The sequence below is a fragment of the Nannobrachium achirus genome (assembly GCF_963921795.1).
Source record: "Nannobrachium achirus genome assembly, chromosome: 12".
Classification (NCBI taxonomy): domain Eukaryota; kingdom Metazoa; phylum Chordata; class Actinopteri; order Myctophiformes; family Myctophidae; genus Nannobrachium; species Nannobrachium achirus.
This window is the reverse complement of record NC_137832.1, coordinates 16,794,456-16,866,544: the sequence shown is the minus strand read 5'-3', so window position 1 is coordinate 16,866,544 and position 72,089 is coordinate 16,794,456. Positions and strand designations below refer to the sequence as shown.

General features: G+C 42.0%; 2 protein-coding genes across 3 annotated transcripts; both read left to right on the top strand.

Annotated features, from left to right (window-relative positions):
- Positions 1–16,994: 16,994 nt before the first annotated feature.
- On the top strand, positions 16,995–21,988 carry fgf17 (fibroblast growth factor 17; the record flags this gene model as incomplete). Its single annotated transcript, XM_080738322.1, has 5 exons — positions 16,995–17,026; positions 17,147–17,183; positions 17,734–17,911; positions 20,278–20,384; positions 21,698–21,988. 5 exons carry the CDS (start codon positions 16,995–16,997, stop codon positions 21,986–21,988), a joined length of 645 nt encoding a protein of 214 aa, XP_080594448.1.
- A 2,686-nt stretch (positions 21,989–24,674) lies between these two features.
- Positions 24,675–66,309, top strand: fkbp15b (FKBP prolyl isomerase family member 15b). 2 transcript variants are annotated; one of them, XM_080739321.1, is made up of 31 exons: positions 24,675–24,857; positions 29,095–29,198; positions 29,610–29,688; positions 30,143–30,212; positions 30,305–30,379; positions 30,691–30,789; positions 31,588–31,737; positions 32,322–32,390; positions 32,787–32,930; positions 33,989–34,134; positions 37,016–37,064; positions 37,192–37,308; positions 39,447–39,531; positions 40,557–40,660; positions 41,391–41,472; positions 42,075–42,184; positions 42,303–42,401; positions 42,863–42,957; positions 43,681–43,783; positions 48,142–48,313; positions 49,403–49,539; positions 50,811–50,966; positions 52,048–52,200; positions 52,934–53,026; positions 55,775–55,885; positions 56,836–56,943; positions 57,434–57,577; positions 58,388–58,660; positions 58,968–59,248; positions 61,791–61,926; positions 64,653–66,309. In XM_080739321.1, the coding sequence occupies exons 1-31, from the start codon at positions 24,802–24,804 to the stop codon at positions 64,731–64,733; spliced, it is 3,681 nt and encodes a 1,226-aa protein (XP_080595447.1). In that variant the 5' UTR covers positions 24,675–24,801; the 3' UTR covers positions 64,734–66,309. The 2 variants fall into 2 exon arrangements, with proteins under 2 accessions (XP_080595447.1, XP_080595448.1); XM_080739322.1 differs by lacking the exon at positions 61,791–61,926.
- The last annotated feature ends 5,780 nt before the right edge of the window (positions 66,310–72,089 follow it).

Sequence of the window (72,089 nt, the reverse complement as noted above, 5' to 3'; positions counted from 1 at the left end):
GGCTCTGCTATCCCTCTGCCGCGCCTGGAGAGACAACGGACTGACCTCATGCTTCCTTCTATGCATGAGGAGCCCAAGTTGCTTCTTTTCACCTGACAGGGGATTTCCCCGGTTTGGACGTAGCGCATAGAAGGAACACGTTATTCCAACCAGTTTCCTTCCCTTCCATCAGGCGCCCCGGCTGGCCAGGCATTATTGAGACCAGGATTACTGCATGTTTTTGTGAGGGTATCAACCCTAGGAGACACGGGGAGAACATGCAAACTCCACACAGAAAGGCCCTATCGCCAACCCCACCTAGGGTGTGGGCGCTGATGACGCGGAGAGAGGAACACGCCCCCAGCGTCCCCCGGCAGGAATCGAACCCAGGACCTTCTAGCTGTGAGGCGAAGCGCTAACTACTGCGCCACCGTGCCCTCAAGAATGAGTGTTTGAGTGACAACAATGACAATCAGATTAAGTCATTGCAATGCAGTGTGTTGTGCCTTCTCTGGTAGACTATACCCTCTCGCATGACCAGTGTGCCAGGCCCGACAGATGATTGGCTGTGGTGGGTAACCAGGCAGCAATTAACCTCGCGTCACCAGGCTATCCACCGCGGAGGAAAGCCTTCATTCTAAAACTGAGATGTGTGATCCGGTTAAAAAATTGTGTTCCGGTTGTTTCTAGGGCTGTCATGATTATGACGTTTTACATGACAATGAATTGTCACTCATAATTGCGATTAACGATTTACTGGTAATTGTGTTTTTGTCGTTGACAATTACATTCCTTTTTGGCTTTTAGGCTTTGAAGTTGCACATGGAAGATATGACACATAACCTAAATATACAAAGAAATGACTTACATATTTGACAACTTTATACTTGAAAAAGAACATTGATAGTCGCGATGCGTCGCGTTGTGAGCTTGTAGATCGGCTATTTCCACAATTTTTTTTAAATGAACATTTTTAAACATGGAAACGATTATGACGATTATGACAAAATAATTGCGATTATATCAAATTATTGCGATTAGACAATTATGTAATAATTGTGACAGCCCTAGTTGTTCCCCTCATCAATTTGCTCACTAGTCACGCTGAGTTACAGATGGACATACCAAACCATTATTATACCCCCCAAAAAAAGAAACGATTATACCAAACTAAACACATTTGAAACTAGAGGAGTCATTTTGGAGGTGCACAGCGCCAGAGGGTCCCGGCGTGTGTCTCGGTCGCCTGATGACGTAAAAGTTATTTCCACTCCAGACCAGATCAGAAACCTGAAAATGTTATTGATCCCAGGCTAGTCTCGTGTTGCCAGACAACTATTCCACAATGGAACTACAGCTCCCGAACGGCGAGCTAGCATTTCCGTTCACAAAAATATATTTTAAAATGTCATTTCTGCTAAGCAGCAAGCTAAATATCGTCGTTGTCGGGTGGAAACCTTGTATCTCCAAGTTTCAAATTTCTGTTCTTTCGCAAAGTAAATAAAGCTTCATTGTACAAGGCCGTCGCACAAAAGTATTGAAAACAGCAGATCTACAAGCACACAACGCCTCGCAGTGCGAGGCGTTGTGTGCTTGTAGATCGGCTGTTTTCACTAGTTTAAATCATTTTTAAAATGAAAAATGCGAAATGAACGGTTTGGGACATACAAGGTTTTCACCCGACAACGACGATATGCTTAGATGATTTTTATTTATATTAGGATAGATCATGTGCGCAATGTTAAAAACGGAAGTGGGGAGGAGGCTTCACTTCCGCTTTATATCCCATACTCAATACTCAACAGATCCCAAACTAACCAGCAATAATCCCATCTATCAGAACGATTGGCTCATGGATTTCAATTACTGGGGACCAGTTATCTAGAAAGCCTCAATCCCATCTACCAGTGGCCCCTGATTGGTGTATGGATTTCAAGGCCACTGAAAGACCAATCATGTTGCATCTGATCCTCTATATAGTCACCCTACTATTGGTCAGTGTTGCCATGTCTGCTTTTTATAAGCAACTTTTATTATTATTATTATTTGATAACCGGGTCATCAGTCAGTTGGAGACTCCGCCGGTCATCAAATGATTGGCTCAGGAATGCAGGAAAAATGAAGAAATTAATTCAATATTTCATGGGGTGTGAAATTCATAGAAATTACGAAATTATTTTTTGTGTGAACTACTCCTTTAAAGTTGCATCCAGGGATCCATGATGGCACATGTTAGAAACAGCGCATGACCCCCATGCCAGGTGGCACCCGGCTGTAGGTATCAGCAAGTTTACAAACAGGGATGTGAATATAATAAGCCTAGTATACGTTATGGTTTGCAAGTAGGGGTGGGGGATATGGAAACATACAATATCACAATATTTTCCAAAGCTGTATCACGATACACAATTTTATCACGATTCCTTTTCACATAGTTTTTTATGGTTATTTTTCAACTTACTTGACAAAAACTAGGCTCTTTGGGTTCCTTTTGGGAGGTCTAAATTGAACTTAAAGGGGAAGACCACCCATTTTCAATATTTTACCGTGTCATTAATATACCTTAGAGGAGTTGTGTGGAAATAGAAAAAAAAGTTCTCCCACTTCTGTGTTGCCTAGAACTGGAGGATTGATTTTGGGGTTTGTATTGTAAAGTACAACTTGATGACATCACACATTGTACTTTACAATACAAACCCCAAAATCAATCCTCCAGTTCTAGGCAACACAGAAGGGGGGGAACTTTTTTTCTATTTCCACACAGCTCCTCTATGGTATATTAATGACATATTTCAAAATTGAAAATGGGTGGTCTTCCCCTTTAACAAGTATGTAACTCATACATTTGTATACTGTCAGAGTTAAGTGGAGACCTTGACATTTTTAAAGTATGAGAACTACTGATTTAGACCAAAATGCAGGTTTAAATTGAATTCTGCAATGAATCTCTGTATTACCTGTGATATCTCTGTATTCTCTGTGATACCTCTGAAAAGGCATATCGTGGAGACACTGTATCGTCTCAGCGATAATTATCACCATATCGCCCACCCCTATTTGCAAGCTATGGTAACTGTTAGATGCATAGGTTGTGGCAGATGAATTCTCACTCTCACTATGATTTAGTTGCGCTGACTTATCTGCTTTGTTCCTCGAGAAAAAGATAATTAATTTTCTTCAGGCCACAAAAGTCAATTCTATTTTGCAAAGGATACCCGCTGAGGAATTCCTCCAGGGTCCATGCATGTTTTGACTGCAAGGCCCAGTGACATCAGTAACATATGTCTGTAGACTTGCCGTCAACTGATGACAGAATAAATCTTGGAAATGGACATCAACGAGTCCTTGAAATCGCAAACCAGTCAAATATAATGGCCTAATGTGTCCTCAGGGAGCACAAGGTCACATGTTTTTGGATCCACAACTAATTTCTAATAAATGGCTATTTTTCCTGATGCTGGTGTCCAGAGGTCACATTGTTTGCATGCTTTTTTCCCCCCTTTTGTTTTGCTCCAGGCTCTCCCAAGTCGATGTTTAAAGATGTCCCCCCTGAGGCTTTCTGTGAAGATGTTGAATGGGATTGTGTTCTCTGTACCGCTGGTCTTTCAGTGTTGTGTACAGGGGTGTCGCACCAAATTCTGGGCCCTGGGTACAAGGATTCACTGTGGGCCCCCCATGAATGCTCTACATAGGGGGAGGGGATTTAACCCATTTAGACTGGGAACGCATTATTTTGTTAACTATTGAAAAATAGCAGATATACAAGCTCACAGCGCGAGCTTGTTGATCTGCTATTTTTTTTTAATTGTGAAGATTTGTGCAAGTCTTTGAATATTTCAAATCCTTTCTGTGTTTTTTTGAAAAACCTATGTTTCCCATCTCAAAATATTTAGTTCCAGGGACCCCCCAGAAGCAAAATTTGAGTTACAAATGTTCGCTTAGTAATACATATATTCAAAGATTTGCACACATTTTCACGACTTTTCAAAAATAAAAAAATCTACAAGCTTGTATCTGCTATTTTTCAATAGTTAAAGCATAAAATAATTAAGGCCCCTCCACCTTGGGCCATAGTAACTCAGTCCCACTTTTTCCCCCCCTTGTGACGCCCCTGCTTGTGTAGTAAACATTCACCAGGCACACGCCAGGTGTTGAAGTGGATGAAGTAATTTTGTCACGTTTCAAAAATGTTCAAAGACCAGTCTTTCATCTGAATTGGCATCTTTAGAAACAAACACACAGCCGATTAGCAGTCCAGTCATTCATAAAACATATGTGAGCAGCACAAATAAGACCTACAACGGGGTGGTGCCTGCTGACAAGAACCGACGCCGTCGTGTGATGGAGTATAATTTAAGCTTAACCCATTTAGGCCTAGAATTATTGAATGCTTTAACCAGTGAAAAATAGCATATATACAAGCTCACAGCCGCGCTGCGAGCTTGTAGATCTGCTATTTTTGAAAAAGTCGTGAAAATGTATGCAAATCTTTGAATATATGTATTTTTAAAGCAAACGTTTGTAACTCAAATTTTGCTTCTGGGGGGTCCCTGGAACTAAATATTTTGAGATGCGGGTCCGTGGCCAAATACATATCATTTTGGGAGTCCTTCACATGAAAAGGTTTGAGCACCACTGACATAGTTTCTCAAGAACAGACTAACTGAGCCCCAGTTAAGTGAAAAGGACCTTTTCTTTGACGATGGCTGGCCATGATTGCTGACACAGAAACATAGGTTTTTCAAAACATTTTAGAAGGATTCAAAAAGACACTCATAGAATCGAGTCAAAATTCTAATTTTCAGCTTGTGTCTGCTATTTTTCAATAGTTAAAGCATAAAATAATGCATGCGCATGGCTTGGCTCTCAACTCTGGACCTTGAGAGCATGTTACATCTGTGTCAAACACATTTACCAACGGTGGCTTCCCCCAGAAAGTGATACGGCTCCCAGCGTGACCTTGTCTCTAACCCTGTTACATATGTTCCTTGAGCATGTTCATTGCTCGGTGACATTTTGCTCCTTAAAAATAACACAGATGCTGGGCTGCCATGGGCAGACACTGTCTGGCCCTTCTCTGGCTGGTATCGAGAACTGGTCAGCGACCGGCTATTTCCACGACTTTTGTCTGTTTGTTTGTTTGTTTGTTCATTTTTCCAGTGGTGTAAAGTAACAAAGTAGATTTACTTAAGTACTGTACTTAAGTAAAATTTAAGTACTTTATTTGAGTATTTTCAGTTTTCAGTACTTTTACTCCACTACTTCTCAGATCCAAATATTGTACTTTTACTCCACTGCAATTATTTGAAAACTTTAGTTACTAGTTACTTTGCAGATATAAAGGATTATATTATAAAACATACATTAATCCACTATTATAAAACATACATTAATCCACTTTAGCCATATTTTATACCTAGGCTATTTGAAAATAGCCGATCTACAAGCCCACAACGCGTTGCGACCCCTGTATATCCCCTCCCCTCCCCTCCCCTCGCCTCTTCATGAGTGGCTGTTGTGTGACTCACTTTATTAGTTTTGAAGTCTGACATGTTACCAGCTTCTCGGCCTCGTCCAATGAAGCGGTCAGAGCCTGTCTGCAACTGCCGGGTGTTAATCGTGGATCAACAACTCGGGTTTCACCTGTCCAACATCACCCCAGAGTCCCCGTCGGGACGCTGGGATTTACACAGTCTAGTCTCTCTCTGACAATGTCTGTCTGTCTGTCATCTTCCAGCCCCCCTTGACACCTCTCAATTTATTCATGTTGACCTGCTGAGGCCCACACTACAGACGCCCTCTAAAAATCAGTAGTTCTTCCACTTTTTCTAGTCACATGTTCAAATACTGGATTCTGATTGGTTTAAAACAGTGGTAAATAGGCCAACAACCTTGAGTTGGCTCATGGACCCTGCCCACTGAAACAATTAATGATTGTAACTAAAGATCCTTGCAAGTTACAACTGTGTTTTCTTTCATTTATATGGAAAAAGTGGTAGAAAAGCAATTTACCATTCGAAGGTTGTTTGCCACTCGAGGGTTGTTTGCCACTCGCCTGCGGCTCGTGGCACAACCCTGAAACAGTGGTAAATCAGCCAACCCACTCCCTCTCATGGTAAATGGCTTACTTCTTCTTACACTTTCAAGATTTTGGGGAAAAGGTTCAAAAATAGCAAATGTACAAGCTGGCAGCGTGGCATGAAGTGACGTGAGCTTGTTAACGCTGCTAATATCTAAGTGACACAGACGCTTTTCCAGTTTTAATGGGTTACTTGTGAGATTACATGTTCAGTTGTTTTGTTTTGTTTTTTTACACACGTTTTGCACATTTGACAGATTTGGCTTATTGTTATCGTTGATCATGTTAACATGGTTTACTCCTTTCTAATCATAATCATAATTATCATTAACGCATCATTTGATTATTTTCTCTTTTATTCTATCTCCCCCCATACACACACTCACACACCCTTGCATGTCTTATTTGAATGTGTGTATAGTGAATGTGTATGTGTATTTGTATGTTTTTGTTGTATGTGCGTATGGTGTGTGTGTATACATACTGTTCGTGTGTGTGTGTGTGTGTGTGTGTGTGTGTGTGTGTGTGTGTGTGTGTGTGTGTGTGTGTGTGTGTGTGTGTGTGTGTGTGTGTGTGTGTGTGTGTGTGTGTGTGTGTGTGTGTGTATGTGTGGTTGTGTGCGTGCGTACTTGTGTGTGTGCGTGCTTGTGTGTGTGCGTGCGTGAGTGCGTGCACGTGTGTTTGAAGGGTTGTAGGTCAGAACTCATCAAGGATAAAGGGGGGGAACTAGTTCAAATTTATTGCCTCTGTTGCCTGTGTCAGCTGTGTCAAATTTGGCCAGCTCAAATGGTCAGCTTGCAAATGGTTAGGGTACACCTAAGGGTCACTAGCCTTTGTAATAAGTATAGAATTGTACATTTTTAGAACTGATTATGTGACGAGCTCAGTTCCAAAACAGAATATCTACAAAAGACAACATATACCCTCAAATACACCATTCAGAGTCAATTTTTTTCTACCATCTACAATCTATTTTGGCACCAAGCTATTCATATAGTCGTTGTCGAGTGGAAACCTTGTATGTCCAAAACCGTTTGTTTTGTATTTATCATTTTTAAAATGATTTAAACTATTGAAAACGATCTACAAGCACACAACGCCTCGCACCGCGAGGCGTTGTGTGCTTGTAGATCTGCTGTTTTCACTACTTTTGTGCGACGGCCTTCTATGATGAAGCAGGGCTTTGCTTTGCGAAAAAATGTACAAATTTGAAACCTGGAGATACGAGGTTTCTGCACGACAGTGACGATATACAACAACTGAGTGTCATCTTCATACAGGGACGCTCTTTTGCCAAACAGTTGTAAGCAGCACTCTGGTATACCATGAGCATTGTTTTTGAGCTTACGGCCTACACGGCAAAATCCGTGGTGTCAATTTACCTCTGAGGGACACCCTTACGGGTCCATTTGGTTCCATTTGCACTCCCTCCGTGCTAAATGAACACAGAGTGAATTGTGGGAAGGTTGACACGAGAGGGATGCCCCCCTACTACCGGGCATGGAGGCATGCACGCACAGTCGCACACTGATGATGATGATGAGTAGTGGTGGAAAAGGTACTCAAATTCTTTACTTGAGTAAAAGTATCAATACTGCAATGTAGAAATACTCCGTTACAAGTAAAAGTCCGGAATTCAAAATGCACTCGAGTAATTGTACAAAAGTGTTGGCATCAAAATGAAAGTACCAAAAGTAAAAGTACAACATGTTTGAAAATAGCAGATCTACAAGCTCACAACGCGTCGCATCGCGACGCGTTGTGAGCTTGTAGATCGGCTATTTTCAAATGGTCAAGTGGTTTATAGGGCTAAAGTGATTACTTGTACCCAGGGCCCAAATAGGGCTGAAGTGGTTTATGCACAGAATGTTTTGTAATATTATCTGCAAAGTAACTGGTAACTAAAATGTTTCAAATAAATGTAGTGGATTAAAAGTACAATATTTGGATCCAAGATGTAGTGGAGTAGAAGTAAAAGTATTGGAAATTGGAAACACTCAAGTAAAGTACAAATTATTCAAAATTGAACTTAAGTACAGTACTTAACTAGTAAATGTACTTGGTTACTTTCCACCACTGATGATGAGGAATGGACCAATTGTCTGAGCTCTTCCTCTCGAACTATCACAGCTTTCTTCTTTTTTCCCCTCTTTTCTTTTTCATCGTTCATATAGTGGGGGACCACCCACTTTCTGAATCCTTACCTCTATTTTTGCAGGGTCAGAAAAGAGTGACCAGTTGCTCTTTAGGGTGGAGATGTTTACGATGTGGTGGGAGCTGTTTGGAGACCACCAGCCCTGCTTTCACTTGTTGCTGATACAGTGTAGCCTTGGGGGTTCTCATTGTAAGCTTGAAAAGATGTTTGAGGCATTTGAAATGTCCTGGACATCTACAAATAGAAAAACAAATCTACATCGGACCCAGGGGTCAATCTTTGCATAATTTGCGCTGTAGAAGAACTGTTAGGCCGCAATCAGACATACGCGTGAGACATCTTCTCTGTATCGTTTGAGAATGAGGGGAGGAGGGGAGAGTCCAATGCATTTTCTATCTAAGTCACATGGTTTCATGTCGTTGCCGTGTCTCTTGCTCATCCGAAGGCTGTCTTTTGGCCCAGAGACACGGCAACGACAAAATACCACGTGACCTTCGTTGACAATGAATTGGACTCCCCCTCTTTCCCTCATTCTCAGACGATACGGACACGATAGCTGTCGCAACTGTCTGTAGCGCGCCTCAGACACATGTTTTGTTTATTTGTAGACCCACTCTCATTTTCGTATATTATCAAACCTGTTTCTGGCCATCAATAGAGACATATATGGCTTATTGTCCAGTGAATGTCATCAAGATTGAAATAAACTTGAGCTGTCTCGTTAAACAAGGGAGGTTTGATAACTTGATGTTTGCATATTTGTCTTTCTTTAGAACTTATGGCCCACACAGTAAAATACTAATACAAATCATAAGTGTCAATCACTGATTCTAACGCTCAAACACAGATGCAGATGAATGTGTGTGTGTGTGTGTGTGTGTGTGTGTGTGTGTGTGTGTGTGTGTGTGTGTGTGTGTGTGTGTGTGTGTGTGTGTGTGTGTGTGTGTGTGTGCGTGCGTGTGTATTTGCACATGAATGTGTGCATGCGTGTGTGTTGTCATACTTGGTCCCCTCCTTTTTTCCCTTCCATACCAAATCTCTTTGGCAAAAATAGCAGATCTACAAGCTCACAACTTGCAGATCGACCGTCTTTTTTTTTGGGGGGGGGGGTGTCTAAATGGACCCTTGTACAGTAGGTCTGTATCTCTGTAGCCTCGCGTAGCCAGGCTTACTCATCTGCGAAGAGAAAAGCCTGGTAACGACCATAGGCTGAAACGGCATGAAACAGTGCTACTTCCGCCGGGAGAATTTCACCGGATGTTATTGTTTTTTTTTCATATTTCCCCGCCGGTGAAAAAAACTGTTCTACTTCTCCCGACGGATCGGTTGCGCTCGTAATAAACAATATCCAAACAAAAACATGGATTCTGAGAAAGGACACCTATTAAGAGCGAGTTAAGAGCTACAATCTTTATGTAAACGGACTGCAACGCATGACGTAACTTCAGTTAACCGCAGCACTTCTGCCACTTCCGGTGTCTGTAGGTTCATGCCGTTTTCATCGGCTATTGTGGCCAGGGTGGTATCTCTGTAACTCTGAGAATGTACAAAAGGAACCATTTGTCCATTCTCAGAGTTATGGAGATCTTTGAGAACCACTGTACACCATTGACTTGCTTCTCCACTCTGGTCTCATGACCTCCTATAAAGGAAGACTTACTCTTGGCCATGGTCCACGATTTCTTTTGTTACTTTACCATCATAATTACTCCTTCCCTAATGCCTTTGAGCAGGGGTCTTCAACGTTTTCAGGCCCCTTAGCTGAGAGAGATAAAGCAGGGACCCCCACTACATATTGTATAAAATTGTGTTGGAGATTACACATTTTCATAGACTTCTTAGACAGAGTAGACTTGTTTGACAGCACTATCATCAGTGTAGGTTGTTGGTCTAATGTGTATTTTTACTTTTTAGACATTTAACCATGCACTTGAACCATCAATACTTAGCCTGACTGCTATTTTTTCCCTCTACAACAAACCTCTTTGCCAAGATTAGCAGATCTACAAGCTCACAGCGCCTCGCAGCGTGAGGCGTTGTGAGCTTGGAGATCGGCTATTCTTATTGTTTGGTTATTCTTGGCTAATGTTCCACACATAATGATAAAAGGGTTCAAGTGGTATAGTGTAGAAAGAAAAAAAAGGTTCTTATCACACAAAGATTTGGAGGACCCCCTGTAGTAACTCTGAGGACCACCTAGGGGTCCCGGACCCCCTGTTGAAGACCCCTGCCTTTGACAGAACACGTTTGTTTTTAGTTTTTTTACACTTGGCCAGGGTCCCGATTTCTGCTGTCACTTCACCATCAGAATACCTCCTTCCCAATTGCGTTCAACAGAATGCGTTTTTTTTTTTTCCCCGGCATCAAATCTTCACCTTTTTCCGTACTGGTCAGAGGTGTTTGTTTTATCTGTGAACGTCTGGTTATTTCTATCACAGCGTTAGAACCAGTAAAGCCCGCCGAGACATGAATAAATAGGATCAGGTTGCACGGCCTCAGATCTCACCGTCACTTTGTAAACTGCAGTGTGTGTGTGTGTGTGTGTGTGTGTGTGTGTGTGTGTGTGTGTGTGTGTGTGTGTGTGTGTGTGTGTGTGTGTGCGTGTGTGTGCGTGTGCGTGCGCGAGTGTGTGTGTGTGTGTGTGTGTGTGTGTGTGTGTGTGTGTGTGTGTGTGTGTGTGCGCGCGCGTGTGTGTGTGAGAGAGAGAGAGAGAGAGAGAGAGAGAGAGAGAGAGAGAGAGAGAGAGAGCATGCATGCACATGACACCAGTTTGTAGAAATAGTCTGTTAGTACAAGTTCGGTTTAAAAAAGTACAAGTTCGGTATAAAAAAATATTTGAGTAAAAGTAATGGCATTAGTTTTCAAATGTACAAAGATCACTTGAAAATAGCAGATCTACAAGCTCTCAATGTTTGGCAAAGCCACACTTGTGTATTGTGTATATATAGGGTTAAAGTGGTATGTTTTGTAATATTAATCAAGATTTACAAAGTTACTAAGTGAAGTTTGAAATACTAATTATAATAATTGTAGTGGAGTAAATGAGCAATATTTGCTTCTGAGGTGTAGTGGGGTACCGTAGAAGTTAAAAAAAAGAAATCGAAATACTCCAGTAAAGTAAAAAGTTACCTCAAAATTGTATTTAAATACAGTACTTGAGTAAATGTACTTTGTTACTATGCACCACTTTGTGACACTGTAATGCTGCCAGGAAGGGACAGAGTTGTAGGTGAAATTAGGGCTGTCACGATTATGACATTTTACACGACGAATAATTGTCACTCAAATAATTGCGATTAACGATTTGATTGTGTTTTTGTCGTTGACAATTATATTTCTGTTTGGCGTTTAGACTTTGAAGTTGCACATGGGAGATATGACACATAACCTAAATATACAAATACATTACTGACATATTTGACAACTTAATACTTAAAAAGAACATTGATAGTGGAAATAGCTGATCGACACGTTGTGAGCTTGTAGATCTGCTATTTCCACTATTTTTGACTTTAAGAAATATATATGAAAATCTTTCAACATGGAAACGATTATGACGATTTTGAAAAATATTCGCGATTATGTCAAATAATTGCGATTAGACAATTATGTAATAATTGTGACAGCCCTAGGTGAGATGCCGTGAAGGATGGACAGACTCCAGATCTCCTGCTAGTTTGTTTTTTCTTCGTAGCCCCCCCATTTCCAAATACATATTGCTGACATGGAAACGCGGCGTGCCGGAGATCTGTGTGAATTCCACAGCGATGAGAGCAGCTACTGCAAAAGTCCACTGTCCCTTCAGACCCCCCCCCCCCTGGACCCCCACCCGAGAACATTTCTTCTAGTTAGCTCCTATAATTGGAGTCTAGTCATAAGAGCTAAACATCATCCATTGCCATGTTTCTACGTTTAGCAGTATGTAACTTATGACTGGCGGGGGCCCCTGTGAAACACGGCTCATCAAAGACGAGAGATCGAGGGGCTTCATTCCAAAGTATCATATCTTTTAGAGGGAAACGAAAAGAAATGTGTCGCTTGAAAAGGTCAGTCATAAATACATACACACATACATGTACACACATACATACATACATTGGAGAGGGAACAGTGGAAATCTCTGTCTGTTGGAACTGTTAAGGCCTGTCCAAGTGTCCAGTCTGTCCACACTTTGTCCGAAACCGAACTTTTCGGCGGAAAGGTCCGGTTCGACTACAAAATTATGTCACCCGCGACTTCGGAAAAGCATTGCACCGAGTTAGGGTTCGGGAATTTGCACGTCGGAAAGTCGCAACTCACCGAACATTTCGGAGGTTTCGAAGATACTATGGACAGGCCTTTATCCCCGCGACCCGATTCCGGACAAGCGGTTGAAGATGGATGGATGGATGGATATGATTATGAATACTTACTGTATACATGCATATAGCCTACATATACCGGTACATACATATAAAATAAGACTTATCGTACAAATAATTCTGCGGCTGTCAATCTTTCTCAGAGGATGTTAACAATCTCATTTTCTCATTGTACCATCATGTGCAGCAGCAAATACAAACATTTATTTATTTATTCAGCCAGTGGATCATAATACTGGCCCTGATGTTAAAGCACGCCATGCATTCTCACCCTGCGGAGATGAACCTGTGTGTGTACCGACGGGGGAATTCCTTCCAGATTTTATTTTTAATTGTACAAGCAGACTACATTGGATCGTATATCAACCGGCTTGTCGCACATTCTTCGGTTCAGCAAATAGGTTTTCCAGGTGATGGGGTGGAGTGTCCGTCGCTGTGGCACATATACTGAGAAGGGGTTATTTTCGTTCCGCTATGTGGACATCTCACAGGCTTATGCAAATAAACACACACGCGCGCACGCACGCACGCACGCACGCACGCACGCACGCACGCACGCACGCACCACACACACACACACACTTGGCCATGCATACTGTGCAATCATGAGTTAGTTCTCTCAATACACCAGGGGTCTTCAGCATTTTCAGGCCAAGGACCCCTTAGTTGAGAGAGAGATGAAGCAGGGACCCCCACAACTTATCATAGATTCCGTATAGTTTCATTGTTTTGGATTCATGTAAATTTTTGTTTTCAGATATTTAACCACTTGAACCGTCAATACTTTTAAAACTTGACCTTTCACTCTGTACTTGGTCTGCTCTTTTTCCCCTCTACACCAAAGCTTGTTGCCAAAAATAGCTGATCTACAAGCTCACATGTGAGCTTGTAGATCTGCTATTTTTGGCTAAAGTTCTTCCGAATATGGACGCTAGGGTTCAAGTGGTTAATATAAAAAAGGAGAAGACCCATGCAATACACGTATATGTGTGTGTGTGTGTGTGTGTGTGTGCGTGCGTGCGTGCGTGCGTGCGTGCGTGCGTGCGTGCGTGCGTGCGTGTGTGTGTGTTTTTAATTACCAACGTAACATTTTTATGTCAGAATCTCAGAGAGACGTGTGTGGCTATAAAGTGGCAACTTGATTGATGGATATAAGCGCTGTGATTGACAGCGTTTAAGAAGTGACATTAACAAGTGGAATCAATTGCTACTATGTCTGTGTCAGTTGCTACAAGCCCTCTTGTCACCCCCAGGCAGAAGCGGGTCAACATGTCAGAGATGCTTAACTGCTGTATTTTACAACGTTTACTGCCTTGACGTGGGGGGTGGAGGTGGTGGAGGTGGGGGACATTGGGGTACGGGGGTGGTGGTGGTGGTGGGGCAAGTGAATGTGAGTGCATGAGGCTCGTGTTACATTGTTTTGCATTGGCCTCCAAACCACGATGTCTCCTATTATGAACAGTGCAGCTTATAAGTTTGAGTTTGATCAGCGATGCAAGACAGTTTGCTCATATGTTCTTCTTAAAGTGATCCCTGACTAATACGACAAATATGTCTTAATACATTATAATTGTCCTCTATAACTACAAGGTAAAATTAAAAACACCTTAAATATTTTATTTCTCCTAGAAATAGCTAATCTTTCACTCAGTAGGGGAAATGCCTGTCGCAAGTTGATGATGTCATAAATGTCATGTGTCATTTTTATGGCATGCATGTGCAAAAAAACAAAACCCAAACACATTTGAAATATTGATTTGATGCTCATATTAACCATAGGAAGTATTAAGTTTGTTTTTATTTTCACATGCATGCCATAAATTCCATAGGGATAGATCACACTTTACATTTATGACATCATCAACTTGCGACGGGCATTTCCCCTATTGAGTGAAAGATTCGCTATTTCTAGAAGAAATACAATAATTGAGGTGTTTTTAATTTTACTTTGTAGTTATAGAGGACAATTATAATGTATTAAGGCATATTTGTCGTATTAGTCAGGGATCACTTTAAAGAAGTAGTTCACCCCCAAAATGACTTGTTTTCTATTGATTACTCATGCCACGGAGACTTGAGTTCAACAATATTTACCTGTTTTTTGTTGCATTCCTAATCCTAAGACAAAAAAAATATTTTAAATGTACCCTGATGGTTTCCCCATCCAGTGCCATGCATTTTGGTCTCCATCCAGGACCATGCATTTTGGTCCCCATCCGGAATCACCTATAATCACATATTTGTCTTGGGAATGCGACAAATAAATATTATTGAAGTCAAGTCTCCAAGGTGTGAATAATCAATAGAAAAAAAGTAATTTTAATTATACAAAAACTAGCCTATCCTTGTGCAGAATGTCCCATTTCACAAGTTAAAAATGTATGGAAAAAAATCTACAAGCTTACAATGCGCCTATATGCATTGTGAGCTTGTAGATCAGCATTTTTTATGTTATATGAACATAATCTAACTCTGCAAAGTAACTGGTAACAAAAGCTGTCAAATAATAGTAGTGGAGAAAAAGTACAATGTTTGCCTCTGAGGTGTAGTGGAGTAGAAGTAAATAAATTGAGAATTGGAAAAACTGAAGAAAGTCAGTCAAGTACAGTACAGCACTTGAGTAAATGTAGCCTACTTAATTACTTTACACCACTGAGAGTGTCACTGTCCTCCTTCCATTTCGTATATTATTATATTATACTCTATTTGGTAAACATACAGCCTTCAATCCCAAACCTGACATGTAATGGCATGTAATGAGTGGCTTGAAAGTTTCAGAGGAAATAAGAGTATCACTTCTGATGTTGATTGCAAGGACATTTGTTCACCTGATTTGTTTTGGAATCCATTACATGAAGTGGAAGTGTGAGACTAGTTAACCTACACTTGAAAGGAGTCAATGGCATCGTAAGTACACTCGTTTTAAATAGACAATGGTACAATAACGACCTATTAGCCACACAGAAAGGGGGGGGGGGTTAAGAGATACATGAAACAGAGAGGGGGCGGGGGTTAAGGGGGCAAAAAGGGAGAAAACAAGATGAAGGTGTGTTCATACTAAAAACAATGCCATATTATTATATATATTTGTTATTATATCAGGGAAGAGTTTCGATTTAGAAATAGCCAATAGGCTAATGAGCCACTTCAATGCACACATCAATTAGGAACGTGTTAACTTATTCAATAGCCCTCTATCTAGGCTACTTCCTGCAGGTCTTCAAGGGCAGAGGCGTCAATTGGGTATGGCAAGCTATGGCAGCTGCCATACCCTGGGTCCAGGGGGGAAAATAAAAGTGACTTTTAAATATAAATCCATGAATGTCTCTTTGTCTATCTGTGCTGGTTATTATGTTGTTGAATTACAGTAAAATAACTACAAATGCAAAATGTAACAAAATGGTCACTTTAACAAGGTAGGCCCTATTATAATTATTATATTTTCCACACTTGTATTCTCCCCATCTTGAATTAGTTTTTATATTCCCAGGTTCCGCAGGTCAGCTGCACAGGTGCAATGCATTATTGTTAATTGTGGCACGTTTACTAACATGCCAAGTTTAGCTGCACTTGAACAACCTTCCAGGCTGCCATATCCAGCCCAAGAAACCGTATAAACGGAAGAAAAATTTAAATGTAGGCCTACTACTTAAAATAGATGTGTCATGCCTGTTGCTAAGGTATGGCAACATGACTGCAAGACACCAGTCATGTTGCCATACCTTAGCTTTTTCTGAACTGACGCCACTGTCTTCAAGGGCCGGTAGATAGAACATCTCCGGGGTCCTGTCTGTGTGCCCTGCCCCTGCCCCTGCCCACCCACAATACAAAAATGTCAGACTCCGCACATGGGAGGGACTATGTGCCTTTCAACATTTAACCACTGACCAGCATGAGTCTGCTGTGCTGCTGAGAGAGAGAGAGAGAGAGACAGAGAGACAGACAGACAGAGACGGGGGGAACCTTTTCAAACCTGGAATTATCACGGCAAGCCCCTCATATGAGTTCACCGGTCTACCTGGAATTCTTCAGCTCTCCTCCTGCACGATGCCAACAGAAGAATTAATTGTTTATAATGGATCTTGGTGGATCTCCTTGTGATAATAAGCCACACGGATATTTTCAAGAGGGCTTCTTCTTCAACAATCCTTTGCTCTTGCTTTAAAACAATAATTGGATTCGGTTATTATCCTGCCTTGAGATACCTGCATCAAAAGGCCTAATCTGAAATGCTTTGAAGTTGTTGTCTCGTGAGATTTTAGGCAGTGTTTTTAAATGTGGATGGACTTCGCTGTCCAGGATTGTAGATGGACAGGTCAAGTGTGTGTTTTACCAAACGGACCTCTGTTGTTGGATTACGGCATCCTTGGATATCAGTGGGCTGAAGCATCATTTCTTCATCGGATTAAACAAGAAGAGGATGTATGGAATTAACCAGCGCTGTATATACATGTAAGTAGGCTAAGACAACCCACACTCACATATAGGCATATGTAGCCTATAATATAGGCCTATGTTTTCTAAACTGATGAGACAGAAATGCAATTTAATATATTTTTTGTTTCTTTACAGATCGTTTAATTTTTTCGTGCTGTGGTGTCATGCTCAGGTAAGCCCAATACTCTTGAGTAAAAGCACAAAATGTGAGCTTGTAAATCGGCTATTTTCAAATAGCCTTAATAGGGCTAAAGTGGATTCATGTATGTTTTATAATATAATCATTTATAGGCCTATCTGGCAAGTACTAAAGTTAGGCTAGTTACCTAAATTAAAGTAATTGTAGTGTAGTACAAGTAGGCTACAATATTAGGATCCGAGATGTAGTGAAAAAAACTATTGGAAATTGGAAATACTGAAGTAGGCCTAGGCCTAAAGTACAAATAACTTAAAATTGTAGGCCTATAAGTACATTACTTAAGTTAATGTAGCCTACTTATTTACTTTACACCACTGAAATTAGCCTACAGGAAGCTAAATTACCATATTTTTTTAAAGACTAGGCCTATTAAAGAAAACCGGACGCTTGAAATAAAGCAATTTGTAACGCCTATAGCAGTGTGCGTTAATTAAATTAAATCCTGGTGTCACAGCAGGTTAAATAGCAAGAAAATTAGAAGAAAACATGTGATTTTATATTATTTTTCCCTTTGTATGAAAAGGGGGAGAATCACCCGTCTCCTAATTTTAACCAGTATGTGAGGACGCAAGGAGCAGTGACGGACCAGCTCAGCCGGCGGCAGGTTCGAGTCTACCAGCTCTACAGCCGCACCAGTGGCAAGCATGTCCAGATCCACGGCAAGAGGGTCAGCGCGACAGCTGAGGACGGCAACACTTATGGTCAGTATGCTGGGAAAACTACTCACATGTCTTACTTGAGTCAATGTATCAATACTGCAATGCAGAATGTATCATCAATACTGCAATGCAGAAATACTCTGTTGCAAGTAAAAGTAACGGAAAAAGAAAATGTACTTGATTAAAAGTACAAAAGTATTGGCATCATGATGTACAAAAAGTAAAAGTACTCATTATATAAGCAAACATATGAAAATAGCCGATCTACAAGCTTGCAGATCGGCTATTTTCTAATTTTCCAAAATGTGTAGACCTATGTGGTTAATATAGGCATAGGGCATAGGCATATGTTTTGTAATAGCCTAAGGCTTAATCAATAGCTCAGGATATACAAAGTAACTAGTAACTAAGTTCTCAAATAAATGTAGTGGAGTAAAAGTATATGCCTACAATATTTGCCTCTGAGATGCAGTGAAGTAGAAGTAAAAGTTTTGGACATTTTAAATACCCAAGTAAATGTACTAATGTTACTACATCACTGATTATGGGCCTGATGCACTGTGTGTGTGTGTGTGTGTGTGTGTGTGTGTGTGTGTGTGCGTACGCGCGTGCGTGCGTGCCAGCGTTGCCAGAGTTTGCGAGAGAAATAAGCAGCCAGGTCTATGAAAACAAGCCCAAAAGAAGAATTATATTACACACTTCTATATTTGAAAATAGCTGATCTACAAGCTCACAACACGTTGCAATGTGTTGGGAGCTTGCCTTGTAGATCTGCTATTTAAAAAAAGAAAGAAAAAAAATTAAAGTGATTTATTTTCAGAACTGGGCATACATGGACAATTACATGTTAATTTGGGGGTCCATGACATGAAAATGTTTGAGAACCACTGGTTTAAACAACATTTATGAAACAAGCACCAAAAAAAAAACGCAACCCTCAACTATCAATATTATTTTATTAAGCAACTTTACAGAAAGACCCAAAGTAAGCAGACATGGCAACAATGGTGCGTGCACGTGATGGATTGGAGTAACCAACAGGGGTGTCACCAAATTCTGGGCCCTGTGTACAAGGATTCACTGCGGTGAATACGTCAGTGGTGCTCAAACCTTTTCATGTGAAGGACCCCCAAAACTATATGTATTTGGCCACAGAGTCAGACCCCCATCTCAAAATATCTTGTTCCCCCCAGAAGCAAAATTTGAGTTTCAAATGTTTTGCACACAAGATTTCCACACATTTTCACGACTTTTCAAAAATAGCAGATCTAGAAGCTCGCAGCACGGCACTCGGTGCTGCGCTGTGAGCTTGTACATCTGCTACTTTTCTATAGCTAAAATATAAAATAATGAAGGCCCCTCCACATTGGGCCCTGGTAACTCAGTCCCACTCCCCCCCCCCCCTCCTTGTGACGCCCCTGGAGGCCAACCTGCCAGACCCCCCCTCTGGGAGGTGTTGTCAGGCCTGTAGGCTATATGTTAATGTAGGCAAAGCCATCGTCTGGCAAATTAGAGGTTGATTAGAACCTCTTTTGTCTGTATTAGTGCCCAATACACATTGTTTTTGTAATGCCTAATGACTCCAATTAGACAAGAATGCACATTCAGGAAAAGGTTTAGTTGAGAATGTGTATTCCATCATCACGTACTTGAAAGGTGCTAGGCTACTGAATAACATTAGTGGAGTCAATAGCATTACCTCTGCGTCTAAAGAGCCACTTGAAGAGCATTTCCCTTTTTAAAAAAGCTCTAAACCGCAGACAGTCAATGATATTCAATGATATTGAGGCCTATAGAACTCATTTGTTGACAAAAACCGGGACACAAAATAAATTATCCACAGTAATGTTGAATTCAATGAGAAACTATTTTGTCCTTTCTTTTATTTCTAATAAATTATTCACATTATAATTAATTAGCCTATAGCCTACCAAATGTCAACAAGATACCTTATTTTATCTGTGAGCTTTATTGCTGTCAGTTAATATTGGGAATTAGCGATGTTTAAATGATCATTTCAAAAAAAGAACATTGACTGATGTGATGTTTGACTGGCAGGCCTATTCATACAGTCAAGTTAATTATTACAATATTATTTGGTTAAAAAGCAAAAGCTGTAAACTCCTGATATGTGCATTTCAGAAATGTTTGCGTCTGTCAATACAATATTATGCGTCTACTCTACACAGTATACAATGTGTATTTTCCACACTGCCATTTGGCCATTCATCAGTCAAAGTTGATCCACAATTTGTACTTCTAGATATACAGTAAATCAAAAAGGATTATAACACAAATATTCTGTAGTGGCTGTCTCTGTGTCTCGCAGCATAACTGCTGTGTGTGGCGAGGGAGTTGTTTCTGCAGCGTCCTAACTTTCTCCCCCCCCCCCCTCCTGTCTTTTGCAGCTCGACTATTTGTAGAAACAGACACCTTTGGCAGTCGAGTGCGGATAAGAGGTGCAGAAAGCGGCCGGTACCTCTGTATGAACCGAAGGGGGAAACTCGTTGGGAAGGTAAGATATAAAGTCCTGCTTTATTGTTTTCTTTTAAAGGAAGTAAAGTGTATGCCTTGCAATCTGGAATCGATTTGGACAGTTGTGACGCTTTAGTAGAACAACAGATACTGGTTATGTAATAGTTCAATTTACTTGAACCACGTTAATCCTGTCATCCCTACAGTATTTTGGGCTTGTCCTTTTAGGTGAAAATGTTCGCAATTATTAGATCTACAAGCTCACTATGCAGCGAAGGCTAGTAGATCTGCAGTCTTTCTTTTTCAAAATGATGTTTTTAGATTTTAGAAAATGAATGCCATGCATTGAGGGCAGGTGGAAATAGCTTTAGTTCTTCATAGAATGCAGGATTGATAGTCTAGTTATAGCATGACGACAATCTCAACAACAGTGAGTAATGTCTTGTGCACGCTATGTGTTTCAGGACAAAATCAGTGTGTAATATTTTATTCAAGATATGCATCTGCCCCTTCGTAAAATGGCAAACATATTTACTTACAAAATCTGGCTCCAATAGCAACTGCTTGCCACTGGTGTGGCTTTTTAATAGACATGCAAATTCCACCCTGGGTTAGTGACATTTTGTGTCTATTTGTCCATGGGCATGATCTATTGGAAAATAGTTCTCACTTGTTTCGTGATGGATACAGACTCCTGCTTTTAAGACTGACAAGCAGCTGAAACCAATGGGAGCAAACTACTCCCATTGTGTTTTGGTTACAAGCACTTCCTTCGTGGAAATGGAAAAGATGTATCCATCTGTCTGGCTGCCATGAGAAAGCCATGGATCAATCTCTCAACAGATTTTACATGTGTTGAAAGCTGATACCCTGGTAACATCTGTTGATAGGAAATCATGGATAAATTCTGTAAAAATGCTCTCTAGAAATCAGGCCTTAAAATGTGATGTGCCTCTAAAAAAAATAAAGTTTGTATAGGTTTTAAGAGTGCAGTAAGGTAACAGAAGACATGCAGTTAGTTGCCAGCTATTTTATGTGTCCTATATTTTGATTACTATGATTTAAATGTTGGAAATACGGCTCACCAAACTGTGATAAATAGAAAACAACATTAGCCCCTCTGTTGTAGTATTTCTTTGTATCAAACCTTTTCTATTAATTTCCCTCCAAAATGATGATGACTAAATATCCAAATTAACAACTGACACCCAAGACTAAATGAGTTTGCTCTGTATGAACTCAAAATAAGTTCTCTGCGTATAGTGCGTATTGTAATCTGTATTGCATGTCAGTGTTGACGACTTCTCTCTAAACTCAAGGTACATTTTTGTCCTACTCTTGTCCTCTCACCAGCCCAATGGAAGGAGCAGGGATTGTATCTTCACAGAGATTGTTCTGGAGAACAATTACACGGCCTTCCAGAATGCCAAGTATGAGGGCTGGTATGTAGCTTTCACCAGGAAAGGGAGGCCCATCAAAGCCTCTAGGACAAGGGAGAACCAAAGAGAGGTCCATTTCATCAAGAGGCTTCACACGGGCCCGCCTCCTTTCCCCAACATGGACCAAACCAAACACTTTGAGTTCATGCGTTTTCCTCCCACCCGTCGAGCAAAACGGAACAGGAAATCACAGACTTCTTCCTAAACGTGCACAGCCAAAAAGGACTGACCCTCTTGTGTAATAATAACACGAAACAGATGCAACTTTATTTTTGTATATTTTTGATAGGTAAAAAAGACAGTTATGCCAAGAAATTTTAAGTAATATTGCTGTAAAATGATCATGTGTAAATAATGAAAGAGAGTAAAGCAGATGGATTATATTCAATTGTCCTGTGTGGATGTGTTCACTGGTGTTTCATCATGGAGGGGGTTGTAGTGTTAGAGAGGAAATGAACACTGAACTTCATCATGGCAAATGCACTGTTTTACTTTTAAATCATGACTGCTGTTTGTGGGTTTGAGTAAGGACTTCTGTTGAGTGAACACATGCACCACAGTACAAGTGTACAATTGTAAATGACATGGCAATATAGCCGGTGACAATTGTCAAATATTGTCAATAGCCAACCTACAAGGTCTAAACTCTCAACGCACCACGATGCGTTGCATTGTGAGTCTGTAGATCGGCTATTTGTGCTATTTGTTGGAAAGATATAGGGCATGACCACTAGAACCCTATAGCATCATAATAGGCAAACATTCAGTAAAAGTAGCAGATCTACAAGCTCACAATGACCCTGGGTATCCCGGTCAAGGTTTTGTAGTTATGGAATCCTCTTTAAATAGAATGGAGGTCTGCACTGACAATACAGAAAAACAATGTTAAACTGGAATACAGCAATACAGCACTGTAGAGATATCTACAAATGTGACTTTAATAGCCTATAAAATGACTGCTAGAACACAGAAAGAAAGGATGGTACTTGTAAAGGATTAGATCATGGGTTAGGGTTAGAGACAATTATTGTTGTTTAACAATTGACGTTTTTTTGTGTGTGTTGGACATGACCTCTTGAGTCAAACCTTTAAAATCAATTTCCTGAAATGTAATTTAATTTCTGACACCTTTCGTGAGCAACTACATACAAATATATTTGTACTTGTTCTTGCTCGCATATAAAATTATTTCTCTTTTAGACAGAATGATGAAATCCTTAGAAAATGTTTTGACAGATTAGACAGACATTTGCTCTCTAATTAGTTGATCAAGGCATCAACCAATACATTTATTTTCTTTTAATGAATATACTTGGCATAGTTGGCAAAGGAGTAAGACATGAATATTGAATGAATTGCTGGATGGGATGTATCCGTTCGCAATGATGGCACATGTCTTTTAGGAAAGAAACGTGCAATAATTTGCTATAATTCCAGGGGCGCTATGAGCTAACCACACAGAAGGTCCTTGTTCACACAACCTCAACATAAAGGCTAATTTCTTTTTCAATCAACTACCTGACATTCATTGACATGAGCGTCCATGTTTCTAACTCTAAAGGCACGCGTACGTTTCTACAAATAGAACCAAAAAGTGGTAAATGGTGCATTTATATAGCGCCTCTATCCAAGGCGCTTTACATTGTGCATTACATTCACCCATACATTCATACACCGAGGGCAGAGGAAACCATGCAAGGCACCAACCAGCTCACCAGGAGCAACTAGGGGTTCAGTGTCTTGCCCAAGCCAAGGACACTTTGATATGTTGACAGAAGGAGCTGGGATTTGAACCACCGACCCACGGAGTATTGGCCAACCTGGCTCTACCTCCTGAGCTACAGCCGCCTGACCAAATGCACCCTTAATCCATTCGGTTCTACTTGTACACTCTTGGAGTTATTATGGGGGTCCATGAAATTAAAAAGTTTGAGAACCACTGTTCTAATATAAAAGAATAAATAATACAAATGAGAATCTAACCATATAATTCAGAAAAAGGTTATGAACCTATCATGAATCAAGCTATGAATAAATCCAGTATGTATGGTAAAACACATTGGTTCTCAAAGTCTTTGGGTCCACATTCCAGGGACCCCAGGGGTCCTTGAGGAGTTCCAGGGGCTCCCCAGCCAAATGATAGTTAGGAACCAAATGAACCCTTATGGATCTGTAACTCAGAGAGTGTACAAACGGGTCCATTTGGTTCCTTTTCTACACTCTCAGAGTTAAATTAACATTGCTTTTACAATCTAAATTGGGGTCTCAGAGATGAAAATGCCATTAAATGTGGGTCCGTAGCCAAATACATGTCAAACTGGAGGTCCTTGAAATTGTGAATCACTGCTAGAGCAGCAAAAATCTTCTCCTATGGGGATCCCTGGCATATCTTTTCGAATGGGGGTCCGTGGGCTAATAAGGGTCAATTTGGGGGTCCTTGAAAAAAATTTACTATTGTGTAAAAAGCATTGAGATGCCCTAGCACCCCAAATCATAACGGACTGCAGAAACTTCCCACTGGACTTCAAGCAACTCTGACTTCAAAAGACCATTTCTCTATTATAAATCCTTGTTTTGAGTGGTCTCGTGTAATATTAATATTTTGAAATATGGACTTGCTGTATGCCATAACAAAAACGAATAATTCACTGCATGTGCAATGTATTTAGAACATAATGAAAGTTTCAAACAAAGATATGAAAGTTTCAAGAAAATGTACTTTTACACATAACATTTTCTTTTTAGATTTATCTGTAATGAATCCCACTCAAACAGAGTTGCGGCGGTTCCCCCTGGTGGCAGCCTGTGCACATTGCACCGTGCATCAGAAGACCGGTCAGGTGATTGGCCGGTCAGCTGTCAGCTGACTGACTCCTCCAGTACCAGGAAGAGAAACATGCACAGCTCAGTGTCTGTCAGAGAAAACCATCCTAGCTGAACAAACCCAGGCGTATTGGAACAGCTTTACACATGACTGTAAATTAAAAGCAAAGGAAAACTACCTCGAAAAGCACAAATATGTTTGGCGGCGGTGGTGACGACGACGACGCGGATTTCTTGTCCCCGACTGGAGGGTGAGTTTTGTTTTCCAGCTAACGTTATTAGCCTGTATAAGCTAACGTTTGGTGGTTGGTTGCCTCTAGTCTACTTTGTCTTGGACTGTCAATATTGCAAAAATCCTTGACTGGTTCAACAAACTACAGACCGATACAGCCTCTTTTGTGGTAAAAAATAATACTACAATAAAACAAGGTTAGTATCAAACCAAATGCACGCCAAAGGTTTGCTCAAAGGTGTAACTTACTAGCTTTGTTCAATGCTTTTAGTGTTTGTTCTTGCCCCAGCTTACTAGTCTGATGAGTTGTCACATGCTTACACCCCTCCATTGATGTTCTGCCACGGCGCATTAGATCAGTGCAGTGACCTCTTGGTCCAGTATGCATGCATGAATGAAGTATCTCTCTCACTAACTACTGGCTACTGATCCAATTGAGAAAACATACGTTTACATTCATTGCCAAAGCTAGCCCCATATAGAACCTCACCCGTCGCTGCATACTGTTGTGCTCGAGGAGCACAACAGTATGCAGCGACGGGTGAGGTTCTATATGGGGCTATGCCAAAGCAAGTTTCAAAACAAGAAAAACTGTTGAAAATGGGGAACATATATAAGTTGGAGGGGGTACAGCATTGTGTAAATCCACTGACTGACACTTGCCATTTGACTCTTGAACATTCTAGCATTCTCTAGGGGTCTTCAACAGGGGCTCCAGGACCCCTAGGGGTCCGTGGTCCAGGGGGGCCACCATATCTTTGTGACAGGATATATCTTTTTGAACATTAACCACTTGAACCCTAGCATCCCTATTGTATTCTGAGGAGAACTTATGCCAAAAATGGCACATCTACAAGCTCACAACGCCTCGCTGAGCTTGTAGACTGGCTATTTTTGGCAAAAAGGTTTGATGGTTTAGAGGGGAAAAAGAGCAGACCAAGTACAGAGTGAAAGGTCAAGTTTATTGACTGTACAGGTGGTTAAAATATCTGAAAATACTTTTTTGTTACCACCGTGCTCTGACTTGACTGACAGTGATGTGGTGTCCTTTTAGACAAGTATTCATAGGAGAGATACACTGAAGAAGGCTGGATAGCCGAAACGTTTGTTTCTCATCCTGATATGTAATACAAAAAAGAAAGTAACTCTTGCCACTGTGTGCGATCCATTCTCCTATGAATAAAATGTCTGAAAAGACAGATGAATCCAACATACACTGTCAAACAAGTCTATGAAGCCATCTATAACATCTATGGAAAGGTTGCTCTATGTATTTACAGTGAGTGAGCTGCAGGTACAGGAGGGGGTTCTGCATTCTAGGAATGGACACTTCATCAGCATACATGACAGAGAGAGAACATTGTTGATGTGTCATCCATGTGAGAGAATGGACCCTGTTCTCAGGCCTGTCATAACAGGGAACAGACTATACTAGTATTATCAATGCTTGCTACACCTAAATTAAACATGACCACTATTTACCGCATTAGCTGCTGTTATGGCATGTCTGTGAAAGGGGTCTGACGTCCGGGGGTCCATTCATTGGTTGCATAATCACTAGAGCAGTCTACCACCTGATTTTGAGGCATTTAGGAAGTTTCCCAAACATTCCATGATTGCTATGTGATAAATAATGTCCCTACAATGTGAGCTGGTTTAATAAAAATTCCCAGTTAAGGGGTTGAATAAGGCAGGAGGTGATGGGTAGTGAAAGGAAGGAGGAGTGAACGCCATGGCTGCTAATTCCTTTCACATGTTGCTCGTTAGTCTGGTTGGAGCCAGGCAAGGGCTGCCTGCCTGCCGCCACAGTTCTCGGCTCAGCGGAGACTGACTGAGCAGTGAGCACGCTTTAAGCTCCGCCGGAGCGCCTCGCCTTCTGCAATGCTGTTGAATCTGCCACAGAGGTGTGACCACGTCGCAGCCCGGAGGAGGACAAAAGATTGGGGACAGCTTTTGGGGCCAGCAGCGCTGAGGGAAAGGAAGAAGAGGGAAGAGAAGCGAGGGTGTTTTAGGTGGTGTTTTGTCTCGCACATGCAAGCAGGCTGCCAAAGCTCTCCTCAGTTCCTTGCCGTGGGAGATGAAGGCCTCATAGCGATGACTATGAGCATCCTGGGAGACACTAACGACTACCTGTGGAGGGATTTTCACGGGTCTGTTCAAGCCCAGCATTTGAAATTCTTTGATTTCTCCTGGATACAGGAAGAGTGGGCAACTTCTATGTTCAATTGGCTATTTTTTCTCCCCAAAATGTAAAAAAGAATATAGAAAAAAATGTAAAGTATACATGATTTGAACATCATCATCAGACTTGCCTTTACCCCTGTGTGCCCCAAATGACATGGCTTATACAGGTTTGGTAGCAATTGTAGAAATATTAGGCCTTAATTATTAATTGTCGAATGTTAAAAAGCATGTTCTAATAACCTATACTTTACATTACTTATATAATATTTTATTTTTTAAGTACATTTTGGAAGAAATTGCCAATTTGTCCACTGTTCCTGTTACCATTTATTGCCTAGACTCTAGGCCCTAGAGTCTTGGGGGTTTCCCCACATTTATACAACATTAATCTTCTCTTGGCTGGCCAGCAGCAATGTTATTTACCTTTTGTCCTGTTACACACTGGGGCAGCATGAAATGTAGGTCTAGACTTGCTGTTGCCGAAAGTTGATTGGTCTAATATGGGTATATCATGTCATTGGCGAGTTTCTAGCCTGTTGACTGCTGCTTATGACTTGCATTCTTATAATGCAATATGGGAACTACAAACTAGCCCATTGTCTGGCTGACTTTTATATGAGTGGCTTATTGTGGTGCTAGGAAATTCTTAATTATGAACAACAGCAGTAGCGCTCTCAATCCTCCAAGTCAAGTTGGAAATCTTGTAAAATTAGCTTCGGTCAAACTGTCATTAATGTGGGAAATATGTTTGATGTGTACAGTACATAGTCAGTGGCCTTTTCAAGAACAACTCTTTTGCCCTCTTCTTACTTGAGAATCTTTCAGAGATCGCTTTAATGGCATGTCCAATCTAGCGTTTCTAACACGGAAGGAGTTCAACGTTGTCTGTAGGGATGGGTATCGTCTGCGATACTTTTAATGGTATCGATTGCGTGACGTCGATACTATCGGGTATCGGTTCACGTAAAAAACGAACGGTACATCGTTTCGATACTCTGGAAGGCACCCCTGGCCGGTCGCATCTGTAACAGTTGGGCTACTGAGAGTTTAATGACTGCTTTAGTAGGCTACACTCGTTACTGTGGAAAATAGCCGACAATAGCCTATAATGTTTATAATTATGATGATTATCCAACGTCTATACTCTCCGCTCCGCCACACTGTGTGATCATCATCATCACCTCTGCGGTAGAGCAGTTAAACTTAAATAAAAAAGTAGCGAAAATGGTATCGAAAAGGGTATCGTATCGATTTCCCAGGTATCGAAAAAGGTATCGTATCGATTTCAAAGATACCCATCCCTAGTTGTCTGTGTGACAAGTGACAAGCCGTAAAAAAAAAGAGGACAGCGGCATTGGCAAGGCAGACAACTTTACCAGCTACAGTTAAAATGGACCTATACTCTTTGTACTTGGTGCTAATTTCCCTTCTTGGTTTCTTAACTCATTGAATGCCATTTCAAGATGGCCCCCAAGTACCAGACTGCCACTATCCTAGATTTCTAGTGCACGGATCAATTTTTAGTGCACGGATCGTGCACGCCCATGCACCATATATGCATCATATGTGTAGTACTTTTTAACAGCTTTCAAACAAAAAAATCCGCTTGGAAATCCTTTCAGGCATTCATGAGATAGAAGCCTTCAAAGTCAGACAAAACAAACACTGCCACCTTCCAAATTTCTAGTGCACGGATCAATTTTTAGTGCACGGATCGTGCACGCCCATGCCTAGATCATGCACCATATGTGTAGTACTTTTTAACAGCTTTCAAACAAAAGAATCCGCTTGGAAATCCGTTCAGGCATTCATGAGATACAAGCCTTCAAAGTCAGACAAAACAGCCATTTTTGACATTTTGAAAGATGTGTTTGTTATGGGGCTAAACATGCAATTTCGCAATTGCGATCATGCCTAATACATTTGAGGCATTTTTAGAAATTTTTTTATAAAAAAAATTTTTGAAAAAAAAAAAAGCCTGGAAGTACTGTAATAACTCGTGAAACTCGTGCCTTGGCAGTCAATGAGTTAAATAAAGGGATCATCTTTTATTTACTCTGTCCTGTTTCCAGGGCCAAGTTGGCCTCGTTGTTTGGACTGGACCAAGCAGCCAGTCATGGGAATGAATCATTCCAGTACACAGCGCCTAAACAGCCCAGAAAGAGCTCAAACCCAGGTGAGATTACCAGTCATTTCTGGGTTTGCGTCATTATTTTGAATCTGACCCATTAACACACTTTAATTGAATTTTTCCATGTCCACGATCCAACAAATTTGTATTTGTGTATACCATCTTCCACCGTGATTAATATTGTAATTTGGTATGTCATGATATAATTTGTGTTAATTGTTTATGTGTTTATTGCAGTGGTTCTCAAAGTGCATTTCAGGGACACTCTAGGTTCCTTTATCGGGGTCTAAATTGACCCTCACAAGTCTAACTTTGACAGTGTACATTTGTACACTGTCAAAGTTAAGGGGGAGACCATCACATTTCAAAGTTTGAGAACCACTGGTTTATTGTATGTGGGCACATAAACAAAACGTAATGCAATGAATATCATGTTTGTTTGTTGTCCATTGGCAGTACCGCCTACCCAGAAACCTGCTGCACCCCCTGGTGCTCCTGCAGTGTTACTGGCTACCGCAGTCCAAGCCTTCAGGTTGTGAGTACAATATTTCCATGAAGCATAGTAGCCTTAACCAGTGTATCGTTGCTGTCGGGCAGACACAATTCATTGTGAGCTATTTTCAGCGTTCCTGACTCCAAACATGAAGTAATGTTTACTGATGATGCCTTGCAAACTGGCTAACTTTGACACAAAACTGCTGATTTGTATTATTGTAACTTTTTAGCGTTAAACTTTTTAACATGCATTATATCTGCAGCACAAAAGCTGCAGATGTATATTGATTTATGTTATATAGCTAAAATAATTGTAGTGCTTTTAATATTACTGTGATTAAAATATCAATGATTTTATTTGTGAGAAATCTATTCTCCAGCTTCTGTAAATGGTCTTGTGACCCTCCACCACCCACCCGCCTCAGGCTAAAAGTCAATTAATTGAAATGCTGCCAAGCTGCTTAGACTTTCTCAAATTCATTTCTGTTGCACAGCATCAATGGGCAGTACGTCAAGCAAGGCAAACTGGGAGCAGCAGTACTTGGCACCCACTCGACAAAAGAGGTTAGAGCTAATTGGTTGTCGGTCATTTCGGATTATCGGGTTAACGTTTTAATTTGGAAAAATGACGCCCCTCTTCCTTTTCTGGTTTTCAGTACAAACTGTTGCTTTATGTGAGCCAGCAGAAACAAGTGACCTCCGCCAGGATTCATACAGGCTTCGTTTTCACGGTGAGCAGAGAAGTAAAAGGAAGCTAAACGCGTGTTGAGAGATTGATATTCTATGATACTGAGGGAATCTCATCGATCAATAATATTTCTCCATACTTTATTCTACATATTTAATACAGTCACAATCATTGTCACTTCACATTGTCTAGCTTTGTGTATATGTATGTTTGTGAAGTTAGTCAATATTATTGCCCTGCCTTAATCACCATACATGGATTTAGGGAAATGATCTGTTTTCCATACAATGGGAGAGATTCCTTTTTCAACATTGTCACGTTTCTGATCACTTTGTGACACTTCCTCTCCCACAGGTTCAGCCCAACAACTATTGCACTTTTTATGATGACCAGCGACAGAACTGGTCCCTCATGTTTGAAACGGAGAAAGTCACAATAGACTTCTGCAAAGAGGTGAGGGGCAGGGATATTGATCACTGAGCTTATATTTGACAGTGATTGGATAAGTGTTCAGCTATTAGAGGAACAAAGTCAAGAGTTCGGTGTTCCGTTTCCTGTGTCGGTCAACGGGTGTAATGGACTGCATTATGTACTTGTATATAGGCCTAGCACCTTTCTAGTCTTCCAAACACCCAAAGCACTTTGTAATGTTATGTCTCACATTCTCACACTGACGGCTGAGGCGACCATGCAAGGCACTAACCTGCTCATTGGAAGCAGTTACAATTTACAGTTTAGCAGTATGATTCATTGTCTTGCTCAAGGACACTTGCAATGCCAGGGAGCCGGGGAACGATCTGGGAACCTTGGGGTTCTCAAACAGCCACTCTTATCTCCTGAGCCACTGCTGCTCCATAAAATGTCTGTCGGTCTAGATGGATGGATGTATTAGATAGACTTACTATGGTTATGAGTTTGATTCCCTCAGGGATGCATTGTGACCTTGTAGATTTGCTATTATGCTAGTATGCGATACCGGTGAGCAACTACGTATAAAGCAGGCTTAAAGGAGTTGTTCACCCAAAAAATGATTTATCCTCTTTCAATTACACACCCCATGAAGCCTTGAAAACATGGAGATTTTATTGTTTTTGTCGCATTCGTAAAGCCAATAATGTGATGACCGGCAGACACTATGAAGACTCGTTCATCAAATTATTGACTCCATGAATTGGGCGAGATACAACTTTTAAGACGCTTTGGATGGAAGCTGCAATCAACTCTCCTATTCAATGCTTTGTTGTGCATCAGGTGTGTTTGGCGAAAGTGAATAGCGCCCCCTCCCTGGATGCGGTGGTGGTGCAAGACCTGAGTCTGGGAGATGGCCAGGCAGTAGAGAATGGAGACACACTTCAAGTGGCATACACAGGCTGGCTCCTGCAGAACCACGCCATTGGACAGGTTAAGTGTTGTTGCTTTGAATAATTATTCTCTTGAATGAAGTCTTTATGTCTGCATTTGCTGGATGTGACAGACAGCAGCAGCACAGCTTGTTCAGCCCTAAAGCATATGCACGGCATACTGGTGTCACACACAGAAAATAACAGATAGGCCAGGGGTCTTCAACGTTTTCAGGCCAAGGTCCCCTTAGTGGAGAGAGAGATGAAGCAGGGATTTTGGATTCATGTACATTTGTATTTTCAGATATTTAACCACCTGAACCGTCAATAAGTAATACACTTGACCTTTCAGTGTACTTGGTCTGCTTTTTTCCCCCTCTACACCAAAGCTCTTTGCCAAAAATAGCCGATCTACAAGCTCACAACAGCTATTTTTGGCTAAAGTTCTGTTCAGTTTTGGCTAGGGTTCAAGTGGTTAATATAAAAAAAGGAAAAAAGGTTTTCTATCACACAACAATTTGGAGGACCCCCTGTAGTAACTCTGAGGACCCCCTTGGCATCCCGGACCCCCTGTTGAAGACCCCTGGGACAGGCTATTTTGAAAAACGAGTTTAAATCACACTTTAACTTTTGATTTTGTTCTAGGTGTTTGACTCGAACTTGAACAAGGACAAACTACTTCGAGTGAAACTCGGAGCTGGAAAAGTAATTAAAGTGAGTCATCTGTTGTTCCGTTTGCCTTGTGATGAATTAGTCTAGTTAATTATCTTAATTAGAACTGTAGCTTCTGTAGAGGTGCTCTCCTTCCTCTTCCTCCCTCTCTCCTTTGCTCTTTGTTTTTTCTCTCTGATTGGGGAGGGATTCATGTAGCACCACACAACCTTGAGGGATAGTTTGCCATGGGGAAACACAGATTAACTGCAAATGGCCAAAAAGGGGGTACAAAAGTATGTCACTATTGCTTTTTTGGTTGTTCTTGTTTTCCCAGATGCTAACTGTGCTTGTCTGGTCCTTTCAAAGATACATTTTTTTTAAAAGAACTTATTTAACCCTTTCTTTCTTTTCTCCCCATCTTCATCCCTCTCTATCTCGCTGTCTGTGTGTATTCAGGGCTGGGAGGAAGGGATGCTGGGGATGAAGAAGGCAGGCCGTCGTGTCATGGTGATCCCACCCAGTCTGGCCTACGGCTCTAAGGGCGTGGCCAACCACATCCCAGCCGACAGCACACTCGTCTTCGATGCAGAGCTTCGACGGGTAAGTAAGGCCATCTACAGTATGTTTGACCTGGGTAAGGGTTGGTAAGCCATCTTCCCATTGGGTTACATGGCAGAATAACCAATCAACCCAGCTAAAATGGCAAGGTGGGCAGAATTGCCACTGTGAGCAACCCCTGCTTAACCTAGTACTGCTTTGGCAGCCTTGGAGCTCAGCAAGATTAGATTATGGAACTCGAGTCAAAAATAGATTAAACCCGGCCGTAAAACACAGTTCAACAGACAACATGTCTTCATTGTTTTGAGCCAACTCCCAGACAGGCAGGGAATTCCAGTGTTTTCATTCACCTTTACTCGTTGACAGTAAGGTTAATCTCATCAGCCTGGAGTTGCGATTACAGGCTCCACCAAACAAAGAAATATATTTTAACCCATTTAGAACGGGTACACATTATTGTGTATCATAATTTTATGCCTTAACTATTGAAAAATAGCAGATATACAAGCTCGCAGTGCGGCACCGAGTGCCGCGCTGCGAGCTTGTAGATCTGCTATTTTTGAGAAATCGTGAAAATTATAATTTTGACCCGATTCTATAAGTGTCTTTTGAATCCTTCTAAGATTTTTTGAAAAACCTATGTTTCCATGTCAGCAATCTGGCCAGCCATCGTCAAAGAAAAGGTCCTTTTCACTTAACTGGAGTTCAGTTAGTCTGTTCTTGAGAGACTACCATGTCAGTGATGCTCAAACCTTTTCATGTGAAGGACCCCCAAAATTATATGGATTTTTCCATGGACCCCCATCTCAAAGTATTTAGTTCCAGGGACCCCCCAGAAGCGAAATTTGAGTTACAAACGTTCACTTTGAAAATACATTTATTCAAAGATTTGCACACATTTTCACGACTTTTTCAAAAAATAGCAGATCTACAAGCTCGCAGCGTGGCACTCGGTGCCGCGCTGTGAGCTTGTATATCTGCTATTTTTCACTGGTTAAAGCGTTCAATAATTCTAGGCCTAAACGGGTTAAATTTGAATAAAGTATAAAATGCAAAAAAATATTATGTTCTGTCCTGTTTTTTCCCCCCTGTTTCCTCAGGTTAAGTTTTCTAAAGACAGCGGGTCTGATCGGGCCAGTGCCAGCTCGCGGGACTCAAACGGCCCTTCTGCAGCTCCTTCCCCTGCTCCCAGTGTGGAGAACATGGCACCAGAAGCTCCTGGTCAACCCACCGCCACAGGACCAAAGTAAGAACTCTCGTTCCACTCCTCTGGGAACCTTTCCTCCGACTTGATTTATACTTTGTTGCACAGTTTACAGTTTACAGCTTAGGCATTTAGCAGACGCTTTTAATCCAAAGCGATTTACAATAAGCAGATAACATCACAACAATAAACAAGATAATATGTCAGTACATCATCAACAATATAACAAATGCAAATGGATATCTATCTAGAAAAAACACAATATAATCAAAGTTCTAAAAAAACCTAAAAACAAAAACAAATGCTAACTAGCTTCATGTATGGTCATTGATTTTTCTGTAGTGCTAAGGGTTTAGGTGGAGTCTGAAAAGGTGAGTCTTCAGTCCATGGTGAAAGCTAGCGAGTGAGTCCGTTGTTCTAAGTGCGACAGGGAGTTTATTCCACAACTTGGGCGCCAGGAGGGCAAACTGTCTCGGAACAACAATACGCACCAACAATAGCCGAAATACAAGCTCACTTTTCTCCTCCCTATATATATAGATTCCTTTTTCGTAGTATGGACTAACATACAATGTTAACAACAAACAAAGTGACACATGGTGTACTCTGTGTAGAGCTGGGCCCATTTTTTCTGTCCGTTCCGAAACGCGTCCAACTGTTTTTTGTCCGCCCCTATTCGACGTCCGAGCATTAATCATCAAAATGCGTCCGACCCGTGCCGAGGCCCGACCCTTATATTTACCCCCGCTTTTCCCCCTCCTTCTTTTTCTTTGAGGAAGCCACGGATTACACTGACTATAGTCTAGCTACAGGGGTCTTCAACATGGGGTCCGCGACCCCTAGGGGGTCCGCGGAGGTACTGCAGGGGGTCCGCGAAAGTATTGCCCTTTTCCACATTTATGTTAAAAAATAAATCATGATTCTATCCATTTTGAATAGCTTGAATACATGATTACTACGCAATTGACAGATTTCTTTTCTTCTTTTTACTTTTGTTTATTGGGTTTTTAACAAGCATTCATTGTATGAATGCCCCCCCCCCCCCGAACAAGAAAATAAAAATAAAATAAAAAACACTTACAAGAACAATAAGACAAAAAGGAAATAATAACAACAATAATAATAATAATAAAATAAAATAAACATACAAAACAAACAGACACCTCAGTCCGCTTAACCATACAGGTAGGATTATTGTACAGTATACCAGACAAAGCTCCCGACCTAACACATGTTTTCAGAGTTTACACACCACCAGACCTCACACAGTGTTTTAATCTGGAATGAACGGGAAGCGTCTCCTATGTAAATATAGGAAGAAAGGACTCCATATCTTCGAGAACTTTTCGCTCGAGCCATTCAAGGCAAGCCTAATTTTCTCCAATTTACGAAAGTAAAGAATATCTCTAATCCAGTGCGTATGTGAGGGAGAGACAGGGGATTTCCATTTTAACAGGATAAGCCTCCTAGCCAATAGGGTGATAAAGGCCATGGCATCCTTCTTAGCTATAGGAAGGGAGGGTAATGAGGGGAATACCACAAATAACGCACCCACAGGACAAGGTTCTACATTTTCCCCTGAAATCTCGGATAGAGAAATACAAATTTGTGTCCAAAAATTGGAGAGGGATGGACAGAGCCAGAACGAATGTAGGAGGTCTGCTGGTGCATGTTGACATCTGTCACAGGTTGGTGAAACATTCTCATAGATCTTAGACAAACGAGCCTTAGTGTGCAATTGACAGATTGTTGATATTATTGACATTTGTTCTCAGTTAACTTCTTCTGTGCCATATTTAAAGTGGGACCTCTTATATTGCCGGTTCGCCAACAAAGGGTTAAAAGAATAGTGTGCACGCTGGTGCACACATTCGTGCACAGATCATGCACTATGCATGTGCATGCTTTTCACAGCTTTCAAACAAAAAAATCCGCTTGGAAATCCGTTCAGGCATTCAGGAGAAGGCAGCCCTTATGTTTTCTTCAAACTATCCCTTACCCGTTCAAAGATATGAGCTCCGAAATGATGTGCAGTGTCTGGGTTATGGGATGTGGGATGAGGGATGAGGGATGGAAAGTAACTTTAACTGGTGCTTGCATGATAATATGTAGGAGCATCAATGTAAGAAATACCCATTACGTTAATGGCTACAGAGATACTGTGGTCCCGACGTCTTTTTTTTTAAAAAGACGTCCAGAAGACGTCTGGCAGGGAGGTCCATAGTTAAAAAGACGTTTTTATTATAGAAAACGAATTTTTTGGCAGGGTTTGAGTTAATAAGTAGCATGTTTAGAAATGGTAGTGGTACGGCCCACCCTGCTCGCTGTAACTTGTACTTGTTTAAAATAAAAAATTTGTTGTAGCCCCGACCCCCCCCCCCCCCACCCTACGAGGTGGTAGGGGGTCCCTGCTCCATCTCCCCATCAGTTTGGGGGTCCCCGGCCTGAAAACGTTGAAGACCCCTGGTCTAGCAAATTTATGTTCAGAGCATGCAGCTTGCCTGTTTGTTTCCCTTAATATGAATATTAAGCCACACTGTGGCTTGTGATAGATTATTAAATAATATAAATACTGTAGTAACGTGCGCTGCGCTGCACGTCTGGTCTGACTACAGTGACTCGCTGCACTCATTCTGCAAGTTTCTCTGTCTGAAAAATAGCCGATCTGCAAGCTCACAATGCGTTGCGCAGCTCACAAAGCGTTGCGGATGTGAGAGAGCTTGTAGATCAGCACACTTTTGGCAAATGGTTTACGTACTGTAGTCTTTTCCTTAAGATTTAAGCAACACAATTCTTCTCCCCCTTTAATGTAAAACAAAGAGGGAGGTCATGGTGCACACATGACCTAAATGAAAACGGTTAATACAATTATCTTAATTCTTGAGTTTCTAAGCTGATTTGCCCATTACCTTCTCACTTTCAGTGAATCACCACTCCGTGCAAAGTCGAACTCCCTCAGTGAACAGTTGACAGTAAGCATGCCGTTTTTCTGGGGGTCTTTTTTCCCCCTTTTAATTAAACCCACTGTTCTGAAGTAAATGGCTGCATACACACTTTCCGAGCAATGTTAGAACCTGATTACTATTTTCCTGTCCGCAGAATCCAGATGCTACCAAAGCCAAGCTGATCTCCCGCATGGCGAAGATGGGTCAGCCCATGTTACCCTTTATGACGGGGATTAGCAGCCAGCCAGACTCCAGTGACTCTGAACTAGAGGTAAGATCATTTCTAAACTCACTTTCAGGCTGGCGTTCCTTTTTTGGGCATGTCACGAATAGCAAAGATCTTCAAACTCACAGTGAGGCACATTGCGATGCTTTGCGACAGAGGTTGTAGATCTGACGATGTACAAAACCCAATTCCCAAAAAGTTGGGATGTTTTGAGAATGTAAATAAAACAAAATGTGATCCTTTTTAGTTTTTTTACATATCAAAAACAGTACAAGGACAATTATGTAATGTTTTACCGTATCAACATTATTGATCTTTGAAATAAATGCTTATTCTGAATTCGATGCTAGCAACACCTTTCAAACTATTTAGGACAGGGGCAACAGAAAACCAAGAAAGCTCAAAAAAACAACCGGAATATGCCACAGGTTATTTGGAAACAAGTGATAGTGTTATGACCAGGTGTAAAAGCAGTATCTTGAAAGGCTCAACCGCATGAGAAACATTTTTTTCTTTAAGAACAATGTTTCTCAACACAAAATTGCAGAGGATTTAGGGAATTTACCACCTACAGTTCATAATATCATCAAAAGATTCAGAAAATCTGGAGAAACACATACGGCACAAAGCTAAAAACCAACATTGGACGGTTCCTCTTTAGCTCGGAAGACACAACATGTCCATCATTTTCCAAAACCAATATGAAATACGGACTCATCAGACCACAGCAGACATTCTTCTCACGTTGTGTCAGTCCATCTCAGATATTGTCTTTGTACTGTTTTCAATGAACTATATAGGATTAGAAAATGATTGTATTTTGTTTTATTTACGTTTTCCACAACCTCCCAAGTGTTTTGGAATTGGGTTTTGTATACGGGGCTTCCGATGCGAGGGTGTGGGCTAGCGGACACCAACTCAGGCTGGCTGGCTGCCTTCCACTCCTCCCAGTGCAGCATCAGGGTCCAGAGCTCTGCAGTGTTGCTGGCTCCACTCAAGCTACAGTGTCCATAAAGGTGGTCGTCCCATCAATTCTGGGTGCCTGACACAGTACCCAGCCAGCCTCATTTTTCTCCCCCTGACCTTGACCTTGATCTCTGGGGGGCCATTTCTGATGTGTACAACAAGCTCACTAGGACAGGGGCCAATACTGATACATTCACAAATTGGTACCACCCAAGGTGACCGTATGTTTTTTACATTTTTGTCTTCCTACATTTCTCTAGTTTATGTTTTGGTATGATAACCCTTTCTGAGAAGTAGCTTAATTGATGTTATCACCCGCTAGAGTCGGTGTCCCATTAACTTTACATTACAGGGAAAAAAAGTTAAAATTTAATCTGCTTTAAGTAGCATATGAGGGGTCAAACTAGGGATTTTTCATGATTCTGAATCCATTGCAAGTATCTGTTTTGCACGAAAAACATTCCTTGGGCTAAAAACGACTATGGTTTAGTGATAAAGTGATGAGTCATCACTTTTCACACTTTTGAGGGGGCCGTTTTAGCCCAAGGAATGTTTGTTGTGCAAAACAGATGCTTGCATATGGATTCAGAATCATGAGAAACCCCTAGTTTGACCCCTCATATGCTACCTATAGTAAATTTAATGGAACACCGACTAGTGGGTGATAAAATCAATTAAACTTCTTCCTAGAAAGGGTTATCATACCAAAATGTAAACTAGAGACATGTAGGAAGACAAAAAACGTACGGTCACCTTGGGTGGTACCTGTATCAGTATTGGCCCCTGGCCTACACAACGTACGTGTTGCATATTATGCAGACCACATTGGGAGCTTGTTTTTTTTTTTTAGATTTGTTTTTTGGCTTTTTATGCCTTTATTAGATAGGATAGTAGACTGATAGGAAATGGGGAGAGAGATGGGGAATGACATGTGGCAAAGGTCGTCCGGATCGGGAATCGAACCGGCGACGCCAGCAGGCATCATAGCCTAGTATGTGGTATGCGCCTTAACCACTAGGCCAGCGGGTGCCCCATTGGGAGCTTGTTGACCTGCTATTTTGCCACGGAGGCATGGCTCTGGTCTCTCCAGCTCAGACAAGGTTGCTGGGGGTTTGCTCCCAACCAGATCGCAGCTTAGTTTGTTTAGTTGTAAACCGCCTCTCAGAGCCGGTGGAAGACTCTTGAGACTCAGAGATGTATTGTATTATTCTCTCCAGGACTCCAGTGTTTCTAGAGTCAAGGATCGGCCTGCTGCCCCCTCTCCTGTGCAGATCTCTACTGCCCCTCCAGGCTCAGCACAAGGTGAGGACCCATACACCTGCCAGAAGGCCCACCGTCCCATACATGCACTTATTGCAGCAACCACCAGCCAACCAATACCAACCACATAATTTGTCGCTGTGCGTCGGAAACCATGAATGTCCAAAAACGTGTTAATAACTGTCGTAAGGGGGGCACGGTGGCGCAGTGGTTAGCGCTTCGCCTCACAGCTAGAAGGTCCTGGGTTCGATTCCCGCCGGGGGACGCTGTGGGCGCTGGCGGCGTGTTCCTCCTCCGCGTCATCAGCGCCCACACCCTAGGTGGGGTTGGCGATAGGGCCTTTCTGTGTGGAGTTTGCATGTTCTCCCCGTGTCTCCTAGGGTTGATACCCTCACAAAAACATGCACGTAATCCTGGTCTCAATAATGCCTCCCCCTGGCCAGCCGGGGCGCCTGATGGAGGGGAAAGGAACTGGTTGGAATAACGTGTTCCTTCCACGCGCTACGTCCAAACCAGGGAAATCTCCACTGTCAGGTGAAAAGTAGCAACTTGGACTCCTCATGCATAGAAGGAAGCATGAGGTCAGTCCGTTGTCTCCCCAGGCGCGGCAGAGGGAGAGCAGAGCCCAGGATTACATAGGCAATTAGCACTGGGTGAAAAAAATGGGTTACAAAATTGTGGGATAAAAATTATTTAAAAAAAAAAATAAAAAAAAATAACTGTCGTTAATAGTTGTCATTCTTTAATATTTGTAACACCCACAGGCAGACCTAACTACTTTCAACCTGGCATCCCTATTTCGGGCATGTCATTATAAGCTGACATTTTCAGATAGAGATAGGCTATTTTCAATGCTTTTAGGGGCGACACTGTCATGCTCTATGATGAAGTATAAAATACGGCAGGATAAAATATGGACATAGGTTTCTGCCCGGCAGTGACTATATTTAACCCTTAAAATATTTTGGAAGGTTTATTTTGTTAATGTATGCAAGTCTTATCTGTGTCTATAATGATTTCAATAAGCTAAGTTATAATCTTTGTTTTTGTGTTGTATGTCCCTACAGTGCTTTCTCAGCCCCACGCAACTCCGCCTTCTGCCTTACTACCGGTCAACATGACAACCTCTGCCCCGCAGCCTGGGATGGGAGGCACTACCCACGCCTTTCAGGTGAGACAAACGCACATTTTAATCTTGTATAATGTAATGTATTCATCTTCTCATACAGTATTGGTTCTCAAATGTTTTCATTTCAACAACCCTCAGTTTGGTATGCATTAGGCCAGTGGCTCTCAACCTTTTCAGGCCGCAACCCTCAAAATAATCAGATTTTAACTGGGGACCCCCCCCCCCCCCCCACCCTGACGAGCACTAAGAGTTGAGGAATTACATTTTGTATAACACGGTTCTATTGTGAAAATAGCCGATCTACATGCTCACAACGCCTCGCAACGTGAGGCGTTATAAGCATGTAGATTGGCTATTTTCTTCATTTCTGTCTCTAATATTTGACAATTTCGACAATATTTAAATTGTCACTTTTGAAATGTGCATAAACCCTCTATATACTTATACTCTTGGTTTGTTTACTGTTGAGTGTTTGGGGACCCCCCAAAATAATTTGGGGACCCCTCTGGGAGGGGTCCCGACCCACAGGTTGAGAAGCACTGCATTAGGCCACACTGAGAACCACCGTCATCATAAAGAGATACACGGTGGCGCAGCCGCGAGCACCCAAGTTCAAATCCAATTCCCGTCATACCTCAACTGACCTCTTACCTAATTGTCCTGGCTCTACTCTCTCCCATCCAAGTTGCGCATACAATGAGTAAAGTACATTGGCATTGTTTAGATGGGTATTGTTTTTGTTCTTATGCTAAGCTGTCATCTTTCTTCATAGCCTTACTCCTACACCCAGACATCTGTGGCTCCCTCTCAACTGCAGCCTGTGTACCACCAAGCACAAACGGTTCCATACATGGGTAAGACTAAACGCTGTTAGAACCAGGGACATGCTGGGCCCCTGATTCAGCCCGGGAAAAAGAGTTGTAGAGGCCCTCATTGCACGCTATAGAGAGAGATCTCTCAAAGATTTGCCATTTCAGATCATGACAAGTGACAAGCCAGTGGGCCAATTACATGAGTTATATTTCGTTGTTGTCGGGTGGAAACCTTGTATGTCCAAAACCGTTTGTTTTGTATTTTTATCATTTTAAAAATGATTTAAACTAGTGAAAACAGCCGATCTACAAGCACACAACGCCTTGTGTGCTTGTAGATCTGCTGTTTTCACTACTTTTGTGCAACAGCCTTGTATGATGAAGCAGGGCTTTGCTTTGTGAAAAAATTGATACATTTGAAACTTGGAGATACAAGGTTTCTGCCCGACAGTGACGATTTACTTTGTTGGCCGCCCAGCCCCCAAAATGGAACGAAGGCCGACATTTTATTTTAAGTTTTTTCCTAATGGCCGGCCTGGACCGGCCGGGAATGAACCGATCCCTGGTTAGAACGTCTTGTAGAAAGGTACAATCGACAGAAAAAAAGTATCATCTGACCCTGATGTGCCTTGTGTTCCCTCCAGGCTCCAGTGATGTCACTTCCTTCTTAATGACAGAGGCCCGTCAGCACAACACAGAAATCCGATTGGCTGTAGGAAAAGTGTCGGATAAAGTGGAACAATTGTCTTCAAAGGTTTACATGAATATATAAAATAAAAAACATTCATATTAGTTTGATGTCTTTATTCAGTATTTGATATAAACATTTTTGCAATAATTGCTTTTTCTCCCCCACCTCGCTTTATGAACAGATGGATGATCTTCAAAGGCAGGGAAATGTCTCTATGGGCATGTCAAGCATGTCAATGGAAACATCAATGATCATGCACAACATCCAAAGAATTATTCAGGTACTGTACATACAGTACAGGATATGCAGCTTTTCTTTGTGTTAATTCGGTGGTTTTCAACCATTTTCATATCAAGGTCCATTATTTATTCTGCATTTGAGCCACGGACCACCATTTGATGAGATTTAGCCTCTCGGACCCAAAACGTAGAATATTTTGTCGTTGGATACGATTTTGTCTACAATTGTCCACAAGTTGATTCCATATGAGAGAAAACGTTGATCAAAATAATAAATAAAACTTAATTCTCTAATTGTGTAGACTTGTAGTAAATTAAGTAATGCAGATGTTTAACGATAACATAACTTGATTGTAAAATGAAACCAAATGGTCCATTTGGTTGGGGACCACCTGGAACCCCCTCAAGAACCAGTGGTTGAGAACTGGTTGAGTTCTAATTAATTGATGTACTCGGTGCTTGCTTCAGACTTTTGTGAAGACATGCATTTCCCCTTCTACAGGAAAACGAGTGTCTAAAGAAGGAGGTGTTTGAGAAGAGCTCACGTATTGAGGAGCAGAACCACAAGATTGGCGAGCTTATCAACCAGAACCAAAGGTGAGGCAGGAGGAAGGAAATAAAAAAAAAACAATATCATGGCCCGATTAATCGTGCATCCCTACAAATAATTAATAATGCTGCTGCGATGTGCATTTACATTTTTTTACAGTGTTCAAATGCAAAAAACAAACAAACCCCAACCCTTTTTTTACTGGGGATACAACAAGGTTTTCGGTCTGTTAGACCTGCGTCAGGTTAGTTTCTTTTAGCAGTTTGGATTGAAAAAAACACTCAAATGAATTAACCATTGTCTACTATCCATAATATGCTCACTCCTCGCCACAGAGAATAAAAGGTCCCTGGGAGAGTGGCTGCTTGTGGGAAAGTAGCCGTTGTTGAAGGAAATAAAGCTGTTATCCTACTAGGGATGGGAAAATATGAAAATGTCATATCACGATTATTGTGATAAAAGAAATAGCGATTTACGATATTATCGCGATAATCAAAATCCATTACCATGGGGCGGAACATTTGCCCAAAAAATAGCAGATCTACAAGCGTATGTATACGTATGTATATGTAAATTATAAGTACGTTTTACCAATTTTAGTGGTACCGGATATGCAGCTCAGCAAATAAAAGGTGAATTGATCCCAGTGCATGGACGGAGGACGATATCACGATAAATTACATCTCCACAATACGATTATCGTGAGTGTTTTTTTTATCACGATAATATCTCGTATCGTCCCATCCCTATATCCTACTGTCGTTGTTCAGGTACGTGGAGCAGAGCAACCTTCTGTTGGAGCAGAGGAGTGACTCCCTCAAGTCCTCCAGCGAGCACAGCCAGGCACGGCTACTGCAGGCAGAGCAAGACAAGGTGCGTACCTCTTTAGTTTAGAGAGTGTGGAGAGATGATGTACATGTTAGGGCATTCATGAATAGTGATTTTTAGTATTCAAATGATTCGACCTCAAAGTATTCGAATAGTCGAATATTCGACAGGACTGGCCAAACTGTCAAATATTAAGTAAGCAAGAGGCGAACATTGTGAAAATAGATCTACATTTCTACAGATCTACATGCATTTCTACAGATCTACATACATTTCTACAGATCTACATGCTCACGCCTCGCCCTGAGGGGGCTTTGGAATAGTAGCGGCACTGGCGTTACTTACAAGACAAACTCACTTGAAATGGGAAATAGTGGGGGGAAAAGTCCCATTCCGTGTGGAAATGGTAGGTTTTGCGGTTCTTTCTAGTGCTCTGACCCTTGAAAACAAAGCATTGCATTGGGGGGGGGGGGGGGGGGGTTTGCCTACTTTAGAAGGGAGCTGACTGGCCCCTCTTGATGTCAATCAATCAAGTCACCTTAATTCAAGTGACGGATGCCAAAACGACTTTTTTTTGTTTGTTTGTTCATAAATATTTTCCTTTATGTTTTAATTATATATTATTTACAGGCATGTCATGTGGTCTACCACCTGCACATCCTGTGGGTCAGGACTTCCAGGGGGGGTCCCCACATGTTTTTGGTGGGGTCCCCAGATGAAAGTAAAGTGACAGTTTAAGGACATTTAAGACGTTTTTGAATAGCTGAAAGAAAAGTTAAAAGACCATTACTGCGTCAATATTAATCAACAAACTATACTATAAAAAGTCCCAAGATTTAGAAACTACACGGTCTACAGGCTCACGACGCTTCACGCTGCGAGGTGTTGTGACCTTGTTGATCAGCTATTTGCTATTTTCACAATATCTTTCTGTGGAACCGAGTCGAACAAGATGTAATGCCTCAACTACTACAATTCCAAGGTCCTAGTTCAAATATGATTAGTTTGGGGCCACAGGCTGAGTTTGATTGTTGCCATTCATTCTTATCTTCTATTCCTAGCAGCACTGGACTGAACTCCTAATGAAGGCTTTGGTTTTACTCAACATGCTTTTATGATCTGACTTAAGTGATTTAGCCGGTCAGAAGTGTTTTTCTGTGTTAACTTTTTTTTTACGCTTCCTTAATGCCACTCTTTGCCAACTGTTCCCTTCTTGGCTGTTTTTGCACTGCTGATCTGATCTGATCTGAGGACGTCTAGCATTGAGTGCTCTCTCTCTTCCCAGCATGCACTGCCTCAGGACCTGGGCTCGGGCCAGGTGAGCCTGTTTGCTCTGACTTCTAACCACCAGACCTGGGTCAAAACAACTAGCTGGGTGTTTCTAAACCCTTTTCATTTCAAGGGCCAAATAAGAGTTAGGCCACGGAGGCATTTGATACCATCATGTTCTCAGGGACCAAAATCTAGTCTGTTTTAGTGTTATACAACCCTTGAGAGTGTCTTATGAGTTACATACCCAAAAGTGTGTATTCGACTGACTGACCCAACATTGAGAAACGGCGCACTAGACTGCTGGTCGATGTCCAAACATTTTGTTCAGTGAACAAGAAAGTAGTTACGGTAATTCCTTAGTACAGGGGTCTTCAACAGGGGGTCCGGGACCCCTAGTGGGTCCTCAGAGTTACTACAGGGGGTCCACATCTTTGTGTGCATATCCTGAGAACTTTGGCCAAAAATAGCCGATCTACAAGCTCACAACGCCTCGCGCTGGCCGAGAGGTTTTGTGTAGAGGGGGAAAAAGAGCAGATTAAGTACAGATTAAAAGGTCAAGTTTATTAAGTATTGATGGTTCAAGTGGTTAAATATCTGAAAACACAAATTAATCCAAAATACACTGATGATCGTGCTGTCAAACCATGAAACTACTGTACATGGAATCTATGAACAGGTTGTGGGGGTCCCTGCTTCATCTCTCTCTCAACTAAGGGGTCCTTGGCCCGTTGAAGACCCCTGCCTTAGTATATTCCCTACCTGACACTTATCTGAGTGGTCCCACTGCAAACTCCACTCACCGGCTGCTCCCAGGGTATTTAAAACAAACCTTAATGGTTATTTGCTAATAACAATGACTTGACCCAGAGCTGACTGTCTGTACTACCAACGCCATAGTCATCCTGTCACATGTCTCTCAAGCCAGACAACCTTTTCACAATCTTCCAGTGCTACAGAGAGTCTGTAGATCTGCCTTGCAAACTCTATATTTTTGAATTTCCATTTATTTTAAGCAGCTAGCTGTTATCTTAAGCTAGGCTATTATTTACACAACGGCAGAGGCAAAACATAAGCAGAGGAGGCATTATTTTCAATGCATTTTCTAGCGGTTATGAAGTACAGATGAAGTACAAAGAACGGCTGAGAATAGCCATAGCCGTGTCACGCAAAGAAGTATGATTTGGGCTTTAGGCTGAAGCATTTGAATCTTGTGAGCCAGCACTATCCTCTCGTAGCCTTGGATCAAGACCATCATAGATGTATTTTATCGAGGCTGACTTTTGCTTTCGTATCTACAGTATATGATATTCTTGGTCTCAACCCCACCTATAGTCCCTGGAAATCCGTGTGCGAGTACAAAAAACTAAAAACAAATCAAGTGCTTACCCTGTAGCCGTCGATGTTAACTCGACATTCGGAACCTGTCTGCACGTCTGTATTTACAATAGATATGCCTGTTTCCCTGTTTTCATCAATGGATTGTAGTGGCAGGGTGCATCAGGTGAAAGCCTGTATTAGACTCACTCAGGAAAAACAGGGCGTAAACGAGGTAAAACGGTGTTCGCGCACAAACACGATTAAAATGTATATCTATATATCCCGCCGGGGGACACTGTGGGTGCTGGGGGTGTGTTCCCTCCTCTGCGTCATCAGTGCCCACACCCTAGGTGGGGTTGGCAAAAGGGCCTTTCTGTGTGGAGTTTGCATGATCTCCCCGTGTCTCCTAGGGTAGATACCCTCACAAAAACATGCAGTAATCCTGGTCTCTATAAAGCCTCCCCCTGGCCAGCCGGGGCGCCTGATGGAGGGGAATGGAACTGGTTGGAATAACGTGTTCCTTCCACGCGCTATGTCCAACCGGGGAAGCTCCCCCTGTCAGGTGATAAGAAGCGGCTTGCTCACTCCTCATGCATTGAAGGAAGCATGAGCTCAGTTCGGGGCCCTCCCCAGGTTGGCAGAGGGAGAGTAGAGCCCAGGATCACAGCTTAGGCAATTGGCACCGGGTGAAAAAATGGGTTACAAAAATCGTGGGATAAAAAAAAAAAAAAAAAAAAAAATGTATATCTATTGAAAAATGCGGACTAATACAGTGCACACAGGTTTCTAATGTTGAGTTAACATCCACGGCTACATGGTCAGCACTTTTATGTTGTTGTTTTTTTGTTCATGTATGGAGAAGTAAATGCCAGACTCATTAAAATGTACTGTATCTACCATAGTCTTGACCCAAGGCTAATCGTCTCACTAACATTCTCGCTTATTTTATTCCTTTCTCCTCCATCAGTCGGTTCATCTCTGCCCTCACCATCTTCCTCCCGACAGAATCCTGTCTGGAGAGACTAATATCCTCTCACTAACATTCTGGCTTCATTTCTTTTCCTTTCCCCTCTCCTCCATCAGTCCTACAACCATCTTCCTCCCAACAGGGTCATGCTGGTTGAACCAGCAGGGCTTCTCACCCGTCACTCATACAGACCGCCCATCATCACTCTGCTCCATCTCACGGCTGTCGGGCAGAAACATCGTATCTCCATGTTTCACATCTGTATAGTTTTTGTTCTGTAAATGGATGCCCTACTTCGCCATACTAAAAAGTAGCAAAAATATATTTTGTGTTAGTAGAAATTCTAGTGGCTAAGTGGCTGTGGGTTTTTATAAATGTCCAGCTAATGAAAGTTATTAACAAGAGCTTATATGACTAAAATAATAACTACATTAGATCCAATGGAGCTAATGGAGATTTCTTTTTTTAAGTCTAAAGTTTTGGACATACAATGTTTCCACCACTCTGCTGTTTACTGTAGACCAAACAACAAAAAAAAGAAAAGAAAGAATAATCATAAATTAAAACCATTTTCAAGCATTTCTTCAATACAATTTCATAAAACTTGAAATAAAAATATATATATTTAAATTCCTTGGTTATGGGGGGGGGGGGGGGGGGGGGGGAAGAGTTTAAGAAATTGTGAAAATAGCCGATCTACAATCAGCAATTATTTTTTTCACTAGCGTGGGATACTCTTTTGGGTCTCCAGCTAAAACGTTTGGGAACCACTGCTGTAGACAGACATCAGAAGCTCTCCTCCACCTCCTCTCTCCTCTTTCTCCCCCCCCCCCTCTCTCTCTATCAGGTGCATCTGACGGAGGAGTTGTCGTCCTCCACAGCGCGGGTGGCCCAGCTGCAGCTGGACGCCACCTCCCACCAGCAGAGGGCGTCAGAGCTGCAGAACCAGCTGGCGGCGGCCCTGCAGGACAGCGAGAGCCACTGCGCGCGCGTCTCCACACTGGAAACACAGCTGGAAGGTGTGTGGTGATAGGATGAAGGATATTAACACATTCCCTGCCAATTAACAATACCTTCGTACTCTCATATGCCTCCAGTCTCCATAGACTTCCATGTAATTCATAGTGCACGGATCATGCACACCCATGCCTAGATAATGCACCAGGTGTGTCCACATTGCTCACAGCTTTCAAACAAAAAAATCCGAATGGAAATCCGTTCAGGCATTCATGAGATAGCAGCCATTGTTTTCCTAAAATGTAAACAAAGATGGCTGCCATGTTTGAAAGATGGGGTTGCTATGGGGGTTAAACATGCAATTTCGCGATTGCTATCATGCCTACTACATTTTTTGGGGTCAAACATTTTTTTTGAAAAAAAAAATGTTTTTGAAAAAAAAAAAAAAAAAAAAACGTTTTTTTCAAAACATTTTTTTTTTCAAAACATTTTTTTTTCCTCGGGATTATCGGGCCTGGCAGGGAAAGACATTGAAATAATCTCGGGATTATCGGGCCTGGCACACAGAGTTAAAAACACATTCCCTGTCACCATAAATGGCTTCCAATGTCTTCCAATGCTGCTGCAAAGAAACGGCTTCATCTCGGAAAAAGCGATTCGATCGCAGAGAAACCATTTTGTTTTTTCAGTGTGACTTTGGGCCGCGGCGGTCGGCCGCGGTTAGAATTTTTCATTTCCGTGTGAAAGTAAACATCTCGATCACAACACCGTGAATTTCCATTCACGGAATGGAAGCCACATGGGCACCGTGGCTTCCCGGGGCTCTTCAAAATAAAGTGAATGGCGGCACACTGTGTCTTAACCCATTTAGAACGGGTACACATTTTGTGTATCATTATTTTATGCTTTAACTATTGAAAAATAGCAGATATACAAGCTCACAGCGCGGCACCGAGTGCCGCGCTGCGAGCTCGTAGATCTGCTATTTTTGAAAAGTCGTGGACATTAGAATTTTGACCCGATTCTATAAGTGTCTTTTGAATCCTTCTAATTCTAGGCCTAAATGGGTTAATGATTACAAAAATAATGCCACCAGAAGTGTTAATTGTAATAACCTTGGTGTGTGTGTGTGTGTGTGTGTGTTCCTCCAGAGTTAAAGGCGTCATCAGAGAGGACACAGGCCCAGTACCGCACAGAGAAACAGAAGCGTAAAGAGATGGAGGTTGGAGTCAGCAACATGGAGGAGGAGGTGCAGGACCTGAAGACGGATAAAGAGAACCTGGAACGGGTGAGTGTTCCTTTTCTGCTGGAGTCAGTGGTGGTGGTTCAGGACAGGTATCTAGTAGGACGGATGCCTCATGAGAGCAGGGGTCTTCAACGTTTTCAGTCCAAGGACCCCTTAGTTGAGAGAGAGGTGAAGCAGGGACCCCCACAACCTTTTCATAGATTCCATATAGTTTCATCGTTTGACAGCACAATCATCAGTGTATTTTGGAATGATGTCAATGTGTGTTTTGAGATATTTAACCATTTGAACTGTCAATACTTAAAAAAACATGACCTTTCAAGAGTACATAGTCTGCTCTTTTTCCCCTCTACACCGAAACTCTTTGCCGAAAAGGCGTTATGAGCTTGTAGATCTGCTATTTTTGGCTAAAGTTCTCAGAATAGTTTCTATCACACAAAGACTTGGAGGACCCCCTGTGGTAACTCTGAGGACCCCCTGTTGAAGACCCCTGCTTTAGAGCATTTCCTAAGGCAGTTCCTGACTGAATATGGATGGATGGATGACTTAAAGGGGGCCTGTCACCTAAAGGGTTACTGTCACTTTAAGAATCATCTTAAAAAACAAGTTAATATTTTTATGATGTCATTGTGGATTTATAAGCCAATCAAATGAATTGTCTGTATAAACAATATTCCTGACTGATTGCAGGAATGACTGTATGACCACTTACTGTACAGGTCAGCTGTTGTTGGGGGGCGAGGGGCAGATTACACTGTGACATGAGCTTCAGAATGTTTCAGACCGTTTTCAGAGAAGCTCATGTCACAGTGTAATCTGCCCCTCAATCCCTTTAGGTGACAGTACCCCTTTAAGCTGTACATGCAGTGCAAGCGGAGGAAAGTGTATACTGTGCATATATTGCATTTTGCTGTGTTGTGTTGATTCCTTATGCTACGTAATGAATGGAATACATTGGACCACAATGGAAACAATCAAATCAAAAAACCTTGAAATGTAAAAGTTTGAGAAGCTGTTCAAACCTTTAGCGTGACATACTGACCACCTGAGCGTAGTCTTGCGTAGCCAGACAACTATTTCACACATCTCCAAATGCTACATAGAGTCTGGAACTGCAGCTTCCTAATGGCAATTAATGTAAACTGGCATTTCCGTCCATGAAAATATATTTTAAAATATCATTTCTGCTAAGCAGCAAGCTAAACATGCTTAGACCTTCGTCGCCCCAGACTGTAAGACGGTAGCATTTGCAAATCGCGGGAGTCAACAGTCTGGCCACACGAGATTAACCTGAGCGTGTCCCCTTCCTTCAGACGCTGGCAGACAGGAAGAGGAAGTGGCAGGCGGAGCGCCAGAGCCGAGACGAGGAGATGGAGGAGCTGCGGCGGAGCAACCAGCAGGACCTGGACAACCTGAGAGCTCAGCTCCGCAAGGCCCGGACCAGCACTGATACCGCCGCCTCCGAGCAGGTCCGTCACTTGGGTTTACAATCTCTTTGTTTCTTTAACCCAGGGGTTCGCAAACTTTTTGATCTCATGATTGACCCCTTATTATTAGCTAACCTTTTTGTGAGTCAACTGTTGGTGGCCTGTCTTGTTGTCTGTCTCTGTGAAAATGATCTCCCCTCTTGCGTGTTAATGTTCGTTTGCGATCCCCCATTTAAATCCTCGAGCCGCGGGGATGGATAGATGGAACCAAATGGACCCATAAACTCCATGTAATTACCTCGCGAGTAACAAAAACACCCACAATGAAGCAATAAGCCAGAGAGTCTGGTTACCTGGTATTTTACACCGGCTGAGAGGCGTAGGGAGACACGAGGCGCAGCCGAGTGTCTCCAACCCTCTCAGCCGTAAAATACAGGTAACCACAAGCCTTGCGTGGCTTATTGCTTTTCTAAAACGGTTACAATATGGCAAAATGAAAAATCATAGACATGTACCAATTAAAACTGTTCTATGTCCCTAATAATTCACTATAAGGTCTGCTCTGCAAGAAAGTAGTCCCCAGCTACATGAAAGTAGTTCCCGGCCAGGCTGCAGAAACAACACACCTGTTACTTGCAATCAAGTTCTCTAGTCTAGCTTCACAACACTATGGAAAGAAAAATCGCACCTGGGTTTGATATAAACTGATTAAAGGTGTGGGTTATAGTCTCATACCACAGCAATTAAAGGGAAACCAGCCAATCAGAATCAAGGAATGGAACTAGCCGTTTTAGAATGGCTGTTTTAAACCACCTGTGCACATTGAACATAATTCCTCTGCTCAAGTCTTGTGTTTCTCTGCTTCTCCTCCTTCTGTGTTGGAGGCGGAGTGTGTAGTCAAGTTGTCGACTTGCCGTCCTGTTGGTCGCTTTAATTCTATGGTTGGTGGCGACGACCGCACTTATTTTACTTTTTATTGATAAATAAAAGAAAAAGTTTGAGAACCGCTGCTTTAATATTTTTGTTTTTACCCATGAAACTCCGGTAGTTTCTTGTTGTGCTCTCAAAATGCAGTCCTAGCTATGCAGTGACACTGTATGCTTTGTGTGCGTGTCTGTTCCAGTTGTCCCAGTTGCAGACGGAGCTGGAGCAGGAGTGGAAGGGGAGGTGTGAGCAGGCCGTGGCCTCCCTGAAGGAGCAGCACGGCCGGGAGCTGGCCGACCTGCAGGAGCACAGGGACGCGTTGGAGCACAAACTGACACAGACGCAGGAAAAGGTCAGCAACATAACAGGGATAACCACGCCCCGAGCGCTTGTTTTCGGTGGAGATGGCGGAGGCGCGCCGTCTCAGGCGACCTTGAGCCACGTGAGACACTTCTGAGCGAGCAGTGTGAAGGTCGCATAAGCCGACTCGTTGCCATTAGAAGTTGTAACAGTAAACAGAATATTACATCATTTTAGCCACAACTGAAGCCACAAATAGACGATCTACAGCACGTATAAAAGCAAATAAAAGATCAGGCATGACTCCAAATCCAAACCTTAAACCTAAGCTTCTAAATGACTTATCCGACCCCTAACCCCAAACTGAATCCCACACACACACAAACGCACGTCTACAGGTAGTCATTCATACACAGCAATAATTAATATACATGAATCAGAAGACAGAAAATACTCAAAGCTAAAATGTACTCAAAAATGAAATAAAGCAGTTACAATCTTGGACAAATTGGAAAACTATTGCCCTGAACTGATTTGAATCTCTTTATGCTCCGTCTCTTTATGCTCCAAATTTCACAAGTACTGTCTGTGTCACAAATTAGGAATGAGGCTAAATGCTATGTTTTTCTCATAACCATATCACAACACGACGCCTTGTCTCTGTGTCAGTTGCAGCACGTGCATTATAAGGCTGCACAATTAACAAACAAGACTCCAAATATCAGCATAGCACACATAAAGACCAAAACTCCGGAACATCTTAATGGTGGTCTCTGTGTTTACAGTTTACAGCACTGAAGCAGTCGAGAGAGTCGGAGGAACAGAGTCTGATGCAGCAACAGGGACAACAAGAGGAGCTGCAGGCCCTAAAGGAAAGGGTATGTGTACTGTATGGCAGTGGTTCTGAACCTGTGGTTCGGGCCCCCCAGGGGGTCCCCAAATTATTTTGGGGGGTCCCCAGATGATTAACTTATTGTGCAACTTTGTTTTCTCACCGTTTAGTAAAGTTAAAGTGTAAAGAGGGTATCTACACATTTCTTAAGTGACAATTTAAGGACATTTCTTAATACCTCTAAAATGTCAAATTAAACATTGGCCAAATTGTCAAATATTAGAGGCGGAAATTGTGAAAATAGCTGATCTACATGCTCATAACACCTCGCATTGCGAGGCGTTGTGAGCATGTAGATCTGCTAGTTTCACAATATTACTTTGAGTACATTATGATACATTATGATACCAACACTTTTGTACTTTTACTCAAGTAGATTATAATTACTGGACGTTTACTTGAGAGTATGTCTACATTGCAGTATTTATACTTGTACTTAACACTTATGTTGCTATGATTTCTTCTCTTCAATGTCCCACATTGCCATGGTTACCATAGACTTCCATGTAATTGCGCAATTGTGTAAAAAGTGCACGCCCATGCCTAGATGATGCACCACGTGTGTGCACACTGTTCACAGCTTTCAAACAAAATAATCCGCTTGGAAATCCGTTCTGGCATTCATGATTTATCAGCCATTATGTTTTCTTCAGATGTAAACAAACATGGCTGCCATGTTTGAAAGAATGGGTTGGTATGGGGGTTAAACATGCAATTTCGCGATCGCGATCATGCCTAATACATTTCTGGAGGTCCAAAAAACATTTTTGAAAAAAAAGAAAAATTGAAACGGCCCAAACTCGGGAAACTCTGAGTTGGCACAGCGGTAGTACCTTTTCAAACTCGGGAAACTCTGGGTTGGCACCAGATGTGTTAAGTTCCATGCATAGTTGTACATAAGGACCGCAGGAATAAACAAGAAACGGAGGGGGAGAGTGATTGCGACCGTAGGTCGCACTTACTACAGAAAGCTCCACCAGGTGTCTGTCCGTCAGTGCGTCACACCTCACACGTCACACTTTTGCCCTGCTCATATCTCCGCAACCGTTGCCCCGATCTATGCCAGATTTTGCACACACACTTCTTACCTGCCAAACTACAACCTCCAAGGACCCCCGGAGCTCCAGGGACCCCCAAGTCCCTGGGGGACCCCCAAGTGTAAAAAATTAGCACATGTGCAAAAATTACCAAATGACCACCCCAACGGGGCTGCTCACGGGGAATTCCTGGGGACCACCCACTCCTGGTGCTCCAGAACGGATGCAAAAGTGGTGACGACCCAGTGGAGGACCCCCTCCACTGCAGCTCACATAAAATGCCGTAACTCGGGCTAGGAGCGTCCGGGAGAGCCGGGGCCGGTACCTATTCGTCCGCCAAGGCAACGCGGACACCCCACCCCTCATCTCTCACATGGCCCTCTTCTAGCGCCACCTTCAGGCCGATTTTAAAAACACATTTTTGGCCACTGCTCCTACAGTTTTGGCCCTAAAATCACGCAAATTGCTACACAGTATGTCTACACTCATCCCATCAACATGAATCTGTCCCATATAGCGCCACCTTCAGGCCGATTTTTAAAAACACATTTTTGGACACTGCTCCTACAGATTTTGCCCTAAAATCACGAAAATTACTACACAGTATGTCTACACTCATGTCATCAACATGGATCAGGAAGAATTTGGAAAAACACATTTTTGCCCTATTTGTGGAGATAAGTGACCTACGGTCGCTTATCTCCCGATTAGGGAGTCTTACTGGTTTAATCAGGTTGCTCTGTAGGTCCGTTTGTAATTGTCTCTGTCCGTAACCTTACGGACAACACTGTGTTCTGAAACTATGTGTCCGAACAAGAAATATAATTTAGCAAGAAACGGGAAAAAAGGAACGTCATTGCAATCACTGAAGAGGACGTCTCGACTCCTCACAGCCTCAAGCGGCTTTATTGGCATGAGAAAACATATACACAAACGTGCGCGTGCACACACTCACACTGCCTGTCCTCCAGTGCACTGTGTTTTGTTTTAATTACTCAGTCCGGATGGTTAAACTGTACCTCTGTCCCTCGCGGAGATGCATTTACCACGACAACGTTGCCGACAGCAAACATCACATCGGTCGTCGGGTCAATAAATTCTGTGGTTCTACATATTTTGGCTAAAAAACCACCTCCATGTGGTGCGCGGCCCAAACGGGAGCAGAATTGGAGCGGAGAGCGGGTCGGCACGTAAATAACGTAGAGAGGAACTATGCATGTCGACGGATCTACCGTACATACACTCTCACCCAAAAACGTACGCAAAATCAAAAACAGCCCTTTAGGTAAAACGTGTGGGTACTTTTTCCCACCACTGTTTGGGTCTTAGGGAGCTGTGGCAGCCTCCCATGGGTGTTTTTCCTCTTGTAATTCAATTAAATTATGTGTTATTGCTGTGGAATGTATTTGTCAGGGATGCCTGCCTCTTTAATGCCTAGTTCTGTTGTTGTTGTTTTGCACATAAGTCCCTTTTTATTTTTAGTTGGTTGTCGTTGGCATCTATCTTTGTTTGTCCCTGATCTTAGACCTGCATATTTACACTTGTATTCATTAAATACACACACACACACACACACACACACACACACACACACACACACACACACACACTCACACACACACACAATGTGACAACGGTGGGATAAAGATGTTCTTTATACGTGAGGAATGCCCTCATACTGTTGTTTGTTTTGTCAGTATGTTGCCTTGGAGAGGCAGTCAGTGTCTGTTAAGGACAAGCTGGAGGTCAGAGTGGCTGAACTGGAGAAACAACTAGCAGACCAGAGCCATGGAGACACCGCTAACGAGGTGAACACACACACACACACACACACACACACACACACACACACAAATTCGCCCGGTTCATTTTTTGACGCACGACACCGTCATTTTGGTGGAGCCCTAGCATTAACCCCGCCGACGTTGGGAGCCATCGGCAGCTTTTCGGCAAGAGACGCTTGCCGTTGATAAAGCCGTCGTGACCCGTTGATGGAGAACTGGACCTGCTCAGTCTTGTGCCGTCTTTTTCTAGGAGTCGGTAGACTTGAGGGGGTTGAGTGGAGCTTTAGTTTGCTACTGCTGCATAACCATGCAAGCCTAAACAAGCCATTGAAAATTTCCCGTCGCATTTTAACTAAATACCATATTCTCAGTCTCGACCCTCAATTCCTATACCAATCGACTCCGAAGCAAAGCTAGTAATAGTGCTGTGTTGTTTTGAGAAGAGAAAACGCAGCACGTAGAGGAAAAATTTCGCCTCTTCGCCTCCGGTTGCCAGATTCTGTGAGTGAAACGAGCGACCAGCTCTATGAAAACCAGTTTCACCACTTTAGCTGTATTACATCAGCTATTTTCTAAAAGAATGTTGAAATAAAGGCCAAATCAAATAAGGCCAAACTACACTTCAGAAACAAGCCCAAACAAAACTAGAGACTTTACAGGAAAACAAGACCAAAATCGCTTATAATGAGCAGACCTGGCAACACTGCCAAGGCGGCAGCAGGCTCATCTGAATGCAATGTTCTGTCGCCCGACTTATAAATGCCAATTTTGCCAGCTAATGCCAGCAGACTACAACAGACTGTCTGCTTGGAGACGTTGGAAGTAGTTTGTTTGGTGTGAAGTCACCTTTGGACATGTAAGACCAGTCCATTTGTAACCCAGAGGGTCTTAACCCCACTTTGAGAACCACTGACTGAGTTATAAGCTCTACTGAACCTGTGTGTGTCTCTCTCTTTCTTTCTCTGTCTCTGCAGGTGAAGCGTGTGATGAATGGTGTGTTCCATTCTCTACGAGGAGAGTTTGATCTCAGTGAGTCGTACACGGGCCAGGCTGTGCTGGGGGTGATCGTTAGTACCATTAAGGTAATAGACCTCCCTTCATCATAAACTCCCTTCACAAGGGAACTGCTACAAAAAAGCTGTTTCAAAATAGCATTAAGTTTACTAAGTGAATTTGGCGCTCAAAAGCACCAGAAGAAACTACAATAATCTACAACAAAACTGTCCCATGACTGGGCAACTGGGCCAAAGATTAATAGTTAACCGATTGAACCCTAGCCACCCTATTCTGGGCATTTCATAGTAGGAGAACATTTGGCAAAAATAGGCGAATATGTGGCAAGAATAGAAGATCTACAACGCATCGTGAGATTGTAAATCGACTATTTCCATTGAAGACTTCTGGTGTAGAGTGAATAAAGTAGGGGTCCACGGATAAACCTGGGGGATCCCAGTCAAGGAAGTATGTTTTACGGTTAAAGTGGATTTGAAAAGGATTAAGTTATCTAATTTATGATGAGTTCAATACTTTATTTTGTCACAGTCAAGTTGATACATCTGACTTTTTCCACAGAACGTAACTCTGCAGCTTCTGAGCGGCACGGAGCAACGCTCCTCACAACAGAGCACCAATGAAGAGGAGGACGAGGAGGAAGACGAAGAAGAGGACGAAAGCGTGGTGAACCACAGCGAGGAGAGAGCTCCAGGGAACATGCAGGTAGGGATGGAACGATAAGCCATATTATCATTTATCTTGATAAAAAAACACTCACGGTAATCGTATCGTGGAGATTTTATTTATCGTGATATCGTCCTCGGTCATGCACTGGGATCAATTCACCTTTTATTTGCCGAGCTGCATATCCGGTACCACTTAAACCCTCTATAATTGGTAAAGGGTACTTAACATATACGTACTTGATTAGGGATGATGGAGCTCGTTAATTTTTATTGATAATGAGCACCTTATCGATCCTGCTTATTGAGCCAGGCTTTTATCGAGCCCACTATTGAGCGTTTCTAATATTTCGTGGGAAGATATGAGAAGCAAATTCAGAACATAACTGGTATCTTTTTTTATTGGCCAGTTGTTGCGACTGTGAGTTTGTGGCTGACCACCATCTATGAAGATGACAATTGACAAAAAGTAACAAATATGATTAAAACAAGCATTCATTAATGTGCAATAAGTGTTAAATGGCTTAATATTATGGATAGTACTGTCATAATTTCTTGATCGCCTCTTGTCTTGATTGTTTAAACATGACATCATGGGCCACTATGCTCGATAACAAGCTTGATAAGCCCAAAGCTTATTGATACCGGGTGCTCAATAAATCTGATATCGGGTTATCAAGCTACCCTTATTTAGGGCTACATCCCTATCAAATGTCTTTGCCAAAAAATAAACGAAAATGTTCCGCACCAGGATAATGGATTTTGTTTATCACGATAATATCGTAAATTTTCTTTTGTCACAATATAATCGTGATATGAAATTTCCATATGGTCCCATCCCTACACGCAGGTCAACGGCCAGAGGGACGAGGAAGGGGAGGAACAAAGGGCTGAGAGCCAATCCGGTCGACCCAGAGAGGCCTGGGCGGAGCCACAACCTGGGAAGGTGGACCAGGAAGTAGCAGCAGAGGAGGAGGAGACGCCGCCGCCGCGAGCAGCGGCAGAGTGTTGTGAGATGCAGAGCCAATCAGAGTGCATAGAGGTCATAGAGGTCACCCATCATCCCCCAGCAGGCCCAGCCGATACGCTGGAGGCGACGGCGACTGACGGCCAGGTACAGGAGGTAGGACTCCTGCAACCATTATTACTTTCTTAGAGATTATTCTTCCGATTTAAAACTTTAATTAAACCAATTGGATTGATTAGTCTGGTTAACCACTTATATATACTTAATTTAAGTATACTTCCATGTGCAATAGTATCGCACAAAGATTGGCAATCTACAAGCTCTAAACATCTCGCATTGCTACCCGTTTCGAGCTTGTAGATTGGTATTTGTAAAAAGATTTGAAAAGGGGGGGAAAACTACACGATAATGAGTTTTTTTTATAATCAATTAAATCGATTAGTAACTGTTGCACCCCTATCAGGAAGTGCCTTCTGCGGTGGAACCATCTTCCCACCCGCATAAAGAACACAACCTTTCTTCGGCGGTGTTGGCTGACGGACAACCCGAGGAGGACGCGCTCTCCGAGACGATACGGGCAAGCGGGACGGAGTCGGACGCTTCAGCTGAACCCGGGCTCCACAAAGATGGCGTAGACGACGTGAAAGGCCCTCTAGAGGAGCAGCGCGTCGCGACAGGGCCCCCAACGCAACCCCCACCTCCACCCAGTCCACTGCAGGACAGGAGCACAGACAAGGTCACAAGGTGAGTCCTGATGTCACCTGAACTTGTCTGTTAACACGTTGCAAGCCGCGGCAGAACCCTCTGAACAGAGGTAGCGCCGAAGAAATAAGCCATTTATTTACAAACATGTTTTAAAAAAACAAAGCCCACATGATAACAACACGTAATGGAGTGCTCGATACAGCGTACATATTCATCCTGCAGAGGTCGGCGATCTTACTTTGGCGAGGCGGAGGGGAGATCAATTCCATTCGTTTACGTGCGGCGAAGCAGGGAAAGGAGCGATAGAGAAGCGGCGCCCGAACGTGATTGAAACCGCGATCCACGAACAGAGACAAAGAGTAGCCATCTTGTGTGTCTTTCTTGTTGAGTTTCAACACTGGGGAGAGTTCATGGCCACTCCTGGCCAGCCATCCATCCAGAATGTGAGTCAACGGCGTGGCCTGCTGGATATTACGAGTATCACACCCAGCACCAGAAAATGACTGTGCGAGCATATTAACCGTTTCAGATAGCTCCAAAAAGACACAGAGAAGAATTTCCGATGTTTTTTTTTTTTATTATTATCATTTATATCAAAAGTCCGGGAATAGACGTGTGGCTGATGGGACCCAGTAGGAAGTCCGATTCTAAAAGTGTCTTTTGAAGATTTTTTGAAAAACCCTATGTTTCTAAGTCAGCAATCTGGCTAGCAATCGTCAAAGAAAAGGTCCTTTTCACTTAACTGGAGCTCAGTTAGTCTGTTCTTGAGAGACTACTATGTCAGTGGTTCTCAAACCTTTTCATTTGAAGGACCCCCAAAATGATATTTATTTGGCCACGGACCCGCATCTCAAAATATTTAGTTCCAGGACCCCCAGAAGCAAAATTTGAGTTAACAAACGTTCGCTTTGAAAATACATATATTCAAAGATTTGCACACATTTTCACGACTTTTTCAAAAATAGCAGATCTACAAGCTCGCAGCGCGCGCTGTGAGCTTGTATATCTGCTATTTTTCACTGGTTAAAGCATTCAATAATTCTAGGCCTAAATTTAAAGGACAACTTTGTTTTTTTACAACAAGAGTTCATATTTTAGATTGTAATTAGAGAAAAGAAAAAGGTGAGTGTTAAAATGTTTTCATTTACTGCTTTCTATCGTTTTAGTGATTTTAGTATTTTGATTTCAGTGGGTGGGGGCATGCGTACAAGTGGCTAAATATGTCTTTTTAGACACAATAAGCCGGCAATGTCTTTGTTACTATTTACACCAGCCCCCATAAGTCACATCTGACCATGAAAGATCCAAGGGTCCAAGTACAGAGGTCCAGTTGACTTTAGTCTACAGTTTATATGATGTCCTTGTTTTTAAGTCTGTTCATCCCTTCCTAATGATGCATGAAATCCCGCTAAATTCACTGCTCGTCTGAATTGTCTGAAATCATGCGTTTCATTGTTTTCCTGTCATGTTCTTTGTTTTGTTTTGGTTCTCTTTCAGTTCATTTGTTTGGTTCTCTTTCTGTTCACTGTTCCTCGCCGTCTTTCTGTCTTTTTCTTTTCTTCCTAACCTCCTTAACCCGCACCCATCTTTTTAACCCCACCTCTAGGGCTGTCACAGTTATTACACAATCGTCTAATCACAATTATGTGAGGTAATCGCAATTAATTTGCAGAATCGTCATAATCGTTTCCATGTTGAGAAATGTTAATATAGTTACAAACACAGATATAAAAACCTCGTCCACCGCTGCAGTTGATTGGAGTGACCCGTCCAACTTGATGGGCAGAAAAGCGGAAGTGTCGAGGACAGACTGCCACTCAAAAAAACTACTGGCCAATCACAGCGTGTCTTTTCCGGGACTACAAGGGATCCGGGATCCAAGGACTACAATTCAATTCAACAGAGCCAGTTCCTAGTGTTGCGCGACGCAGCTGTTTTTAAGAGCTGCGTACGAAAAGACCCGCCCCCACCTGCCTCTGATTTGCCTACCGACCTTCCGTGTCTGTTACGCACACTGAAGAATTCCAAGCCTGTCAATCAAAAAGGCCTATCAATGCGAGACAGGTACCAGAGAGCCGGAAGAGCCATCTACCTTTTTATGTCTGTGGTTACAAACACTTTCAAAAAGTAGTGGAAATAGCAGATCTACAAGCTCACAATGCGTCGCATCGCGACACGTGAGCTTTAGATCGGCTATTTCCACTACCAATGTTCTTTTTTAAGTATAAAGTTTTATGTCAAGGTAAATGTAAAGGTTATGTGTCATATCTGCCATGTGCATCTTCACAGCCTAAAAGCCAAACAGAAATGTAATTGTCAACCACAAAAACACAATTAAATTGTTAATCGCAATTATTTGAGTGACAATTAATCATCATGTAAAATGTCATAATGGTGACAGCCCTACCCACCACCACCCCTCTCTCTCTCTCTCTCCCATCCTCTGCTCTTTTCCATCTCTCCATCCTTGTTTCATCTCTTTCCCTTAGCCCCCCCATCCCATCCCCCCCCCCTCCCCACCCCACCCCAACCACTCAAGCACACACACACCTACTCACCCTGTGTTATACTATGCTCTCAGTCTGACTGAGGGGGTAGGGAAGGAAAATGGAGAGGAGCCATTTTTCCCGAGCAGCAACACCACCAGCACCACCACCACCAGCGCTGCAGCCAAACCCCCACCACCACCTGCTGAGGAGGAGGAGGAGGAGGAGCTGGTGAGGAAGGCTCTGTTAGAGGGCTTTTGTCAGGGCTTCTACACGCAGTGGTTCTCAATAGGGGTGTAACGATATAGTAACTGAATCGAAAAATTGATTTTGATTTGCAATGATCTGCTATATGATCATTATGCAAAAGCAAAATATCGTACCGTCTCGTATCATTTTACAATTCAGATAATCTGTATCAAATCGTTTTGCAATGCAAAAATCGATTGTATGGAAACGTAAGTATTTGTGCCTTGTATTTAGATATTTTAGATAGAGGGAAAATGAAAAAGAGGTGTCTAGTTTCATTCCTTATAGCTACACTTGGTCTATCGATAAATGTGTGTGATCTGTGTTCATGTCAAGGTGCGGGTTGTGTTGAAATATAATGTTCATGTATTTGCTAGAACAGTGTTTCTCAAACTTTCAAATTTCAAGGTCTCCCCTTAACTCGTGACAGTGTACAAATGGAACCAAATGGACTGTCAGAGTTACAGACTTGTAAGAGTCAATTTAACCCCCCCCCCCCCCCCCAAAGGAACCCACAGAGTCCCTGGAATCCACTTTGAGAACCACTGTGCTAGAGAATCACATTGTTTACTTATTTATATCCAGAATAGATTTTCCCTTAAACCTGCACTATTGACACGTTTCACACAGATTTATTTTTTTGCTAAATAGTTATATCGATTTTAAATCATTGAATGGAATCGTATCGTATCACCGTTAATGAACCAATATCGTCCATGTATCGTATCGTCAACCATGTATCATGATGCGTATCGTTTTTAAATGTATCGTTACACCCCTAGTTCTCAAACATTTTAATTTGAAGGACCCCCAGTTTGATTTGCAGTAGGCCACGGACCCCCCGTGTAATAATCTACAGTATACAAAAGAAAAAATCCTAATTCTGAGTGTACAAATGGAGCACCCTGCTTTAAACCTTATGGGTCCATTTGGTTCCGTTTGTATACTCTTTGAATTTCAGTTTGAGAAACACTGTTCTACAGCATTGGTTCTCAAACATTTTCATGTCAAGGACCCACCCTCAAATTGACATGTATTGCGCTGGGGACCCCCTTTGGAAAGAAATGGTGTCAAACTTTTTTTAGTTTTCAATATCTATTTTTGAACACACCTACTGCCGGGTATACCATTAATTCAATAGATTCTGCCCGGGTTTTTCAGTGTTTTTACCTTATTTTTGAGGCTCCATGAACTCATCACTGTCCAAATGTAATCAGATTACTTCCGGATATGACCAACGATTAGTCTTTTCTTTCACCCGGTAAAGAAAAGTTATAACCACGGCCATCCGTGATTTTGTTATAGTCTGTAGAAAAGACTATAAAAGGAAAAGGGCTTGTTTTTAAACGAGAACGCGATCTGGACTGGAGATGGATTCCGAGATGCATCCATTTTCCAGAAAATCACTACATTTTTGTGAACGGCAGATCCTATTTCCTGATGACGTCATCTTCCGAAGGATTTTGGGAATAGGAATAGTTCACCCCCAAAATGAAAATGTTTCTATTGATTACTCACGCCATGGAGACTTAAGTCTCTTTCAATAATATCTTTTTGTGTTCATCGCATTCCTAAGACAAAAAGCTGATTATAGGCCTATGATTCCGGATGGGGACTCAAACGCATTTGGGTCCCCATCCTGAATCAATGGGGGTAAATGTATTGTTATACATATTTTGTCTTAGGAAAGTGACAAAAAAGTCTCCATGGTGTAATGAATAGAAAACAAGTCATTTTGGGGGTGAACTACTCCTTTAAGTCGAGTTAGGTAGTAAACGTATGGATTGGCAGTAAAACGCAACTGTAAACACGATTGGCAGTAAACGCAACAGATTTTGGTGATATTCTAACTCATTTTGCTGGGGACCCCCTGGAACCCCTTTGTGTCCCCACTTTGAGAACCACTGCTGTACAGATTTCCACACCCTGCTTTAAACCCCCCACTCCCTGTGTTAAATGTCAGTGTTGTGTGTTTGTGTATATTTGTGTGTTCCCTCATTGTTTGCATCACTTCGTTTATTAGCAGAAAAGGTACAGTTAACTGGCAAATCAAAGTGGATATTTCAGTATAATTTGTCATTCCTCCTTTGCTGAATTGTTGCTTTATTTGTCCAGTAACGTGTGCAATTAGAATTGCGATGAAACTCTTGTCTCTGCTGGATAGGTCACTTTGATCACCACAGAGCAGCGGTTTCAAACCTTTTCTGGATCTTTTCCCTTTCAAAAACTTGAAAGTGATGCGGCCCACCCATCTGACCTCTTGTTTATTCTAATCATTATTCAATCAATTGTGTTCTGGCTAATCAATCAATCAATCAATCAATCAATCGTGTTCTGGCTAATCATCAATCAATCATTCTGGCTAATCCTCAATCAATTGTGTTCTAGTTTTGATCAATGGAAGCAACATAGTGTACTTAAAGTTCTTATTGGCATCACAATGACAATATATATTATATATATACTTTTTGTGTTTTAAAGAAAATTACATGTATTTTATATATATATTTGTTCTCCTTTCTGATATTAATGTTATGTTATTATAAGCTTAGTGTTTTTGACAATTAACTGGGGGCCAACTTGCAATACCCCACAGGTTGTTAATCACTGCAATGGCGCCATCTGATGGTTGGACTTTTTAGATTTATTGCATTTATTTCTTCACCATTGCTGTTGGTAACTCTCTGTGTTTGTGGTGTTGCTTACAGAGCATGAAGGGGCGTCCTCCCCCTGCGCCTCTGTTCGGTGAAGACGATGATGACGAAGACGACCTGGACTGGCTGGGTTGACACGGCAAGCGGAAGCATGAAGGAATATCTAAACATGAATGTTATAAGGACAGCCCTTCTATTACACAGGACTGTGGGTGTAACGGCACCCTACCTGGTGTCTGTCCAGTGACAATAATAGGGGAGGTGGGTGCTCCTGTAACTGCACTTGACACAAGGGGGGGACGTTGTTTAAGACGGCTTGACCTGACAGCTACTGCTGAAGCTGGGTGGAGGATGTGTCGGCAGCCTTCGTTGTTATGAATTGTGATTAAACTGACAGCCCCGTGTTCCACAACTGGATTAAACCCTCAAATACCTGGAACGCGCCTGAGTCGCGTTAGATTTTAACCACTTTAACCATTATTTTATGCTTTAACTATTGAAAAATAGCCGATATACAAGCTCACAGCTCATATCTGTACACAAATGTGTGCTGCTTTGCACACATTTTCACGATTTTTCAAAAATAGATCTACAAGCTCGCAGCACGGCACTCAGTGCCGCGCTGTGAGCTTGTATATCTGCTATTTTTCAACAGTTAGAGCATTCAATAATTCTACGCCTAAATGGGTTAAACCCATTTGAAGAGTTGGTTTCTATAGCCATTTCCCAAAGCAATGGTTCTCAAACGTTAACATTTCAAGGACTCCTCTTAACTCTGAAAGTATACAAATGTATTTCATTTTTATGCCGTCATGAGTTAAAGACTCAATTTAAAACCTCCCTAAAGGAACCCAGAGAGTCCCTGGAATACACTTTGAGAACCATTGTCCCCAAAGTACATCATTCGGTTTCTCTAAAATGTCAAAACAATCCAGACTGTAAACATTTTATCATTTTCACTAGACCATGAAATGACCTACTAACCTTTGATTTGTTTTTAATTTTCTGTCTTGTCATTTTGTTAAGTATAGTTTCCAAAGTCATTTCCCAAGTTGAATCATGTTTCATTTGGAAAGAAACTCTTCATCTCTTTTAATGTTACTGTGTAAAGCTGCAATCCATAACTTTGACCACTTGAACCCCGGAATAGGCATTCTGAGGAGAACATTTGCCCAAATTGGCAGATCTACGAAACTAGATTAGGCATTTTTGACGAAGAGATTTGGTGTAGACGGAAATTAAGCGGTCAGAGTACGATTGTAACTCGAGTCTGTTTCACTAAGGCTAAAGGGTTTTATGGAATTTGTATTCCGTTTTATAATGGAAAGCACGTTTGGGAAGGCACGTTGTTTCTAATGGACTTTCATGCAATATATTGTCAACCAGTATTGGTCATACAGTACAATCACTGCAGTGGTGTTGGTTATGGTTAAAATAATGTATTATTCACTTAAAAGAAGTTGTGGATGGCAGCTTAGATTCTGTGGTCTTTTAGGCCATTGCCATGTCTGTAATTACTATAGCAGATCTATAATCTATACTGTAGCAAATTGTTTATTTATCCGATTAGATGCAGTAGTTTCCCAGTTGTCTGTCAGTGGTTCGAGAATGTATTGTTTATTGGGTTTTGCCAATTGTTAGCTTGCTGCTTCGAACCCATATCTTTTACACTTTTTTGCTAACTAAAATTAATTTGAGAAAATAAATTGCGTTAAATTATCTGTGACATCTTTTTTTTGTGTGAACAATTTCACCACAAAAGGTCCTGGTGTTTTTTGTAGGTACAGTAGTGCATTATCAATCAATCCTACTCATCTATAAACAGTTGTGTAAAGAAAGAGTTGCACTGTGAAAGCTCTTGATTATTTTCCATGCCTCCAAAAAGCAGCCATCCAGGTAGAATCATTGGCACCAATGATGATACACGACCAGAAGACGAGCAAGTTAACAGGTGAATCTCATTCCAATTACAGTTACACATCTCCATTCAGAAGATTGACTTCCATTATTGTCTCCACCAGCCGAAGGCTGAGGGAGAGTATGTTTTCCCCTCCGTCCGTCCGTCCGTGCGTCCGTCCGTCCGTGCGTCCGTCCGGTTGTCCGTTACCAGCTAATCTCCGGCGCCGTTGGCCCGGTCGCTGCCAAACTGTGCACACACACTCCCTCGACACCAATTCAGAACCTCTGCCCCAAATATTTCACATGGCCCTGTTCTAGCGCCACCAGGAGGCCGACTTTTGCAAAACTAACTTTTGCCAGTACTCCTACAGATTTTGTCCAAAAAACACGTAAATCAGTAGACAGTATCTCTACAGTCATGTGATGGATGTGTCAGATTTTCCATATTCCATCCTGATTGCCTAAAACTGGCTTTCAAAGTTTGCAGGATTGGTCAGTTTTGAATAAAATGCCTGAAACCCTGAACGCAGTGTGCGATTTTGGTGAAATTGTGCATGCACATTCCCAATAGGCAGATGAATAAATGCCACTTAAGAAAAATCAAATCAGCCTCATGGTGGCGCTATAACAGGCCGATTCATGTTTTCACCTATAACTCCACCGATTAGTGTCAAACTTTGTATGCGCACTCCTTAGAGGCCAAGGTAAAACCTTTTCCCTGCATTTTTTACATCAGCCTTTTATAGCGCCATCAGGAGGCCGACTGGTGGAGACCTGTGCTCGGAAGAGCACTGCTTCTAGTTACTAAATGAGGTCACCTAAACCCTAACCTCAGTGGGGGTATTTCTGAGGTCTGCCCTCTCCAATTACAGTGTAATAATGGCTATTTTGTCGGCTCCAAATAAGCCTTCATAACCCACTGATGCACCTTGAGACTTGGGCTGTAGTACGCAGGTATGAAAAGCACTTTGTTTGCACATTTTACTTATCCATAGTGCATGGTACAATCTTCATGCATGGCATTTCTCTCTGGAAGTGTGGCTCTGACGCTGGTAAAGAAAAACAAAAAAAAACATCTGTCCTCAGGTGCATACCTTTTGCTAATCACCCGCACCTGTATATTCCCTTGCTGTCAATCAAGGATAGCTTTAACAGTGTTACGGAACCATTTAACCATCAAATATGACCTGCCCTATACAGACATAAATGCATATTTCCTCTCTGTGTATGATTCAAAAAGCTACTTAGAAGGCCCGCTGACATGCCCCAAAATTATAATAGTATGATACAGTAGGTCACGTGGTCTCTCTGATAACTGTCTGAAATAGTCTGAAACTCATGTCAGTGTAATCTGACCCTTGCCCCCCAACAACAGCTGACCAGTACAGTAAGTAGTCTTAAGTGACAGTAAGTACCCCTTTAGATGACAGTCCTACTTTAACTAAGGACTTGTGCATAACTTGAACCCCTTCAACTTTATACATGCATGCCCATGGTTTTATCAGGACAGGTATTTTTCTTGAATAAGTTTAATGGCAAAGCTAATGCCTTCCTTTGCAACAGGTAAATTAATGCCAGCAGCAGTCTCATATCTGACGCAGTTGCGCCCCAGATCCACCAGGTGGCCTCATAACACATACAAAAACTATAGCCCTTACCAGGACAACAGAGAAAATTGTATATTGACAGGGCCAAGGTAAGATTCATACCACCTAATCCAACCTGACAGTCACATTATCCTCAAAGTGTAAATAGGATGACAGATCAGACCATTCATGATATTTGTTTAGGCCTGAGACCCCCATGGGATATAAAGGAATGTCCCCCACCACCCACTCACTGTGCGCAAGGTATTATATTGATGCAGGCGCATCAGGACTGGCCACTGTACGACAGCAATGATATGACGTCATATTAATGACATCAGGTTACTCCAATCCATATATGGGTTTTTGTGGATTTAGATATTTTTGGGACAGTCAGTGGGGTCAAATAGTGCTGGAATCGTGTCAGAGCCGAGAAATACAACACAATGTAAATAACGGATACATACTGCAAATAAGACAGGCCACTGCGTAGATGTTCAGCATTGTTGTAGGCCTACATGAAAATAAATAGGGGTAAATTAACAACAGCAGATGTAGTTATGTTGTATTAACATACTCTACACACAATACAGATTGGTTAAAAGTGAACCAGAAGTTTTATTCATGAGAATAATGTTCAGATAGCAGCTTTAACGGCCGTGGGTTGTCTCATTCAGCCATGGGAGTCATCAGTTCCTCTAGAGCTCTGTCTCTGTGGTTCTCGTGGACGAGCAGAACCTCTTTGATGGCGTTCTGCTGGAAGCCCATCTCCTTGAACTGAGTCAGGAGGCGCAGGAACTCTGCAGCCTGAAATCAACCAGCGTGGATGCATACAGTATAAGGTAAGTAAAAGTTCAAATGAACCACCCTTGATACATACATTAACAATTAAAAATAACAATGATGAATACAATTTCAATGTACTACTAGACATCTAAAATAGGAAAAACGTGTTTTTATATCATGTTTTATATTTATCAGTAAAATCGTGGTGTGCCATCGTCGACTGGAAGTGATGATGGAGGGCTCGTCTGAGGATGACCTAGACTAGAGTGCCAAATATTTGGGGACCCACTTGCAATATCCTCACGGTCCACCAGTTTTGATTGTGTCTTTAAAAACTGGCAGCGGCTGTGTAGTATGCCGGACACCAGACTTTGTAAACGTGTATTTGTGTGGGTGGGCCAGACTAGAAATGTGAAGAACTATGCTCACACTGTTAGAACGTTCATTGGCTCGCTGCACTTGCCAACACAGACACTGTACTCACAAGAAGTGATATAAAGTGCCTGGATCAGGCTGTTGCAGTGGCAGATGAGGAGAAGTGGCTTCAGCTAATAAATAAGCCAGAAGGAAATAAACTGCGTACTTACTGTTGCTTTAAGAACAGATTTGAAACTGAATCGTATGTACAAAATATTATGTCCAGGCAGCACAGGAGCGCTTTTGCTAAGTTCAGATGTGGAGTGGCTCCTTTAGCCTTGGAAACGGGCAGACATACAAACACTCCAGCAGATAGCCGTTTTTGTACACTATGCAGTAGTGGTTCAATTGAATCTGAGGCCCATGTCCTATTACACTGTGATCTTTATAAGGACATTCGTTCCGAACTTTTCTGTTCGTTATCACAAGAGGTTGAACTTTTTAATGAACAGGATGATAATAATAAACGGAATATAATTTTAGCTGGTAAACACTGTGTAACCGAATGTGCCAAAGCCTGCCATCTCATCTTAAAAAGAAGATTAGCTTTTCTCAGTACCGGTTCATAAACTGCCCCACTGTTTATTATGCTTTTTCTTTGTATTTGTATTTTATTTCTTTTTTTTGTATTGTTTGATTCTTTTGTTTTTAAATGTGTAACTTTTTTTTACATGTTGGTACTTTAATGTATGTTTTTAACTTATTATGTCAACTGAAAGGTGTCTCACAACTCCTAGTGAGTGGTCCTCAAACTATTATATGAAATATGCTGCTTGTTTTTAAATTTTATGGTCTGAGGAGTGACACTATAATAAAGTTTTCTATCTATCTATCTATCTTGATTGATTGAAGAGATTATTGGCGGTTTGCAATAGAAAAAAGGTACAGTTTCATGACAGCACAAATCGCTGGTACAAGGTCAACTAAAAGGAGAACCTAGTACGTTTTACGGCTTATTTACACAGGAACCACTTTATGTATCTCATAACATTGAAAGACAGATGGATGGAACATAGTACTTTATCTAGGATAACATCAATTACAAGAAAAATGGGGAGAAAAAAGGGGGGGTGGAAGCATGTGGGCTTAGTCTATTTACAAGTCTCGGGTAGCAGCCGTCTGAAGGTGACTTTTCATACAGTACCAATTTTGAAGGAGGCTAGGGATTTGCTCTCCTTTAAGGCTTGTGGAAGGGCGTTCCACATGTTGGTGGTATAGCTGGACACCACACCTGTGGGCCCCAGCCCACAGGTGGAGAACCACTGACACCCTGTTCATTCAGACCACTGATTACTGTGCTGCTTCCTCACCTTGCTCTCACAGCACTGAAACATCTCCAGGGCCTCCTCCACTTGACCTTCATCATAACCCAACCCACACAGATGCTTGCGGGCCACCAGGTAGCTCAGGATCTGTTGTCAAAAAGGAAGCACATGGACTCTGTGTAGGGTAATAATAATAATTTCAGGCAGTATTTTTTAAAGGAAATACAGGCAAACAGTATGGAGTATCAACATGCTTGCTTAAAGATCACTGTCACTTGATTTGAGACTATTTGTACCTAATTTGGTAGGGGAAAAAAAATCTGGTTTCTGCAACAGTAACATATGCTAGTATTTGTGCCACCTCCATTTGTACAACCTACGGTCCAACTTCCAAGAGTTATAGGCCAAAACATAAAGTGGCCTGTTATAACGCCACAATGAGACCAATTTGACATATTTGGGATGGAGGTTCTCCGCCCTTAGCATACTGTCAGTGTGCATGCAAAGTTTGACTCCAATTGGTCCAGCGGTGTCCGAGATTGGATGGATGCGCGCACACCGACAGACTTAAATGACACTGCTCCTACAGATTTTGCCCTAAAATCACGCAAAGCGGTACACAGCATCTCTACGGTCATGTCATCAACATAGATCTGTCCCATTTCCCATATTCCCTCCTGATTGGCTACCATTGCCTTCCAAAGTTTGTGTATGCGACCTGACGGTCGCTTATCTCTCGATTTAGGGAGTCTTACTGGTATTACACAATAAAATCGTGATCATTTCACTCTAACAGTGTACATCTACATATTTGTACACTCTCAGAGTTAAAATCAGACTCGGGATTTGACAGTGTACATCTACAATACATATTTGTACACTCTCAGATTAAAGGCAGACTCGGGATTTGACAGTGCACGGTACCTTCTCTGGGTTCCGATAGCCTGTCTTCTGCAGGGCCTGTATGGCCGTGCGTAACGGATAACCCTGCTCAATGACGGCTTCCAGCAGCTCTCGTTCCTCCTGACTCAGAGCTGACAGCAGCTCTGCAGATGAGTCAAGGAAAATCCCATGAGATCCACAAGGCCGCAGAACCTAGGGCAAGAGAGGAACAACATACTTACTGCCTGGCTCATGAACTGTGAACCTAGCACGGGGGGGTCTTCAACGTTTTCAGGCCAAGGACCCCTATAGCTGAGAGAGAGATGAAGCAGGGACCCCCATTACATATTGTACAACATTGTGTTGCAGATTGAAAATGTTCATAGATGTTCTTGTTTGACAACACTGTCATCATGTTGGAGTAATAATGCATTTTTTCTGCTTTTTTTTTTTTTGTTGCGTATTAACCACTTGAACCGTCAAATACTGCTCTTCTTTTCCTTCAAGAAACCTCTTTGCCAAAAATAGCCAATCTACAAGCTTACAACGCCTCGCAGCTTGTAGATCTGCTATTTTCAGGCTAATGTTCCACTCAGAATAGGGATGCTAGAGTTCAAATGGTTAATGTAATGTGATCCTATCACACAAAGATTTGA

Excerpts from the sequence above, each read along its gene's own strand:
- fkbp15b (XM_080739321.1), top strand. The coding sequence starts at position 24,802 with ATGTTTGGCGGCGGTGGTGACGACGACGACGCGGATTTCTTGTCCCCG. Across the intron at positions 30,790-31,587 it reads CAATAGACTTCTGCAAAGAG|GTGTGTTTGGCGAAAGTGAA; the intron begins GTGAGGGGCAGG and ends GTTGTGCATCAG. Across the intron at positions 58,661-58,967 it reads CTGACGGCCAGGTACAGGAG|GAAGTGCCTTCTGCGGTGGA; the intron begins GTAGGACTCCTG and ends CACCCCTATCAG.